This window comes from Papaver somniferum, chromosome 8 (genome assembly GCF_003573695.1).
Source record: "Papaver somniferum cultivar HN1 chromosome 8, ASM357369v1, whole genome shotgun sequence".
Taxonomy (NCBI): Eukaryota; Viridiplantae; Streptophyta; class Magnoliopsida; order Ranunculales; family Papaveraceae; genus Papaver; species Papaver somniferum.
This window is the reverse complement of record NC_039365.1, coordinates 126,050,509-126,122,597: the sequence shown is the minus strand read 5'-3', so window position 1 is coordinate 126,122,597 and position 72,089 is coordinate 126,050,509. Positions and strand designations below refer to the sequence as shown.

The 72,089-nt window shown below is 37.0% G+C and overlaps 2 protein-coding genes and 1 long non-coding RNA gene across 7 annotated transcripts; 1 reads left to right on the top strand and 2 right to left on the bottom strand.

The window, feature by feature from the left end:
* Nucleotides 1-18,117: 18,117 nt before the first annotated feature.
* LOC113302946 (delta-aminolevulinic acid dehydratase 1, chloroplastic-like) lies at nt 18,118-37,462 on the top strand. 3 transcript variants are annotated; one of them, XM_026551917.1, is made up of 13 exons: nt 18,118-18,256; nt 18,554-18,875; nt 19,267-19,378; nt 19,498-19,571; nt 20,035-20,103; nt 20,180-20,263; nt 20,390-20,459; nt 21,604-21,659; nt 21,750-21,871; nt 22,106-22,177; nt 22,508-22,555; nt 22,638-22,715; nt 37,157-37,462. In XM_026551917.1, exons 2-12 carry the CDS (start codon nt 18,564-18,566, stop codon nt 22,639-22,641), a joined length of 1,023 nt encoding a protein of 340 aa, XP_026407702.1. In that variant the 5' UTR covers nt 18,118-18,256; nt 18,554-18,563; the 3' UTR covers nt 22,642-22,715; nt 37,157-37,462. The 3 variants fall into 3 exon arrangements, with proteins under 3 accessions (XP_026407702.1, XP_026407704.1, XP_026407703.1); XM_026551919.1 differs by having other exon boundaries at nt 22,106-22,277; XM_026551918.1 differs by lacking the exon at nt 37,157-37,462 and adding an exon at nt 25,688-26,003.
* Nucleotides 37,449-38,921, bottom strand: LOC113302947 (basic leucine zipper 43-like). The gene has a single exon (XM_026551920.1). It carries the CDS (start codon nt 38,190-38,192, stop codon nt 37,596-37,598), a length of 597 nt encoding a protein of 198 aa, XP_026407705.1. The 5' UTR covers nt 38,193-38,921; the 3' UTR covers nt 37,449-37,595.
* A 15,225-nt stretch (nt 38,922-54,146) lies between these two features.
* Nucleotides 54,147-57,241, bottom strand: LOC113302945. Of its 3 annotated transcripts, none has more exons than XR_003337221.1 (6): nt 56,950-57,241; nt 56,773-56,861; nt 56,453-56,564; nt 56,202-56,268; nt 55,403-55,689; nt 54,147-54,516 (listed from the first exon to the last, which is right to left on the bottom strand). It is a non-coding gene; the product is annotated as an uncharacterized LOC113302945 (long non-coding RNA). The 3 variants fall into 3 exon arrangements; XR_003337220.1 differs by lacking the exon at nt 56,453-56,564 and having other exon boundaries at nt 55,403-55,467; nt 55,608-55,689; nt 56,950-57,238; XR_003337219.1 differs by lacking the exon at nt 56,453-56,564 and having other exon boundaries at nt 56,950-57,239.
* Between the last annotated feature and the right edge of the window lie 14,848 nt (nt 57,242-72,089).

Below are 72,089 nucleotides of genomic sequence, written 5' to 3'. Positions count from 1 at the left end.
GGGGTATGGGATAAACTTTTTAGTTGCCATAAATAAACTCCAAAGCCTAGAAATTTATGTTTATTAAGGATGACACTAACCAATCTAAGTGGATGGGAACATCTTGGTTGTAGGAGTTGAGGAACCAATCTGATTAGATGGAAACATCTAAAGAGTCTATTCATAAAAGCACAGAGCTCAAGTGTTAGAATTAAAAAAAACATGGTAGTTTCGCCATATCTCGTTGAATCCTAATCCATTCTGTTTTTATTTCTTAATTGATTTGTTGGGGCACACGATTCAAGTTGTTACCATTGCTAGGTGAAATACAGAGATTGAGATACAAAAAAAAAAAAAAACAGACCATCAGACCAACCGAAATAAATTCAATAAAGTCGACCACTGGAGCCCTTGTATATGCCAGTTGTGTTGACCTAGAGTTAGGATTATCACCCGCTGGTTCCCTTGTATATGCCAGCTGTGTTGATATTAATCAGACTGGTATCTCAGTCCATTAGGATAGGTTCACCTTAGTCAACATCAAAACCATATATGTTTTTCTCTACATCCATCTTCTTAATCTTTCCATGTCATTGGTTGACTCCGGTTATATGTACAGAAACTATCTGATTAGAGCTCTGTCACTTATATGAATTTTAGTATGCTTGAGTGCAAACTCGCGTACAACAATTGGAATTTCGCATCAGGGTACTTCCTCCTGTAGTCAATGTTTGTATGCCAACCAAGGAGATTCTTTAGTGCCTTCCAAAGTTCTGCGTAGATATCTAGGGTCTGGAGTAATTGTTTTGTGGGTACGCCTCTGGTAAACCCTCACGAGACTATATCTCGGTCGCTAGGGCCACCTAGCGAGTTAGGATTTTATTTTTCTAGATTAGTTTTGCTCGAGGACTAGCAAATAATAAGTTTGGGGGTATTTGATAGACACATTTTTGTGTCTAATTTGTCCTCAATGTTCTGTATTGTTGGTACTCGATTTCGTACTTATTATGGTGTTTTATGTGTTTGTGGTTATTTTTGGGAAATAAACTTTGTTGGAAAATTCGGCTCGAAAAACTGTTAAAGGCACCCTCGAAGGACATTTGCTAAGCGGACCCCAGATTTGGCTAAGAAGCACCCATGGCTGTCTACATCCCAAATTCATTCTCAGCAACCATGGCTATTCGCACCCCAGAACTGGATAGGGGCACTCCATCTTCACCTTCGTTTGAAACAAATTTTGGCGGGAAAGAATATCTCCACCTGCGTGATTTTCTGGATCGATGTGGAATGATATTTACTCGGAATTTCTCGGACAATTGGACTGGATTGGGCCTGTTTGGGTAAAACATTTCTGGTAATTCTTTTACATTCGAAAAAACAGGGAGGTTAACGTGGAACAGAGCTGAAAATATTCTCGGTTTTTTCTTACACTTTCCCGAGATTTTCAAGCTATGTTTGAAGTCGCGTGAGAACTGCAAGGGTTTGATTATATTCGATGCATATATCAGCGTGTGTGGAGCGTGGATGATGAGAGTTAAGCGCATGGGAAGAAAAATAAGGAATAATATCTTTGGAAAATCGCAGAGAAATAAAGAGAAGATTGTCTCAAGTTATGGCGGATATTTATGGTTCTGCTATGTATAAATAAGGTTTCTGTAGGACAAAGAAGGGATGGAGAGTTTGGGGAGCAGTTAGAACGAACAGAGAGTCGAGAAATCAAAGTTGCAGGAAACGCCATTTCTGCTGCTGCATAGCTGAAGAACACGAAGAACAGACCAACCAAGACAGTCGTTTATCAACAGTGATAACGACACACAGCCGCGAGTCTTAGAAGCTACAGTCTCAGCGACTGTTGCTCAACAGTCGTTTTGCTACAGTTACAGCGACAGTTATTAGTTATCGTTCTCTGTAACAATTGAGCTTGTAACAAATATAAGTGTTACAACCCGGTTTTTATTATTCTTCTCCTATTTCATTATTGTGAACACCCTTTTGAGCAATGGAAAATTCCTTTGAGTGTGTTTTCACTATGCGGAGCTAGAACCCATCACTGGGACGACGGAGGAAGTTGTTTTTCACCTATGTGGTAATTAAATTAATTCTTTTATAACTATTTCCATAGAATTTAATTGTTTTATGGTTTCTATTAATTATTTGTTATTTTGTCTGATGTCGCATGCTTAGTTTTAATTACTTTTGATGCGTCATACTCACAACTTACAACTAATGTTTTATGAAATCTACTTTGGCAAATAATAGAGTTAATATTTCTTTTATTTTGAGCTATAATTGCCTAGGATTAATTTCTGAACCACTTGAGTATGAAAAACAATGAAATCCCGAGTCCCAGTAAATTCTTCATCGTGTGACATATTTTGTATATATTTTCTTATTTTTAGTATTTTCATATTTAAGCCTAGAATCAATCTCAACAAAGTCCGAGTGAACGACAACTCTATTTACCACTATCTAAAATTCGATCACCTACCCAAATAACAATGCCATCTGTGGGAGTCAAACCCACAACTACATGGTTGAAAATCATGTACTCTTCCATTTAAGCTAAGATAGCAAATACTATTTCCAATGGGAAGAAAAGAAGCTGTCATAGGGCCGGTAATTGTTCATTCAAATATGTGTTGATAAGTTCCTTAGTTATCTATTCAGAAATTCAATCAAATCTGCGGTGATAAGTTCCTTAGTTATCTATTCAGAAAAGAAATGACAAAGACTAAGTTTATGTCATTTTTACCCGCACTTGTCACCCACAACATGATAATCTGCACTTGTCACCTACTACATAATAAAATTTCTAAAGTGGACGCTGAGATTTCTAAAGTAGATATAATATATGCCTATGCAATACCTTTTGATCAGTAATTAACTTAAGATTCTCAGACTTCAAGGACTTAGCATGCAGCTTTTGTAACTCTAAGCCATAGCATGTTGAATAAGTTGCTTACATTTTTGCATATTTCTTATCATGCCAGCTAAATAATCAAGTCATATAGTTGAAAAATTTTCTCCACCATCAACATTCTCAATCTCTGAGCAATAAAAAATAGTAAAACCCCAATGTCTTCAAAACAAAATCAAGAATTTACCTGAGAAAGTATGAGCAGCTGGTTTGCTGATGAAGAATAACGAATAAAAAGATGAGCATGCAAATTATTCCTCGTTTTCCTACCCTGTCTGCATTGTAAAGAGCAGAAATTAACGACGATGAAAAAATACCTATAGAACAACACCTAAGAGTATAAGATACATACCATTACCAACAACAGAAAAAGGTACCAAACTAAGAATTAACTTGTGATCACTTATTTGGTAGCTTACATATATATATGGTCAAGCAAAATAAGTTGGAGTAATGATGAGGAGCCAACCTATTACACAATTCATTCATAATATTCAGTATTCCGCTAGATTGCTTATGTTTTTTTGCCTGTTTGTAGATTGATAACCAATCATAAATATAGATAAAGAACAACACATAAATGGATAATTAAGTAAAAATATCTGCATCAATCATAAAAATAGATAAAGAACAACAAAATCGATTTCAATAGCACATAAATACACTGAACATACCAAGAGTAGAATTACAAATCCTAGAAAATCCCAAAATCAAAACCTTGCTTGCAGACAGATTATGAAAAGGATTTGGATTAGGGTTCGTTGATTAATTTAAATCAAAATCTTACTTCGGTGTAGATCAAAACAAGGAGGATTAATGTATGTTAGTTAGAGAAACAAAAAATATAGAAAGATAAAAGGAAAAGGGTTAGGGTTTACCAAGTGAGTGTTGTTTTCAGCCAAAATCGCACTCAGAAAAGTTTGGATACTACCCGTAGATCTTTACCAAGATCTAGAACTTGTGTGGAGCAGTTATTTCTCAATTTGACTTGAGAAGATCTTTTAGGACATATATGGTAAAAAAAATAGTGTGTTTCCCGAATTTCGTTGACCCACGACTCCCCACCTAACCTAAGAGCTTCTCCAATGATAATCGTGGATCTTTCATATGTGGCGTCACTTTTAAGACATCCTTTAGATATAAAATCCTAAATATTATGAGAAAATAAATTTTGTCTCCAACCCATAAAATGTTGTATCATCCTTTTACTTATTTGTAGGTACATAATTGGTTAAAATTATTTTCTTTTTTGTTTTTAATAATTTTTATTAACAAAAATGTGACTAGGATGAGAAGACATCCTCTAAGTGAATGTCTAAACTAGAGTTTGACCTAGAGGATGTCTAATTATTTTTTTTGCCAAATCATCCTCATATTAATGGGTTGGAGGTGATTTTTTTAAAAAATTGTTGTGTATCCTATGTGGATGAAGACTTTTTTCTTCACACACATTCCATTGGAGAAGCTCTAACAATAACGTAAGTTTCCAAGCAAACACTCCATCCGGAATATCCCGACCGCCGGATAAGGGCCCCCGTTTAATGTCGTCCGTCTGATAGCCCTAGCTATCATGGAGATAACCTCATACCTTTTTATGAATTTTGTTACAGGGAAAGTTGAACATTTTGTTATGAAGAAATGATAATACGATGAAATGGACTTGTTATGCTTGCCGCAAATTTTATGTTTAGTAGCTCGGTTTTGCCAATTGTGACTTAGGGTTCATAATCAGAAAGTTGAACTTTTGCTATAGCTCATGCTTATTTTGCAATTTCCTAAATTGGCTATTTAGTAAATACCTGGGTACCAGGTGTTAGTATGCCTGAATTTGTGGTGCCTCTTTACTTAATAATTCATAACTTTATTTATGTGTAGCTAGTTGTGCTTGTTGTGCCTTTCAAGTACTTAAGCACTTGACTTACTTTTTTTTGTGACATTGAGGAACTCACGCTTATGAACAACATTCATATTTCATCATTTTTTATTACTTGGGCAATGCCATTAAACGGGTGTTACTTGTTTTGAATTGGACATGCTTTAGAAATGAAACCTAGAACCATCTTGGCCTTGAGTTGCTTACCTAGTTAGGTAGAGACTATCTATATGACACATAAATGGTACTTAACAGACTCCTAGTGGGCACGATCCCTAGTATTATACTGGTAATTAACTAGGTCTGCTTTACGTTTAAACTATTGAGTCCAAACAAGTTGGTTCGGATATGTTATCTAGTCTAAGTTTGGAACTGTGTACTTGAACTGTGATAAATTACGGTGACATTAATTTAAGAAAATTGGTGTTGGCAGTATTGGTTTAAGGTAGTTACATAATGTGTATGAATAGTGGTTTTTGAATGGATTAATGTATCGGGAGGTGGTAATGTAATGTGGAACAAGGTAAAAGAAAGCAATACTAGATTGCTATAAGCAAGAAGAGAAGAGAATTCAAGCAAGAAGAGAAAGATAAGTTTTGTGTTTAATAATTTGATTGAGTAATGGATAGCTCTTACAAGACTTAATCTAGCCTTTATATAGGCTTGAAGAATAACTAAACAAGGAAATAGAAAACTAAAAGGAAATCTAAAAGAATCCTAAAAATAAGAAAGACTGAAACTAGGAAATCATGGAAGCCAAACCTCTAAGCGGAATCTTCTGGAATTGTAGTATGCCCTGCATCAGTCCCCCCTTCTAGAGTAAAACTCGTCCTCGAGTTTTCCAAACAAACCAGAAGTTCATTGTCACCATGAAACGTAAAAATCTCTTGAACATTAAATGTGTTGGAGATATTCCAATCATTTGGTAGATCAATAACATAAGCATTATCATTGATCTTCTTTAAAACCTTGAAAGGACCATATTTCTTCATCTTGGTTTTGTTATAAGTACCCACTGGAAATCTCTCTTTTCTTAGATGTATCATCACGAGCTCCCCTTCCTTGAAGGTTTTAAACCTCTTGTGTTTATCAGCATCCTCTTTATATTTAGAATTGGACTTCTCCAGTTTAGATTTTACTTCATTATGTAATTCAGTTGCTTTGTCTACAAAAGAGTCGGCTGCAGTGTTTGTACTCTGTGTGGTGGGTAAGGCTACCAAATCAAGAGTATGATTAGGTACTTTAGAGTACACAATCTCAAATGGAGTTTTCCCACACAGAAGTGTTGAAAGTGAATTCCATATGTGGCAATAACACATCCCACTGCTTACTATTATCCAGGCACTTAGCTCTAATCAAATTCCCAAGTGATATATTAACAACCTCAGTCTGTCCATCAGTTTGCGGATGTGAAGTTGTGCTGAATTGTAAAACTGTGCCTAAGCGCATCCATAAACTTTTCCAGAAATAACTCAAAAATTTTGTATCTCTGTCAGAAGTGATAGACTTTGGAACCCCATGCAATCTTACTACTTCTTTAAAGAACAAAGAAACAACATTAGAAGCGTCAGTTGATTTCTTACAAGCTACGAAGTGAGCCATTTTAGATTAACGATCAACTACGACCATAACAGAATCATTACCTCTAGCAGTACGAGGTAAACCAAGTATAAAATACATACTTATATCAACCCAAGGTGCATCAGGAACTGGTAAAGGAGTATACAACCCGGTATTTTGAATTGTACCATTTGCTCTCTGACAGACCATGCATTTTTGTACGAACTTTTGTACTTCACGTTTCAAAGATGGCCAGAAATATCTTTCTTCAATCAGGGCAATGGTTTTATCTCTCCCAAAATGACCACCAAGACCACTGCCATGTAATTCTCGCATAAGATGTAAACGTAAAGACCCTTGAGGAATACATAATCGATTCCCTTTAAAAAGAAAACCTTCTTGTATAAGAAAATCATCAACCCCATGAGTTTGAGAACTGCATTGATCCCATAGTTTGCCAAAATCTTCATCTTCTGGATAAATGTCTTTGATATAGTCAAATGCATAACTCTCATTACGAATTGTTGTTAATAGATGACTTCTTCTACTTAAAGCATCATCAACTTGATTCAATTTGCCACTTTTATGTCTCACGGAGAAAGTGTATTTGTTGAGTGTGGAAATCCATCGATCATGCATTCTGTTAACTTTAGCAGAAGTATTCAAAAACTTCAAAGCATGGTTGTCAGTGTTGACAACAAATTCCCTATGTATAAGATAAGTATGCCACTTCTTAAGAGATTGAACAAGAGCCAATAACTCTAATTCATATGTAGACCATTTCTTTTGTGCATCTGAATTCTTCTCACTGTAATATGCAATTGGATGACCCTCCTGTGATAATACTGCACCAATACCAACAACAGATGCATCACAATCTATTTCAAAAGGCTTGTTGAAATTCGGAAGTGCAAGAATTGGTGCCGTACAAATCTTTTCTTTAAGAAGAATAAAGCTTTTATCCATTGCTTCCGTCCACTCAAACTTCTCCTTCTTGAGACAGTCAGTCAAAGGTGCAGAAATAGAGCTAAAGTTCTTCACAAATCTTCGATAGAAAGAAGCCAAACCATGAAAACTACGAACATCACGAATAGAAGTAGGAACTGGCCAATCTTCAATTGCTTGAACTTTAGAAGGATCGACATGAATACCATCAGTAGAAATCACATATCCCAAAAATGTTACTGAAGAAGCCATGAAGGTACACTTCTTCAAATTAACATATAAAGAGTTGTCAGCAAGAACTTGAAACACTTGTGAAAGATGTTGGAGGTGTTCTGGATCACTGCGACTAAAAATTAGTATGTCATCAAAATAGACAATAACAAATTTACTGAGAAAGGGTTGGAGAACCTGATTCATAAGTCGTATAAAAGTACTAGGTGCATTAGATAACCCAAATGGCATGACCAGTCATTCATATAAACCTTCACGTGTCTTGAATGCTGTTTTCCACTCATCTCCACCTCGAATGTGTATTTGGTGGTAACCACTGCGTAAATCCAACTTAGTAAAAATAATAGAGCCCGACAGTAAATCAATCATATCATCAGTACGCGGGATCGGAAATCTATAAGGAATGGTGATGCGATTTAATGCTCTGCAATCGATACACATCCTCCATCCATTGTCTTTTTTACTAACCAAGAAGGCAGGACTGGCACAAGGACTGTTGCTAGGTCGTATCAAACCCTTTGTAAGCAAATCATTTACCTGTCCCTGTAATATCTCATGCTCAGCAGGACTCAAGCGATAGTGTGCTTGGTTTGGTAAAGAGGCTCCAGGAATAAAATCGATGCAGTGTTGAATATTCCGTAAAGGAGGTAATGCAGTTGGTAGTTCATCTGGAAATAAAACATTATATTGAAATAATAAGGGCTTCACCTTTGCAGGCAACTCAATCATAGGCTTAGAATCTTCATGGGAATGTAAAGAATGTTGTGGGTGCAAAGAACGAATAACAGTGGCTACGACAGCATCAGTCTGCGCACAAGAGTTTGAAGTGGAATTGGATGGACTAAGAACCTTGGTTTTCCCATTATGAACAAAAGTGTAAGTATTCTCGAATCCATTGTGAACCGCGTGAAGATCGTATTGCCAAGGTCTGCCAAGAAGAAGATGGGTTCCGTCATATTAATGACATCACATAGAACTGTGTCTTCATAACCCTCAAAAGAGAATGACACATAACACTGAAGAGTAATCTTCTGTGTGCTAGAGGCATTAACCCATCCTACAGTGTAAGGTTCTGGATGAGAAGTTACTGGTAGTTCAAGCTTCTTAACTACGTGATCAGCAATATAATTATCCACACTGCCACTATCAATTATCATCTTGCAGATTTTACCCCCAATATAACATCTGGATTTAAAGATACTGTGTCTCTGAGACTTGCATTGTTGAGTAAGAAATAATGGACGAATCATCCCAACAAACTCATCGTCATCACCAGGTGAGTCTTCATCTTCGAACTCATTAAGCGCACCAGTGACTTCATTAATGAACTGAGGTTCACCAATCAAAGCATTGAATTTCCGACAATCACTAGACGTGTGCCCCGATTGCTGGCATTTATTGCACTTATCTCCACGAAATTTTGCATAAGTATTAGTAGTTCTCTGTTGCGGTGGGTGGAAATTGTTGTTGCCTGTTATGAAACCGATTCCCTGTAGTAGGAGGAGTTGGTTGCAGAGAGTGAGACTGCTGACCCGGCTGAAGATCAACTGGATTGGCTAAGATAGGTGTAGCCAGAGGTGGAGTATAAGGCACAATATGGCTAGGTTGTCGATGTGAATGGCTAACATCATCATAAGGAGGCCTGGGAATAGTCAAAACAGTATCTGGAGAAAAGTTTTGAGATGAATTGGTACCCCTGGAATTATTTTGATAACGCCCTTGTCTGGATGGATAAGTCCTAGAAGAACGGCGATTTTCTATCTTAATAGCTTGCTGCACGCTTCGACCATAGTAAAAACTGAATGAGTCATACCATTTTGTATTAATATATTCAGCCCCTCAATGAATCTTGCAACTAACTGTTCTTCAGATTCTTGAGTTGATTTCGTGCCACCAAATTATAAAAATCGGACACATATTCTTCAACAGTGCGTGCCCCCTGCTGAATGTTCTTCAATTTGATGAAAAGTTGTTGCATAAAGTCTCTAGGTAAGAACTTATCCCTGATCAAAGTTTTCATACGTGTCCAAGTACGTATTTTCGGTTTGTTAGCGTTTCTACGATCATCACAGATCTTATCCCACCAGGCTGCAGCTCCTCCTTTGAGCTTGTAAGTCACAAGTTTGACCTTAGAATCTTCAGGGACTTCCATAAATTCAAAAAAAGCTTCTACCTCAAAGAACCAATCAGTTAGTTCTTCAATACGAAAATTTCCAGAGAAGTTGGGAATATCAGCTTTTAGCTTATATTCGGGTAAAGAACTGTAAGGGTTGTGACCAGTTTTTAAACGTCGTTCTTCAATCCAATTCTTCTCTAGATCGTTCTCACGTTCATCTTCATCATCACTGTCGAGTGTAGGAGAAACTAGCTTCTTCTTTGAATGACCTATGAACCCTTATGGTTTCTTAATGTTTAAAGTACGCAATACATTTAGGTACTTCATCATTCTGTAAAAACTGAAGTGTATCGTTTTTAGTTTTTCTTCTAAGTCTACAAGCTCAGGCATATCCAAATCTATATTTATGTGTTTTGCAACCTTGAAAAGCTGATTCTGCATTGCTTCAAGCTTGTATCTCTTAACCCTAATTTTTCCTCCATGGACTTCTCAAGATTTCAGTAATGTTTTTTGCCAAAATCTCGGTATGAGATTTGATGAGAGCTTCGATTGCTGCTAGAGTAACTGGTTGAGCAGTCATTTTTTTTTTTTTTTTGTGTGTACTTAAAAGGAATGAAAAGGTGTTGCGGAAGCGAAGTAAAGGATCAAGTGATAGGATGAAAACCTAAAACTAAGGGTGATACCAACTAATGTGGAACAAGGTAAAAGAAAGCAATACTAGATTGCTATAAGCAAGAAGAGAAGAGAATTCAAGCAAGAAGAGAAAGATAAGTTTTGTGTTTAATAATTTGATTGAGTAATGGATAGCTCTTACAAGACTTAATCTAGCCTTTATATAGGCTTGAAGAATAACTAAACTAGGAAACAGAAAACTAAAAGGAAATCTAAAAGAATCCTAAAAATAAGAAAGACTGAAATTAGGAAATCATGGAAGCCAAACCTCTAAGCGGAATCTTCTGGAATGGTAGTATTCCCTGCATCATAATGTTTGTGAACATATTATATCGTAGTTAAGTTCCTTTGGATTACTAGAGGACTTGATTTAGTTGGATATATAGTTGAATAGAAAAAGGAATGTTCCATTTAATGAGTGGTGGCCTGAGTATTTAGCTTACTAAACAAATGCTGGTACAGATCTTTGAATATTGTTAATGGATATTAACTTGGCAGGCTGATGTAGATTTTATATAACAAAAATTAATGATTAAATGAAACATAGTTTTATCCGCAAGCGCACATGTCAATTGTAATATAGATAGCAAACGCGGTTCGTTCCCACAAGGAGTGTGAAATACCACTATTAATTAATATCAAGGATAACTAATCAACAAGGTGATGTTTAACAATATTTTAGAAGTTCGAGACGAAATGAAATAATAAAAACGTAACCAAAATGGGTAATGGTTATTAGGATTTTCGATTTCCACCAATTCAATCATATAATTTCTACTAATCTCTATTTATTACTCAAGACAAATTTCGAAATCAATCTCATGTCTCGGAAGATTGTATGTTAAATTCTAAAATATAGTTTCTCCGTTGTAACCTCCTTCGCTTCATGGGTAGTGATTCTAAAGTATTACCTATCAATCCTAAAGCATATCACGTCAATGATTTTATCAAAGCACGAAATATCAATTGAAAAACATAAATAATCAAGAAAATCACATGAGCAACAAGCTATATGAAGAGAAAATCACTATTCAATCAAATCATTATTAGAAATATCATCATAGAGTTCATATAAATAAATTGGCTTATATCTAAACCCTACATGGCTCTAGTTAGCCATGACTTCCTCAAAAGCCAAAAATAAAATGGAAAAATCCAAACAAAACTCCAAACCCCTTTTCTTTTTACGGCTCTGTGGCCGCCCCCTCTTGAAGATTTCAGTTCTCTTCCTTTCTTTGCTCCTCACGTCACAAATATATAACCAGCCAATGAGAGCACGCCATATCATCCCTTCTGACACCACCGTACTCAAAAATCCATTTCGTACTCATTCATCGTATCAAGAGATTTTTTTTCCATATTTTGAACTAAAATTCCAAAGGAGACACAATACCAAATCGCTTCTTAGCCGAAACACCAACTCCACTTTGTTCACCGGCTTAGCACCCAACTATTACTGAGACCATTGACCACCAGTTTCTGTTCGTCTGTTGCTTATTAACAAACCTCAGTAACCCATGCAACCACCAGTTAACCTCGCATCACCCAGCTTCCATTTCAGCCACTAACTCGCGACCCAAACTAGACTGCTCCTCGTTGCTGGTCCATCATCACCGCTACCTTCAATTAACGCCTCATCAGTTCATGCAAAGAATTTGTCAGAAACCCGTATAGTCTGTCCAAATCTCGGCAACTACCTCTACTCGGTTCACATCAGCCAACACCATCTTAGGTATGTTGGTGTTGCTGTTTTGAGAAGGAAAAACGGAAACTCCATTGATGGAGAGATAAGAACGAAACCAAGAAGCTCTTTGCTGTAGTTATGAACGTCTCCATTCTCTCCCAGCCAATATCATCTGCAACAGCTCAATTACACAAACCCATTCAATCGTCTCCTGCAAACAATCCAGGAACCAATTTCTGATCACATGGAAGCCCCATAGATCCGTAGCTGCGGCCATTAACATCATCTCCAAGAACTGATTCGAGTTCACCACACAAACCCCAAATAGACTCAAGCACACAGCTGCAGTAACAAATTTGCATTGCTCAACCATAGCTTGGTCAAAGAACACAAACGAAACGGAATGAACATAACTCCTCCATTTTCTCTTGCGTCTTCTCAATGTAAACATCAACATCACCCATCCAGATTTCAATGAACGGAACCCATTTCTGCCAGCAACTTCTTCTCTCCGTCCTTCATCTTTCTTCTTCGTTGTTGTGCATTTACATCAAGCCAACGGTCTCCACCTGAGCACAAACCCATTACTACAACACCAATTACTTTAACATCATTTTGAGAATACAACACCACTGTGAAGTGATGAGGCAACGCTGCACATGAGTTGTTAGCTTGGAAGCCATAATTGGTTACACCATCTCTCTCTCTGGTACCGTGAGACTTGAGTTATTTTTGGTGATTTTGGCGGCAATCGCCGTATAAGCTGCAACTAGGCGTTTATTCACCGGGTGATTGAATTCACTTGTACTTTCTACAAAAGCACTAAAAAAATGTTATCAGCCAAGATATCGAGTCATAACTAATATAAATATGGGTATAAAATGTAGCACATACGTGCTTATCACACGCTGGGTCACATTTCGTTACTTATCTCGTAGATAAGTATCATGATTACAGTAGATACTTATGTAGATTCATTAATTATTAATTATGGTCATTCCTTGTAGATAGGTATTCGTGTTTGGAAACTTGATGTCTAAAAGCCCTTGAATTTGTTGTATAGGAAGGCCATTCATTTATAAAGGCTTAATTGTGTGTGTACTGAGAAGAAAAGAGAATTTTAATATTGAATCATCCACTTTTGGGTCTGTGCCAAGCCTCCCGATATTAAAGTAGTAGTGATGTCGATAGCATGTTCAGGGATCCCATTACTGGTAGTTGTCATTTTAGGCAAAATAGGGTGGTTCTCCATTTGTATATTTGGATGGTCAAGTGTTCCATTCATTTTATGCTAAATTAAGAAAATTGAAGTCATAAGAAGGAGATACTAGGTACATTTCTCCTCGCGGTAAACTAACTAATATTTATTTTGACATACATATTGCGTAGATTGCTAAATTCTTATTACCATGCAACTATATCGGAGTGATTGATTTAGTATGATACTGTTTGTGTAGAAGACATTTTAATACCAAGTTGAGCGGCGATAATTAGCATGGCTGAAACTATGGTCTTTGGTGTGCTAGTGCTACTACTATTTCAGGCATTTTTTAGTTTGGAATTACCCACTGATCCCTGTTTATACGAATAGGCTGTGGACTAAGAAATATGTAAGTTGGAACAAAATATCACAAACAAGTATCGTGGTCTATCGGAATGATGGCTTAGTGATTTGCTTTTGATCATATTATATATGTCTGCATTAATTGTATATCCAGTAATTGGCGATTGTAATTTTTGTAAAATGTTGAAGATGGGAATGGTGTACGATTAAGCCTGTTTTATTGGCGGAGATGGCAGTGTAGTTACCATGTTTATATGATTGAGTTCTGTGACTCCATAATAATAATAATAATTAGTTTTGGTATGGATTTAGAACGATGCGTACCAGCCAACACTTTTAGTTGATGATATTAGTTAAATGGTATAACCTCTTGTCCAGTATTTAAATTATCACGCATAGCTACTGGCTATTTGGAATATTGTCTTGAACTATGGTGCTTTGATTCTTTTAATTGGCCTTAATAGCTATAATGAGAATACAAGTGGGTTTGAAGTGTAAATGAAATGGATGTTAAGCTAACTGGGCACATGGGAATGCAGATTTTGTGATTATTATATGCAGGCTTAATTGAAGTCCTTCTTGGTTGAGCTGGCTAGCTAATTTATGAGTTGATACATGTTATATCCATAGCTCTTATTAATTGACAAGTATTTATAGTCAGTGGCCATTATATGACACCGTTAATATGTATAATAGGAAATTAATGCGATCTGAAATCCTTGCTTAATGTCTTACAATTTTAGATAACCGGCGTACACATGCCTATTATTTTCTGTGTACCACAGATGGTTAATTTTAAGTCTTGTACCTTCCCACCAGGTTAAATTTTTTTAATTTTAAGTCTTGTACCTTCCCACCAGGTTAAATTTTTTTTTTTTTTGGGATTTATGTAAGATGACAATATTGGGTATATATGCTAGGAGTTGATTCCTATTCAGATTGGTGTTACAAATCCTAGGACATCTTTCGAAATATCTATATGCATATTAGACCGAGCGTTAAGCCAAAACTGAAAGATGTATAGCATTTTATAGAATTCAGGGTATTATGAATGCTTTGAATGCAGGAGTTTTGGACAAGCCTTGTGGCCATGCCCTTTAAGTCGTGGGCGTGGATGATGTAAGAATTTAGGGATAGATATTGCAATGTAATTCATACTATCCAATGTCATAAGTAATTAGTGCAAAAGATGATTGCTACTCAAACTAGTTCATATCATATGGTAAGAGATAATTGCTACTAAGGATAGTTCATATATCTAAATAAATAAATGAAGAACTACGGTCGTGCTTGATCCCTTCGAGTAACGGAGAGGGTATGTAGGCAGCCGTTATGCGGTTCAGCACAACTCTATGAGGTTATTCATATCATCTGAAAGGGATTGGTTGCTGCTTTGCAGTTCATACCATTCATTCGGAGATGATTGTAACCTTGGCAGTAAGAGGTGGTTGCAGTAATGACTGTTCATACTACCTAATGAGAGATGATTATTACCATCCGTGGTAGTTCATATCATTTGTAAAAGATGTTCTGTTGAGCTTGACTGAGTAATATGAGTTTTCCAGGCCCACTGGGCCCCCGACTTACGAGTGGCAACCCGGAAGACCGTTAGCCGTAACGATAGCTGGTATCTGACTACCCTGACATTGGCAACTAGCCATCCGTCAGGCCTTAATTGGCCCCCCACCTACGAGTGGAAACCCGGAATACCGTTATATGTAACCGTGGCTGGTATCCTACTACTTTGGCAAGAGATACAATTTATCCTCACAGTAGAAAGATGGAAATTATTTATCCGATTCGGTGACCATTGTGCTTGTAGGATTTCTGAGTATTATGGTATGTGACATATGCTCATAAAATCCGAAAAATTTGAAAGCTCAAATTCTCGAGTGCCGTATTAGGAAGTTAGAGCTTGCCAAGCGGGGCGTAACCCGACCCGTTGGGAGAATTCACTGATCCGTCACATATGGTATGGGACATATGCTCCGAAAATCCGTAAAATTTGAAAGCCCTAATTCTCGAGTGGCGTATCAGGAAGTTAGAGCTTGCCAAGCGGGGCGTAACCCGATCCGTTAGGAGCGAAAATTCACTGATCCGTCACAAAGGATGTCCTAGGCATTTGTGGAGAATATCACTTGTTGTGTGGATGCTAGTGAATGATGTAGGAGAGGAGGCAGTGGAATGATGATTGTTGGTATTGGTGAAATGTATTGGATATAAGCCATTCTCATGAGGCCCTTGGAAAAGAATCCTCCCCGAAGTCAATTCCTTCACATAAAATCCATGAGCATCAAAAGTTAAGGCACAATTATTGTCAGTAGTGAATTTGTGGACTGACAATAGGTTATGAGATGAATTTGGGACTACAAGAATGTTGTCTAGATGGAAAGCATGATCACCAATAGTTTTAATGGAATTGCCAGAAGATGTAATAGCCATACCTTGTCCACTAGCAGTAGCAATAACTTCAGAACCATCATAAGGAGAAGAATGTGCCAAAGAATTGCCATCAGTGGTGATGTGGTTGCTTGCACCAGAATCAGCATACCAGGAGGAGTCATCATCATGAATCGAAGCAGCTGCTAGCATAGCGTGAATGTTCTTTGGTGGTGCACGACCTTGATAGGTGAAATTCATCCGATGTGTGCATTCCAGAGCTGAGTGACCATGTTGTATGCAGATCTGACAAGGAATCTTATCATTAGGTGGTGATGCAGAAGCTGCAGGTGGAGTAAACGCAGGAAATCGATGAAAGAAATTGTGACCTCGTCCACCTCTACCACGGTAAGAAGGATTACATCCTCTACCACCTCTGGAATAATTTGACGAGTAAGAGGATGAATATCTCATTGCTGCAAAAGCTTTGGCTTCATTTTCAATTTTGTCAGTTGCAATACGCTGATTGACTACGAGTTCCTCACTAGTTAGAAGATTATGAAGTTCAGTGGTACTAACTGGTGGATTTCTGATGCGAATTGAAGTAGCAAAGGAGGCATAGTCATTAGAAAGTGCAAAGAGAATAATCACCACCATTTCAGTATCAGATATTGGAGATTTGGCAGCAGCTAATTCGTCTTTAATCTTTTTGAGATCAGCAAGTAAAGTAGATACTGAATTGGAACCTTGTTTGATTGTTTGAAGATGAGTTCGAAGTTGAATCGCATGAGTAGTAGAAACTTTGGAGAATCGACGTTCAATATTTTGTCATAATTCATGAGAAATAGAAGCTCCGACGACATAGCCAATTACAGAATCGGAGATAGTAGATTGGATCCAGAGAATAATAGTGAAAGCTTCTTGTTCCCATTCAGTAAATAGAGGATTAACTATATTTCGATTCTCATTAACTCTAGATATGAATTTGACAGGACAAGGTAATGAACCATCAAGATACTTCTGAACTTGAAATTTTCGAAATAATTGTGTAATCAAAGCTTTCCAAACAAGAAAGTTATCATCCTTGAGCTTGAGAGGAATGATGTTGGAAATAGTATTGAGAGGTAGAGAAGCAATTCGTGTAGGTTCCATTAAAAATTTAAAAAAGTAGATTTGAAAATGGAGTGGAGAGAAAAACGATTAAAAGATCAATTAAGATCAAAAACAGAGTGAAAAGTGAAATTGAATCTGTTTAAAGATGAACTCAGAGACAACAATCAGTAGACGTGATCGAAATACAGTAAACACTGAAAAGAAAGGATGAAGATGAAGATGAGAAGCAGCAGAAAAACATGATCGAAAAACAAAGAAGAGAAAACTCTTTACCCGAATGATACCATAGTAACATTGTAGAACATCTTCATCTTACAAAATATAAATCTGAGTTCATTAATCATCTTCTCAAAGTTTTACAGAGAATAAAGAGAGAGAAAGATGGAAACAAGAAAACTAAAAATTCAAATTAAAGTTAATCAGAACAGAATCTGATAACAACTATTTAAAGAAAAGCAGTTACACATGTGTGTTGTACACACTTGATCTTTTCTTGAGCACCCTAAGCATATTACTCTGTGCCACCACTATCTGCAGAAGTGTCAGTTTGAGGACAATCAACATATGCTTGCTCTGCAGTCATACTAGCTATGCCATTAGCATGAGCCTGATTTTCAAGAAACCGAAACCGAAACGTATTTTCCAAAAGTGATAAAATAACTACCGACAGAAATTTGCTCAAGCACCAAGACCTTTTTTGGGATCCAAAACCTATTTATAGCTTTAGCTAGGTCTTCATCGGACTTTTTTTGCTGTTGCAATTTGGCTTCCGCCAAGACCTGGCTAGATGCATGCCGTTGCTAAAGGCTCAGCTACAGCATGGTGCTTTGCCATAGCATTATCAGCAGTTGCAGCCAACTAAGAAAAGGTGGGGGAGCTTCTCTAGGTGCATGCCTACATGGGTATTATGTGACACGTGTCTCATTCTGGTCTGGAGATTAGTACGTGTTATCTCATCCACCGCTTGGATTGAGATAGAAAATGGAACAGTATGTTGCCAAATATGCGAGGAAAACTTCTCCCCACGTGCTTCCCTACCAAATAAACGTCCGCGTCAATAATTACTGTCGCGTGAAAACTCTGTCTGTTTTATTTAGGTCTCATTTCGTTTTCTTGTTCGAGTTTCAGTAGATAAGGCGGGATCTTCTGTACCTGTCTTTAACCTCTAAACATTATAGCTTGAATTTTTTCAACGAGCAACCAATTTTGTAGCTCATCTCAAGGTAAGAATTCATATTAAACTTCAATTCTTTTCATGAAATATTTTAACAAATTGTTTCATATGTAATTACCAATTCAAACCTTACCTTACACTTTTTTTGATTGATAGTAGTAGTTGATTATCTCATTTATTACTGAAATTTCGACGCTACCGAAAAATTTAATTTGCGTTCACTTTTTCTTGATCGTTAAGTTCCAAGATTTTATTGCCAAAATTAGCTCATTTAATCTAGGCTAAGCTGCCATAATCTAGTTAGGGTTTCTTTTCGACATAATAATCTTTCTAATTGAATTTACAGTATTTAGCCGATGACTTCAGCAATGATGGCTGTTTCTCCCAGTAATTTTGCTACAATTAGAGAATTAAAAGGTCAAAGTCATACTGGATTAAAAATGAACACAAGAACGAATCAAGTTTATTTCAATACTGGTCGTGTGATCAAGATACAGTCGTCTAGATTTGTTATTAAAGCTAGTAATGAGAAAGAAGCATCACTGAAGAAACTTGGATTAACTGATGCGGAATGTGAAGCGGCTGTTGTAGCAGGGAATGCTCCTGATGCACCACCTGTCCCACCCAAACCGGCAGCACCGGCTGGAACTCCATTGGTTTCATTACTTGTATGTGTAGAATTATTACTATTGAGCATGAATTAGTTGTGAAAGAATTACCCTGAAATCCCCTAAAACAATCGAAACCAACTGAATCATGCTTTGATTTCATTTTCGTAAAAGTGATGCAGTCTAGGTATGACCTAAACAATTGTCTTAATCTCATTTTTTTAGTGTAGTGATGATAGTAAGTTGCATAAAATTTACATCGATGAGGTGATACACCACCAACTTAGGACAGCTGAGTTTAGGATTTCAGCATTTTAAAAATAAATTTTATAGTAAACTGTAAATGCCATGTTGATCTTTCTTTTCAAATATATTTTGAGTAGAAAATCGTGTTTTTATACTTGCAATTGTTTTACTCTCGTTTTTATACTTGCGACCATGTATTTTACAGCCTCTTAACAAGCGTCCTCGCCGTAACCGAAAGTCACCTGTGCTGAGAGCATCATTCCAAGAGACACATCTAAGTCCTGCCAATTTTGTATATCCACTATTTATTCATGAAGGTTTGTATTGATTGATCAATGATCCTTCTTAATATATTAATATATGTTCTCATTATTTTGTTTTACTTCTTTTTGTTCAGTGGTACTTATAGAATTTCTTCTCATTTCAAAACATGCAGGTCAAGAGGATACTCCAATAGGAGCTATGCCTGGATGTTATAGACTTGGTTGGAGACATGGTCTTCTGGAAGAGGTAATAGAGGTTTCCATATCTATCTACTATATTTCCCTAATTTGTTTTTATTATAATCTCCAAATGGTTGTCCAAATAAATCAATAAGTGTATGTATTCTGTTGATTAAATAGAGAATATCTTACACTGAAATCAGTCATAGTAACAACTGCGAAAGTCTTCTAGTGGCTCGGGTAATATTTTCGGAAAACCTATTTTTTCCCCTGTTTTTTGGTCAGAAATGCAAAGCTCCGTCCAAGATTTAAAATAATGTTATATTATCGCTTTGTCATCTTAAGCGAATCAATCATGCTAATCATGTTGCTCCTTAATCAGCCACTAGTGGTCCCTGAGGCTTAGTAGCTTTTGACCCTAGCCAACGACCATGTGTAGCATGTTCTGACATGCTATAATTGGTCTAGCTGATAATAATCATATTATCTATGCCCAGAATCTTTTTGAATCCCTAGGCTTTTTGATGCAGGTTTCTAAGGCCCGGGATGTTGGTGTCAACAGTATCGTGCTTTTTCCCAAAGTGCCTGATGCATTGAAGGTATCTTTTTTATCCTCATTAGAGTTTTAATGTGGTTAATGCTGTTAGAAGTCGTAATTTGCATTTTACTCTGCAGACACCTACAGGAGATGAATCATACAATGAGAATGGGCTGGTGCCTCGAGCGATACGGTTACTAAAAGACAAATTCCCTGTTCTTGTAAGACCCACATTCCAGGCCCCTTTCAAAACCTTAAAGAACAAAAAAAAAAAGAACATGCCCATCCCTTTGTTGCTCACTTTGGGTGAATTTGCACTTTTATGGATGACCGGTACCTTTTTGTAGGTTATTTATACTGATGTAGCTTTGGACCCTTATTCTTCTGATGGGCATGATGGCATTGTCAGAGAAGATGGTAAGCAAAAACTTGAAACTCTTAACGTTATGTTTCTCTTCAGGGTTAATCCTCACCTATTACACATAATTGGAGTAACTTAGACTGCACATCCACATTGAATAGTTAATAAGAGCCTCTCTTTTTTTTCTGTGTGCGCTTCTGACATTGGTTACTCGGCTTTCCCGTGGAGTTTTATTCTTGCTTACTCTTGAATCACTAAAGAGAAAGAGCATGTCTCAAATAAAGATCGCTGTGTAAATTGTAATACTAGCATATTTCACCTGGGATCTATGAGCTTCTTGTAGATGCATGGCTCATAACTAAAACATTCTGCTGGTAGAGAAATCCCAGGTAGATTTAGTTGATAGAGGTAGGAAATTGGAGTTGAAGCCCGTCGTGCAGGAATCATTAAAAGCTTTCCTGATTGGATATGAGGAAGTTGTCGCAATATAGGGTGCAAGCTTAGAGATCTGAATAAGACAACAGTCCTGAAGAAAGGATCCCACTAAGGCACTGACCACAAAAGATACACACTCACCTACGTATAACACAGACACACCCAATCTGAATACAAAATTCTTAAAGTAATTTTTTATGCTTTCCTTTCATTGCAGATGATCTAGATAAGAAAAAACTATTTTGATAAATGATGTGAAACTAGTGTTGTCTGTGACCAAACCTACGAGTTATATCTTGAGTTAAATCAATATTGTATAAATAGAAAACTTTGATAAGATGTGAAGTCAAGCACCTGAACATGTAACAGCACATGGTTAGCAAATTTTGAACCGGGCTTGAAGAACTTTCACCTTAAATATACCATAGCTCGTGAGTGGCTGCAACAATCTTCCTGAGACCAAAGCTACCTGTAGAAAAAATTTGGGAAACCATAATTGTTCAAATATGAAGAAAAAGGTATTAGGTATGTGTAACTCGGCGAAGACTAAATGAAGATACACATAACGACCTGTATCCTTTTCTGCAAAGAAGACAAAGTTGAGAGTCAGTCATAAACGCAATGAAATTTGAACATTAAATAAAAATATTTGCACATCTGTAGATGTTAAATTCCAGAAAATGCAATTAAACGGCCTCAAACAAAGCTCCACATTATTTGCCCATCTGTAGATGATACGTCACTCATCAGATTCTATTTTACCAGGAGTGATTATGAATGATGAAACAGTTCACCAGTTATGCAAACTAGCTGTTGCTCAGGTACCAGATATCTCCATGTGCTGCCTCTTAATCCAGTCTTATGACAATTGATTTACTACCTCATTTTGTTGTTGTTTTTTGCGAAAATAGGCTCGAGCAGGAGCTGACGTGGTCAGTCCCAGTGACATGATGGATGGTCGAGTGGGAGCACTCCGACAAGCTTTGGCCTGTGCAGGTTTTCCAGATGTGTCTATCATGTCCTATGCGGCTAAGTAATCAAGAGGCTTTATTGCTTTGTTTTCTTTTCTTAATTTTCTTGTTTTTAATCATTTAAATATGTAACATGTTATACCATGCTTTTGTCTTTAGAGGATTATTGTACTAGTATGCACTATTAACCAGTCATTAGCTGATCCCTATGTCTTGTCTGACCTACCCTATCTGTTTCTGCTTATACAACCAGCTTTACTTAAGTTACTGCTTCTCATTACTTGTATCTCAAACAGGTATGCAAGCGCATTTTATGGTCCATTCCGCGAGGCATTGGACTCAAATCCACGATTTGGAGACAAGAAAACGTACGTGACTCGGGAGAATATTTATGTATCTTCAAATATACGGATCCCTTGACTTAAAGTTCCTCACCAGATTTTATACTTAATTTCTCCGCCATCAAATGTAAGTGGATGGATGGTTGATAGTAATTCCCTTTTTCTTTTTTAAATCTCATCTTAATAATGGTTCTAATCTTCGCCATCCATCCACTTGTATCAGATGGTGGAGAAGTTAAGTAAACAATTAAGTCAAGAATTTAAGTCTAAGGATCCGCTCCCTTATATTTTTTCAACTATTTGGATTTTTTGTGGAACTGATACTTTATCTTTGTATGAATGTTCCTCAAACCAAAGTTACCAAATGCTCGTGCTGATGAGGCTGAGGGAGCTGATATCCTTCTTGTAAGCATTTATGTAGAGTTTAATCGTATTTTCCCGTTAAGATTGTTAGTGGAAGAAGGAAGTAATTTAATCTTTTCCACAGGTGAAACCTGGTCTTCCATACTTGGATATTGTACGACTTCTCCGTGATAGCTCCCCTCTACCAATTGCTGCATATCAGGTGACTTCTTCTTTGTTTTTAGTCAATATTGACCATCTGCGCTTGTGTATAGACAATTTGACAGTTGGGATCCAATTTAATCATGAACTAATTGTTTGAACCTAGACCAAGCTTGCATATTTGACTCTTGATAGGATATTTACCTTTACCTCAACATTCATATCTAAGAACAAAATTGTTTTCTTTTCTCTATGAATTTGAGGTTAATCAAATATGATATCTGAACTGGGCAAAAGCCGGACAATATGTTTTTATTAGGGATATCTAATAGGCAGCTAGTTTGAGGATATTTATTTTGAAGGTTAGACCATCATGTGCTGGACTAGATATGCATGATATCCTTTTAGAAGTATGCACATCCAAATTACCTTTTTTTTTTTTTTTTTTTTTTTTTTTTTTTTTTTTTTTTTGGTGGGTGGGTGGGGCGCGGTGCTATGGCATTAGCGTTCAGGCAAAGTACCAGTTTAGTAGTCTTGGTATATTTTGTTCGCAAATGTTTTCTCTAATGTGAACCAAACTGGTTTCTAAAAAGCGCAGTATACAAGAAGATGCATAGCGTCTTTTCACGTTTTGGTAGAACTTCCCAATTGTATGAGATTCCTTAGCTTATAGCTTCGGTTTTGGTTTAGCAGTGCTTTCTATTCTAGTGGTTTCCTAGCTTAGGGGTTTCCTCCTAGTGAAGTTACGTTGCTGACTTGCTGCAGAAACAGTTTGTAGTAGGAGACTAGGAGTTGGTCTGAGGATCACATATCACACCGCTCACATTAATAATGCATAAGTTTTGCCTTTCAACTCATTTGATTACAAAGCTGTCGCTATTAATGAAATCAGCAACTATAGAGGGTGCACTAGCTTTGGAGTCAAGCGCACTACGAATGCACTTCCAGATAGAAACACTATACTAGAAAGAACCTACAAACTCCGAGCACTATAAACCTTCCTTGACTGGTTTGAGTATCTCTCGTCTTCACGAGCTGGTAATCTAACGACTTGACAAATAAATCTCTACTTTTAGTTATTGTCTACCTTAATTTTTCAACTCCTTGTGTTGGGATTCTGGTTTTTATCATTGTACTAGCATTAACCGAGTAAAAAAAGAAGCCTTAAAAGAGGGATTTTCCAGAAGTTATAATTAAGGCTGAAATACCTTCAGGTCATTGTTCGGTGATGTTTCTATATAAAGAATTGTAGCTGTGACTGTTGAAATATTAGTCTCATGGTTTCCCCAGGGCTCACGAGAGAGAAGAGGAAACCCAACCTAGATTTACTGTAGCTTCAGTTTGATTTGAGATTCAGATTTGTGAGCTAGATCCTAAAGCTGTTTTTGAAGCTGTGAGCTGTTCTTGAAGAACTTGCAACTGTTTGTAAGTTGGTTTCTCCTTTAAAATTTGTCTTTGTTGTTTAGTTAAAAGTAGAGCTATGTCTAGTACTTCTGAGAATAACAGTTTTTCACAATCTAGGAGTTAAGTATCTCTAGACTTCTCTCATAATGATAGTATGAATACCAAGATGACAATATTAAGTTGGATGATAGCAACTATATTGTTTGGTTTTATTGGGTGAAACTTTACATCACTGGTAAAGAAAAAATTGGGTATTTAACTGGAAGCAAAGTATGTCCAGCAGCGACAAACCCTGGATATGAGACCTAAGTGGAAGAAAATGCTCTAATAATGAGTTCGCTATCAGATTCAATGTCTCATGATCTAAGCAGCAGTTTTCAAGTGTGGAATGCAATTGGTCAGATCTATGTGGTGAGTGGTGATGCTATATAGATCTATGATTTGAATCGTCGGGTTATAGAGACCGACATAATAATAGACCTGTATCGATCTACTATAATATGCTCGTCAAGTTTTGTGCATGAACTTGATTTCCTCCGACCAACGTGGCATGGAATGTGTAGCTGACACCACGAAGTTACAGAAGAGAATTGAAAAGGGTCGAATCATTGAGTTCCTTCCAGGGCTAAATCTGATTTTGACCCATCAGGATTCGAATATCGGGAAAGGATCCATTGCCGACACTTCGGGGAATTTATGGAATCGTGAGGTTTGAAAAACTTCGCAGAGTTCTGCTATGACATCTCCAGTATATATCTCAAGAGAATTCAGCATTGAAGGTTGTTACCTCCTCTACTCATGCTCCAACAGTCACACTAGAAAATAACCGAAAGCCTGACAAAAAAGACTTGCCATATTATGACTATTGTAACAAGAAAAGACATACCAGAGAGACATGTTTCATACTTAATGTGCGTCTACAATGGCACAATGGTAATAAGAGAGGGGGCTTTTCTAGATACAGTGTCGAAGGAAGAAAAGGTGGTCGCAATGGGGGCCAAGAGCATACCACACCACTTATGAGGAGTTTCCATCTACATCTACATCAACCAACACTTCTGCTCAACCATCTCCTCAACCATGTCAAGCCCAAATAGAGCAAATGATAACAAAGTATGCTCGAATGTTGTCTTCCAAAGAGAATCCTGTTGGGCCTACTTCTATGGCTCAATTAGGTAACAAATGCACCTTTGGTAATGCAACTAGATCTACATGTGATAAACCAGCAAATGATAAAAAGTATGCTCGAATCCCGTGTTCCAAGGAGAATCCAGTTGGCTCTACTTCTATGGCTCAATCAGGTAACAAAGACACCTTTGGTCATGCAGCTAGATCTATATGTGATAAATCTAAAAATCCTTGGATTATCGATAGTGGAGCAACTGATCACATGTCTACCAAGTCTAACATGTTTTCTACTTACAATCCCGATCCCAGTATACCTTGTATCTTGACCGACGATGAGTCTCCAACTATTGTTTTTTGTGAAGGAAACATTTCAATAACTGGCTTGATGTCCCTTTTTATGGTGTTACATGTCCCGAATCTCTCTTGCAATCTCCTCTATCAGTTAGGTAACTAAATCATTAAAGTGTTGTTTTACCTTCTTTGACACACATTGTATCTCAGGATCTTCGCACGGGGAAGACCATTGCTTATGGTAAGGAGGGAGGGGGCCTTTACCACATGGAATTACAAGACTAAGAGAGCAATACAAGAGCTTACAAATTAACAAGTGGATCTAGTTATGAAGAGCAAGCCTGGCTATGGCATAAATTCCATAAGCATGTGAGCTAGCTACACATCATCGTGTCCCTTATCCTTTAAGTATGTTTAGAAATTTATCTCCTTTTGTTATTGTACATAATGATATCTGGGGTTTTCATGTGTCAAAACTGCTTGTAGTTTTCGTTGGTTTGTTACCTTTATTGATTATTACTCTCGAGTCTCTTGGGTTTCATAAGTTTAATAGGAAAATTGAAGTGTTAAGTGTAGAAACAGAGAAAGAGATAGTGAAAGGGTTGTTTTTCACCCATAGGAGAGGCTCCTCTTTTATACAATTAGGTATCCCTACACATCTAGGGTTAGGAGGAAAATATCTTAACACTAACACTAATTGTACAGTAATTTAACACTATGGTACTAACTATACAGTGATATTCATGACTCATTCCAACACTCCCCCTCAAGCAGGTGCGTAGATGTCATGCATTCCTAGCTTGTCGAGAAAAGAGTTGAATGGTCGACTAGGAACTCCTTTAGTCAGCATGTCTTCAATCTAGTCTCATGTTCTTACAAACGAAGTACTAATAGTGTCTGTCCACTTCCACATGTTTTGTTCTGTCATGCTGGATTGGATTGTGAGCAATGCTGATTGTGGCCTTGTTGTCGCAGTACAACTTCATAGGACTTCTAGGCCTGAAACCAATCACTGTCAACAATATTCTTAACCATAATAACTCACAGATTCCATGAGCCATAACCCTAAACTCTGCTTCTGCACTGGATCTAGCTACAACTGATTGCTTCTTGCTGCGCCAAGTTACTAGGTTTCCTCCCACAAATGAACAATATCCACATATATACCTACGATCAATTACGGAGCTTGCCCAATCTGCATCTTTGTATGCTTCAACCTCTGTGTGATTATTCTTAGAAAATAAAAGTCCTTTTGTTGGTGTCGACTTTAGGTAGCGAGGTATTCGATACACTGCATCCATATGTGTCTCTCTTGGAGCATGCATAAACTGACTTACAACACTCACAGAGTATGCAATATCAGGACGAGTGTGAGAGAGATAAATCAGTCTTCCCACTAACCTTTGATATCTTTCTTTGTCCATTGGAATACCATCTATGTCTTCTCCCAGCTTCTGATTCGGTTCAACTGGTGTGTCAATCGGCTGCAACATTCCTGTCTCAGCTAGAAGATCTAGGACATATTTCCTTTGAGAGATGTAGATGCCCCTTTTTGATCTTGCCACTTCAATTCCTAGGAAGTAGCACAATCCTCCTAAGTCCTTTATCTCAAATTCCTTGGCCAAGTAAGATTTTACCTTCCCAATTTCTTCCACATCATCACCTGTTATTCAAATGTCATCCACATAGATGATAAGCATGGCCAACTTTCCGTTCCTTGAACGTTTGAGGAATAAGGTATGATCTGGCTTACTTCGCCGAAATTCGTATCTCCGCGTACTTTGGGTAAACCGTCCAAACCATGCCCTTGGAGACTGCTTCAAACCATATAAGGATTTCTTCAACTTGCATACTTTCCCTTTATTAGTGGCTGTTTGAAATCCAGGAGGAATGTCCATGTATACCTCCTCCTCCAAATCACCATTAAGAAAAGCATTCTTCACATCGAACTGATGAAGTGGCCGATCCTTATTTGCTGCCAAAGATAACAAGATACGAATAGTATTCATCTTAGCAACATGAGCAAAGGTTTCTTGATAATCAATTCCATAAGTCTGAGTGTAGCCTTTAGCTACTAATCTTGCCTTATGTATTTCAACTGTTCCATCAGACTTGTGCTTTACAGTAAATACCCATTTACAACCAATTGTATTCTTCCCTTTTGGCAGTTTGACCTCATCCCAGGTGCCATTCTTGTTTAGGGCTTCCATTTCTTCCATCGTAGCTACCTTCCACTTCGGATCAGCAAGAGCATCATCAATCCTTGTAGGTATATTCACATATGATAAGTGGTTTGCAAAAGCAATATAAGGAGGTGACAGTCGATGAGAAGACACAAAATTGGAAATAGGGTGGTCAGTAGAAAAACCATATCGAGTTGGAGGATTGCGAGTACGAGTAGGATATCTAGAAGACCTAGGGTTTTCTTCTTCTACAACATTAGTAGATTCATCAGCTGAAATATCATTCTCGTCAGTAGTCAAAGTAGTTTCAATCTGAACTGTAGGAGGTTCTAGTTCAGAATTACCTGTCACCGGAGTAGACAATTGACGAGGCTGAGAAAGAGAGGCCTTGTCTCTTCGTTTGTATACTTGAGGTTGAGGTTGAAGAAGTAAAGGAGCCGCTGGTGGGGTAGTCTCACTTTCCTTAAGTTACGTGCAGATCAAAGGTCATACCATAAATCATACTCAGACTGATCTTCACCAATTCTACTCTCCCCCTTAAGAGAAGTCTCAACTCTCGAAAAATAAGGTGTATCTTCAGTAAAGGTTACATCCATAGATACAAACACCTTACCTGTGGGAGGGTGACAACACTTGTAACCCTTTTAGGCAGATGATGACCCTAAGTAAATGCACTTAAGAGCTCTAGAATCTGGTTTACTCCTATCCAGTTTGTGGACATGAACATAACAAACACATCCAAATACTTTTGGTGGAACACGTACAGGAGGTTGAAATGAAGTACCATTGGATAGAACCTCAAGAGGTGTTTGAAAATCAAGAGGCCGAGAAGGCATCTTGTTAATCAAGTGTGTTGTTGTAAGAATAGCATCGCCTCAATACATTCTTGGCACATTCATACAAAACAGTAAGCATCTAGTAACTTCTAGTAAATGACGATTCTTAAGTTCAGCAACTCCATTTCGTCGAGGGGTATCGATACAAGTGGTTTGGTGAACTATTCCTTGTTCTAAGAAATAAGATGATAATCCTTGGTTTAGATACTCACCACCACGATCAGATCTTAACACTTGAATCCTAGTGTTAAATTGGGGAAGGACAAACTTATGAAAGATTTTGAAGACAGAATGGACTTTACTTTTGTCCTTCAATCAGTAGACCCATGAAACTCTAGAGTAGTCATCAATGAAAGTAACGAACCAACGTGCACCAGAAGAATTAATGACACGTGAAGGACCCCAAACATCACTATGTGTAATTGTAAAAGGAGACAAGCTTTTATTTATACTTAAAGGATATGGGACACGCTGATGTTTAACTAACTCACACACTTCACAGTGGAGTTTAGATACTTCTAGTGCAGAAAATAACTTAGGAAACATTTTTTTTAAGTACCCAAAAGAAGGATGTCCCAATCGTTTGTGCCATAGCCATATTTGATCTTCTACCTTGGATACACTTGTCGAATTGCAAGCCCTTGTACTTCCATCTTGTGTTGTCCCTTGCAAGTCCAAGTAGTAAAGGCCCCCTCTCTCTTTACCAAGTCCAATCGTCGCTCGTGTGAGTAGGTCCTGAAATACACAATGTGAGTCAAAAAAGGTGACGCTGCACTTTAACGCTTTGGTTATTTGACTGATAGAGAGAAGGCTAGAAGACAAATCCGGAACATGTAACACAATAGATAAGGACATAGTTTTGATTATGGGTATTTGTCCTTCACCAGAGACAATTGTTGGAGATCCATCCGCTGTCAAGATACAAGGTTTACTAGGACTTGTACTATAAGTGGAGAAACGATTTGACATGGTAGACACGTGATCAGTTGCTCCGCTATTGATAATCCAAGAACCTTTGGACTTATCACATGTAGGGTTTAGTGCCATATCACAGTTCTCTGTGTTACCTGATTGAGCCATAGAAGTAGACCCAACAACATTTTCCTTGGATGATAGTAGCCGTGCATACTCTTTGATCATTTGTTCCAGCTGGTCTTGAAATGAATGAGAAGAACCACTCTGTGCTGATGTAGATTGAAATTCCATCTCATCAGTAGCGTTATATGCCCTTGAACCAGTGCTACGACCTCCTCTTCTTCCTCTACTACTGCCACTAGAGTTGCCACCTTTTTTATTGCTGTTCTGCCATTGCGGACGAGCTTGTAACAAGTCTCTTCTGTATGTCTACGCTTGTGACAATAATCACAATACCATGAGTCTTTCTCATCAGATTGTCGGTTGTTTTCACGTGTGGATGTTGGTGCTTGAGTTGATGGAGTAATCACATTCAAGGTAGAGTTTTCCTATGGCACTGGAGGTACCATAGCAGCTCGGCGAAGTTCTTCCGACCTAACAGTTCCATACACTGCTCTTAGGGTCGGTAATGGATCTTTTCCCAACACTTGGACTCTAATTGGATCAAAATCTGAGTCAAGCCCAGCAAGGAACTCAATAATTCTCCCTTTTTCAATTCTTTTCTGCAACCTGGCGGTATCACCTGCACGCACCATGTCTAAGGGCTGTAGAAAATCAAGTTCTTGCCATATAGTTTGAAGTGCATTGAAGTAGACAGATCCAGGTCTGCTGTTCTGGCGAGTCTCGATAATCTGATGATTCAATTCATAAATTCGTGTCGCATCACCGCTCACAACATAGATCTGTGTGACTGCCTCCCACACTTCTTTTGCTGTGGTTAAACGCATATAGCTGCTCTTGATGTCGGGAGTCATTGAGTCTATCAACAAACTCATTATCATGGCGTTCTCTTGAATCCAGGTATCATATGTAGGGTCCTCTTTTTCTGGACAGGCTTTACTTCCGGTCAGGTACCCAAGCTTTCCTTTACCCGTAATGTAAAGTTTCACGCAGTGAGACCAAACAAGGTAATTTGTATCATCAAGTTTACAAGATATCATATTTCTGCTCATAGTATCAATGTGAGAAACATCTAGAGATGAAGAACTCGTAGACTTAGAAGGAACACTGTTCTTATAGGTTGTAGACATCAGATCTACTTTTAACTCAACAGATAATCAAGAGAGAAAAAGAACAACTTTTAAAGAAGGAACCACAACTTTCAAATGGAGAAACCTACTTATAGATCAGCCACTGGTTCTTCATGAACAACTAACGAATCTAACTTTCAAGTCTGATTCCAAATTGAAGCTATAGTAGATCGAAGCTTTAAAGGGGATCTAGGCTAGGTTTTCTCTTCTCTGCCTCCTTTACTCTGATACCATGTAGAAACAAATAAAGAGATAGTGAAAGGGTTGATTTTCACCATAGGAGAGGTTCCTCTTTTATACAATTAGGTATCCTTACACATCTAGGGTTAGGAGGAAAATATCTTAACACTAACACTAACTCTACAGTAATTTAAGACTATAGTACTAACTATACAGTGACATTCATGACTCATTCCAACATTAAGATCTAATAGGGGTGGTGAGTATCTAAAGCAAGGTTGGTAATTTTAAAATGGATTGTCCATTTGTCCACGAAACCTCTTGTACTGATATCCTTTAGCGAAATGGAGTCGTTGAGCGAAAAAATCACCACCTATTAGAAGTCTCTAGGTGTTTGTTGTTCCGAATGAATGTGCCAAAAAGATATTGGGATGATTATGTCCTTACTGCAGCATAACTGATTAACAAGATGCTTTCTCGGGTTCTGAATTTTCAGACACCTAGTGTTGTCCTTTTCTTGGCCTTTCACGTCAACCCCATGGTCCTGCTCCCATTAAAATTTTAGGGTGTATTTGTTGTATTCATGTCCATAAACAAGATAGGAGTAAATTGGATCCAAGAACTCTCAAGTGTGTTTTGTTAGGATATTAAGCTACTTAGAAAGGCTACAGGTGTTATCACCAGAAATCAGATCCCTGTAGTCCTGCGCAAGTCGAGGTAGGGCAGGAGATAATCTTAACTCCCAAAAGTATAGCTAAGTTTTCCGCCGGCGCGCGAAGCCTGGGCTACATGTGTTATCACCATCCTACAAAAAAGATCTATGAATCTATGGATATAACCTTTTGTGAAGATCAAACCTATTTCTCAGGGTATTCAGAGGCTTCTCCTCAAGGGCAGCATAAAACATATTGTGAACGTTGGCTTTAGTTTGACATTCCAGGTTCAGCAGCCAAGGAAAGTAGTACTCCTCAACCTCAGGTTATTCCGCAGCTTCTGGTTTACAAACGAAAAGACAAGACCCCTCGGGTAGCAGACCTAGAACCTTCTACAGCTTGTGCTGAAACAATCTTAAGAGCTAATGAAGATGATCTTTCATCTCATGAGTCCACAAATGCTATAGATGTAGATTCAGATGATGAGTCCACAAATGTTGTGGAAGATATACTCATACACGTAAACCTCCAACTCGATATGGATATTCGACTGATCTAACAATTGCTAACTTTGTACCTCATCATCGTTTGTCACCCTCTTTGCTGCTTTTGCAAATGAATTATCATGTGTTTACAGTTCCTACAAGAGTTGAAGACGCTTGTTGATCCAAAGTGGAAGCAAGCCGTGATAGAAGAAAAACAAAGCAAGATCGGTAGCCAAGGGCTATAGTCCGGTTTATGGAATTGACTATCAAAAAACCTTTACTCCTGTTGCTAAGATGAACCCTGAACACCATTCCTGTCTTGTTATCTTTGGCTGTAAACAAGGATTGGCCACTTCGACAGTTCGATGTGTTTCTTAATGGTGATTTGGAAGAGGAAGTATACATGGACATTCCTCCTGGATATCAAACTGCCACTAATGAAGGAAAAATATGCAAGTAGAAGAAATTCTTATATGGTTTAAAGCAGTCTCCAAGGGCATGCTTTAGCAGGTTTGTCAAAAGTATGTTGAGATATAGATTTTGGCAAAGTTAGGCAGATCATACATTGTTCCTCAAACGTTCACGGAATGGAAAAATCACCATGCTTATTATACAGGTCGATGGCATTGTAATGGCAGGTGATGATGTGGAAGATATGGGGAAGGTAAAAATCTTACTTCGACAAAGAATCTGAGATAAAAGACCTAGAAGAGTTGTGCTACTTTTTAGGAATTGAAGTGGCAAGATCCTCTAGTGGAGAGAGGGATGTTGGGCAGCAGGCTTATTGACACACCAGTTGAACCAAATCAAAAGCTGGGAGAAGACATCGATAGCATTCCGGTGGATAAAGAAAGACATCAAAGGTTAGTGGGAAAACTAATTTACATGTTTCACACTCGTCCTGATATTGCATACCATGTGAATGTTGTAAGTCAGTTTATGCTCCACGAGAAACACGTATAGGTGCAATGTATCGAATACTTCGCTACCTAAAGTTTGCACCAGCAAAAGGGTTATTATATTCTCAGAATAACCGCACGAAGGTTGAAGCATCCACAGTTGCAGGTTGGACATGTTTCGTGATTGATCTAGGTCTACATCTTGATATTGTTCATTTGTGGGAGGAAACCTAGTAACTTGACACAGTAAGAAGCAATCAGTTGTAGCTAGATCTAGTGTAGAAGCAGAATTTAGGGATATGGCACATGGAATCTTTGAGCTATTATGGTTAAAATTACTGTTGACAGAGATTGGACTCAGTCCTAAAGGTCCTATGAAGTTGTATTGTGGTAACAAGGTTGCTGTCAGCATTGCTCACAATCCACTCCAACATGAAATAACCAAACATGTGGAAGTTGACAGACATTTTATCAAAGAGAAATTGAATGTAGGAACCATTAGCACTCCCTTTGTAAGAACTGTAAAATTAAATTGCAGGCATACTGACAAAAGGAGCTTCAAGTCAACCATTCAACTCTTTCACAAGCTTATATGTTAGATATCTTCGCACCCGCCTGAGAGGGAGTGTTAAAATATTAGTCTCATAGTCAGGTCACATAAGTTAGTGTAGTACGTGTGCACAAATAGGGATGGCAATGGGGCAGGGACTTTGAATGCCATCCCCTACCCTGTTCAAAAAACCAAAACCCATCCCCTACCCGTTATCGTAAGAACTGGGGTCGGGACGGTATGAGAAATACCCATAGGGGACGGGTTTTCCGTGGGTTATCCATAGTTTACGAAAACTATTTATAACTCTGTCACAATCCAATAAGTGCTATCAAGCATATCTACGTAAAGTCAAAAGTGCAAAAAAAAATCACATGGACAATAAAGCTATCAAGTACAAAGCTTTTTTTCTTCTCATATAACCAATAAGATTGATTATTTGGTCGACTAAGAAAAAATATAGTTAACATTTTAAAATCGATCATCTATAATATAACTTGTATGAGTGAGTTACAGAAATACTTTATGTGCATCATATCGTCGGTAAATTTTTATGAACTTTGAACAAAATAATAAATAAATTATATGATGATATTTTTTAATTAAATTTGAAACCTTACATGTGAAAAGTACGGGGCGGGTATGGGGTTGGAACCTTAAATCCCACCCCCACCCCATCCCGCATAACTAATTTCGGGATTACTCGTACCCTATCCCATCCCCGTTTGTGCGGGGAAAACCCAACTCAATAGGGGCGGGTACCTACGGGGATGAGTTTGGGTGGGGCAGATTGCCATCCTTATGCACAATAGTTGTTCACATGCATAATCTGTTTATATATATATATATATATTGTTATGCAGGGTAGGAACAATGTACAATAATTCAGGGTAGGTATAGTTGTAGCTGTACAAAATTTACTATTAAGAGTGAGGGTTTATCCTGCGAGTGTTTTACACTCTTCCATACGCTCTCTCGATTTCCACAGTAACTGTATTTGAGAGCTCAGCTTCATAAAAGCTTGAAACAAAGTATATGGAATTTTGCATCTACGAAATTTAGGATCAATAGGAAGAAAGAAAGCTAGCAAAGTTATCAGATTTGAAGTTTTGCCTTCACTTTTTAAAATGCTACTGTTTCTCTCTCTCTACATGTCTAGATTATCTATATAAGGTGATTTGTGAAGATTTGTGGAGATTGATGTTTAATAGTGAAACTGGTAGAATAAAAATACTTCATCCAATTAACAATGTTCACACAAGAAGTCATTTCTTCTCAAAACATGCATTTAAAGTTGATTGCTTTTTCCTTTCACCTAAACCCCAATACATCTCATCTTTAGCTTTTTGTAATGCATACACAACTTCTGGAATATTTAGAATATGTTGCAGCAATTAGTCTTTTACTTTTTTATGGTACATACTGCTTGAAGGGTAAGGAATTTGCGGTCTAGGTTATTTCAAAAGCAAAGGTGTCATCTTTTTTTCCTGGCCTTGTTACTTCTTTTATTGATATTTATTTCATCTAATATTATTATGTGAAGTATAATTATCACTAGGAATTTCACCTGGAAAAACTACCTAAATTAGTGATATGTGCCATTTATAACTATTTCCTAATGTTCTTGCTGTTATATACGTAATATACAAGTACAAATACTAAAATATTTTTGCAAAAAGTGATGAGTGTTTATTTATCATGAATAACCTCGCTAGATGATATATTTTTTTTGCTGGTCCCGGGAGTATGTGTTTATCGAGTTTAACTGTAAGTCAGTGCATTGACATGATGGGCATGGCTACTTGGGGTTCTGTAGGGAAAAAGAACAGATTCATGGGTGAAAATACAAGAATTCCAGTTCTCCGTAGTCTTCAATAAAGTGTTGAGGTTTACCTCGCGGGTATTTGGCTTTTTATGATTCAAATTTTAAGTGGGTCTGTGCAGTATGGCTTAAGCTTAGTCTACTGTATTAACACTTTGTTTCTTGTCTTTATGAAAGAAACAAGGACAGAAAATTTCTGCCTGTTTTAGTGCTGAGCAAGGGAGGAAGAAGCTGTATATAAGCAGTAGTCAACTTTCAGTAAAGAAGTTCTGTAAAACATAAGTATGTCACAGGTCTAGAGAACAAACAGAGCTCCCTGACACCACATACTGGAATAGCAGCAATTGCCATTCTTTAGCACTCTACAAGGTCAAATGGTGGGTGTACCAAGATAATTACATCACATGATGGTATGAGTAACAAAATTAACTGTGAAGCTCTGAATGAGTAGCTCCCTTTAACTTGGATCTGAGAACAACCTGTGGAACCACATGAAGATATTCCAAGGGATGTGGTTTCTGTATATCCTCAAAACATGGAAGCAGCTCCATTGTAAAAATGGTAAGCCACATCACAAGTTGAATAAATGAAGGCATGGGTTGATTTGAGGGGAATAGAAGTTTTAGAAAGAGCTGAAGTTTGAAAAAGATTTGCTTGCCTTCAGATCTCCCTCTTTTGTGGTGTAAACTGCACATAATTATGATAATAAGCCTGTGGATGTTTAATGTTTTGTGGGTTTTAGGCTTGAAGCAAGCTCCCTAAAATCCAAGTAGAAAGGAATTTTACGTCATTTAAGTATAAATTGGGTGAGAGAGTCTTAGTTGAATTAATAAAGACAGGAATCAGTCAAAACAAATGGGAAAATAGTGTCTTGCATTCAGACTGGTTGTCTTGAAAGAATTGAGGATGGAGATTGTTGTCCCCGGCGAAATGCTACATCTTATTAGTAGCAGTGCTGAGAGTGTACCCAGGCTTATCCAAAAGGAACTTGGATTGGTGACTCTAATTCAAAGTATATTTTAGGAATGCTGTTTTTGTGGAATTATATGTGCAATTATTAACTAATGCTAGGTTTAGAGATCTGTAATGGTTGTAATATTGTCATAACCCATTAAGGTTTGAATATTGAAATGTGATTTCGTGGCTTTCTTGAAGAGTGTTGCCATTGATCTGTAATGATTTGTAGTGGTGCTGATTAGAGGCTGATCTATCATCTTCTTACATGATCTTCAAGTACCAATATTTTTGGTCTGTCGATTTATGTTCCCTAATCCCTGTGCTCTACATTGTTTAATTACTAAGCCTAATACATTTACTAGTGAAACACAAGAGAAAAAGAATTCACAGTAATAACCTAATGATAATTGCTCCCTGTAGCTGTAATGCATGCGCACGATACATGTGGATTCATATAAATTTACATATAATACTTTCTTTGAACATGAAACTTCTTAGTTTCTTGGGGCCCAACTTCAGCAATACAATGATGTTTTTATCCATATAAGAGAAACTTATCTGCAGGCAGTACTGGTGGAGAACAGGGTGATGCACTTAGTCTAGACTGGAAAAACAGTTTGAGCTCAGACCAAGTTGGACTGGCATTGATGCTCCCACTTAAAGTTATAAACAGTTACTTGCATTTTTAGTGGAAGCCTTTTCATATGTTTTTCTTCTTATGGTAGCTTTAGTAAATATGAACATGGTCACCACCTCCACAGTACATCTAGTTACTATTTCAGGATTTGCAGGACACCTTCCATCAGATATACTGTATCATGTTCCAAACAGAAGTTACTCATTTCAAAATCAATCAGTTGTCCCTCTTTTAAAACACCTGTTGAAATTTTAATACTTCCAGATTTTGTTTTACTATTTATTAACTTATTATTTTATTGTCCTTGTACAGGTTTTAGGTGAGTATTCCATCATCAAGGCTGGTGGGGTTCTGAAAATGATAGATGAAGAAAAAGTGATGATGGAATCACTGATGTGTCTCCGACGCGCTGGTGCTGACATTATTCTTACATATTTTGCTCTACAAGCTGCTAGATGTTTATGTGGTGAGAAGAGATAGCATTTTCTCTGCATTAGAAAGCGGCTGTAATTGCGAGTTTTAGAGTACAGTTTTGGATAAGCCTGTAACTTACATGAGTTCAACCATGTACCATATCATCATAATTTTAGATTGAATAAGATGGTCAAAAAGCTGTTATTTTGCTGTTTCCTTTATAAACTCATACAGCTCAACTGATTTAAGGCTTATGACACGAGAAGGAAGAAGGTACACATAAAATGGTGAAAGAGAAACAAAAAGAACGAGAAAGAAAAGAAACACGATTCTTATTCTAATGAAGCAAATCGATAGAACTAGAGATTGATTGATTTGACGATTCGTCTATAAGGTGAGTACTGCGTGGTACTTCTTCTAGAGCTCTCAAAGCATCATATTGATGATCAAGTTGCAAGCTACTTAGCATTTGGCGAAGTTCAGAAGATTCCTCTTTGAGTCGAGTATTCTCTTGAAGAACTCGGTCATGGGTATCAGAAAAATTGTTCAGCTTATCAATGAGCTGACGATTCTCATATTGAAGCCTACGAACATGTGACCAGAGTTCATCAAGGTGTTTCTGCTTACGCATTCTTGACCGACGAGCTGATTCTCTATTTGATATCATTCTCCTCCGTCTCCTCTCGTCTACAACAGTCTGTTGTTGGTTATCATCTGCTTCATCAGAAGTTGAATTACTGCTGAGACATGAGAATTGTTGCGTTAATTCGTGAAACGGAGCAGGTATATGAGAATGGGGTGGTAATTGACCTAAGAATATGTTTGAGTACTGGATGTGTTGTATGTTGGAGCTCAAGTTATCAGTGTGAGGAGGATAAGGAGATGGATTTGCAGGCGCTAAGTACCTGAGTTCTGCAAGCTCAGTCGGCTGCATGGCCTGAACACTTTCTTTGTTTTAACCTGGTTTTATCTGATAGGAATAAAAGGGGAGATTGTTCGAGAGAGTACAGAGTGTATGTTGATGAGAGGAGGGGGATGAAGAATGAAATATCAAGGATGTTTATAGAAGTGGAAAAAGGTTTAAGAGAGAAAGAGAGAGAGAGAGAGAGATGGAGAGAAAGAAGTGACCTCACCTTCAACAAATAGAGAAAAACAGTAAATATAGTTTCTTAAAGTGAAGACAGAATGAACATGCATAGAATTGCCATGCACTTCATTTCTCATTTGAGTTCTAAAACCCTAGTTAGCTACCATCATACATGCATACTGTTTGGATTATGCATCATGCATCTCAAAATCATGTAGTATATCGACATGCATATGCGCATACTCGTGGACTATAACGTTTTGATGGTAAACGAAGATGAATGGCGGAGTTCTGGATAATCACTCGGCAGGCAGAATTAGGGTTTCGGATAAGAAAGGGATTGCAAGAGGGTGAAGCAATATATATATTTTTTTGTTGATAGTAGTTTCAAGTAGGGGATGAGTACGTCACTTTTGGTTTACACATGTCATCTCCTTATTTTACTGCAGGTACAAATACCTTTACTGGACTGGCCACTAAGAATATTTTGATTATTTGAGTGAGGCGTGAGAAGCTTTTGATGAAAGTTGGTCAAGAAAAAATAATTAAAAATGAGGGTTTCATACCAATATGATGTGCTTTGAGTTGTGCCAAACCCAAACTCAACTATGATGATAAGACCATTTTTTATTTTTTATTTATCTCGCTAATACATTTTTATGCGTTAAGTGGTTAGTGGAGAATGAATGAAGTGGCATCTTCGACGAATTAAAGAATCCAACGCTAAATTATAAGCGGAAATGCTAGAAACCCATGCTATCTGACCTACCACTTCCTCTTCACTTGTTCACGTACGTGGCTGACGAGTAGACTTACATGCTGCTAAATCATAGCATTCCCTCCAAATTTTTTTAATAAATCATCTAATGGTTTTAGAAATTCTTGTGGCTGTGGATGCAGCTGAATGTGAGTGCAGTACGCGAGCAGTAGAAGCTCTAGAAGTTAAAACACTCATGTTTTTAAATTTTTAAGGCTTTAGAATATGACATCTAACAGATTTCTATTTCTAATTACACAAAGAATTGAAGAACGGTGATAATGTTTCTATCTACAATAGATCCCATGATTCCTATCTATATGTATTGTGTCTGGAATCGTAGAACAGAATTGGGTCTGGAAAAATAAAGCTGATCAGACTAATGGGATGTTGGTAAATTGAATTGATCAGTACGAGAGGCCATCTTTATTAACAAATACTATATGAAAGTATATAACTAGATAAGACTGGAAAATTTGTTTTAGTCAATGAAATTATTTCGATGTCTTAATCTCATTGATGGATAGCCATAACCTGTAGTACAACGTTCGTATCCAGACAAGAAATGGTGACGATAAAAGTAAAATTGTCAATCTAGAATATCATGACAGAAAAGACCAATCCCTAGTTAGAGGAGTAGAGGTCCCAACTTAAAAGCAAAAGGGTAACATGTAAGGAGAAACCAGAAAGTTAAGGTTAGTTAATTTGTTTTTTAATTGAAGATTACGTTAGCTTGTAAAAAGTTCAAGAGAAACCTTCAAAGAGTAATCACATTGCTCAGCTGCAAAAAAGTATTGGCTCGCTCTCTCAGTATGCCCCTAAAAAGCTAAACGGCAACCCCTCCCCTGCCTCCCTCCCTCCCTCCCAAATAAAATAAAACATAATATAAATACTCGAATTATTTTGTTGGAAATAAAGATATATATTTTCCGGCCGAATCTATTAATTTTCAGATTCAGTCTCATTTAGAACTAACTCGGTTTGAGTTGTCCTTCTGATGGCTGAATTTATAGGATTAACTTCATCTGAAACTGATACAAGGTTATTATTCAGATTATATGTATCATAAGCTTTGACAATGTCAAAAGCTATTGTATGAATTAAAAACATAGATGTAGCATTCTTCCAACATACTGCAGTAGCTGTATTAATTTCATTTCTTAGTCAAAAGATCTGTCGTTTTGGTTGCTTTTCTGTCCGCATATTGAAAACCCAAAAAAGAGACTAGTTGTCTTGCTAAATTCTTGGCTTCTTCTAATATTGCTATACATTTCCATTGGATAGATGTTTCATTGCCTTGTAGATACTTGATAGTTGCTTGGTTGTCTTCTTCAATGACCAGATTTTGAAGATTGTTTATGTTGGCCCGTTTTGTTGCATGTAGCAGAGCTACAATTTCTGCTTCTTCAGTTGAGGAGGTCTTGAAACTTCCCATTTCTGGTCCTTGGAAAGTACCTGTCCAGTTGCGAAGGATAAACCAAAACCTGCGTCAGCAATTGCAGATAACCAAAAAGCATCATGGTTTAGTTTATATGTATTTGTAATTGGTAAACTCCAATGAGTATTTAACTGAAGTTTCCTACTGTGTTTTTCCTTTAACATGTTTAAATTTTCTGGGTGCTAATAAGTTAGAGTCTTGAAATATCCAAAGCTAATTGTTTAGGAGTTCTATTTTTATTTTGAAAAATTCTAAGGCACCTTTCTTTCCAACACTTGGTAGCATCTAATGCCATAGAGATGGAGTTTAAATCTTGGTTCATCCATTTATCGTATTTATCTAAGAAAGAGATACATAGATTGAATTAGAATATTCTCCCTGTGAATCCAAATGAGATAAGTTCCAGAGTACTCTTGCATAATCACATTTAAAAAATAAGTGATAAGTAGACTCCACATCCTGCTGAGAAAATACACATTTTGTTTCCACTTCCAAGACTAATCTCAGCTTTTATTTAGTTAGTAGTGTATCTTGAAGACATTTCCATATGAAGAATTTCATCCTTTGAGAAGTATCCATACTCCACGAGCCTTTCCAAAACTTTTTAGTTTTTATAGAAACTAAATTAGAGGGGTTTTGAGTTTAGCATATATGATTTTACCGTGAATTCTCCATTTCTAATTAAAGGCCATCTCAATTTTTCTTTTCTCAGATTCCTATCCTTGGTTATGTGTAATATGATATATTCATAATTTCCTTCACCAAAGAAATTTCAAAAACAGAAAGTGACAAGTCTTGATTCCACATCTTTGTATTAGGGTTGATTAACTCTGACACAAGTGTTATGTTTGTGTTTCCTCTAGGAGTAGATTTTGCCAGAATCTCCTCCCTGTTTGGGAGGATCTTGTTATATGTATATCCTCTGCTCTCACTTCCAAAAATAAATAAATAAAATAAAATCATAAACATCAGACAATATTAAAATAAATAATTAGAGGGATTCACTCAGTGTTTTACATTTTTGGTGTCAATTTTTTCATAAAATTGAAACAGTGCAGGATTTCAAGCTAACATTTTGGAGATATGTTTCTATTACCAAGCTCTCAATTCCGATAAAAAATGAGCACATTCTAGGACGTGGAACACCATCACTTAACACATTGAAAATTAGCCGTTGAAACCAAGGAATTTTGAACGATTGAAATTAAGGTCTGTAGATAATGAAGTTTGTTATTTCAAAATGTACTAACTTTTTGTATATATATATATAATATATTCACAAGAGGAACATATGTTCAAGATATTAACCTCAAATCCATTAGCTTTTAGGGTTTATAAAAAAAAAGACATCAAAAATGTGAGAGTGTGAGAATAACAGAGTAAGTGGATACTCCCTCAAAAATAAAAATGAAATCATACATTCAGTGTGAACATAAGATAGACCTATGCAATTTACCATGATTATCTTTGTATATGTTAAAATTCCATCTAATACATTTTGTTCTCGTTTCCTATTTTTATTCTGTTTGGATATATGGACCTCGTAACCTAAATTACGCCTTCCAATTTGGCTTTCAACAAGACCAAGTTTAAGCTTTTTATAGTTATCTGGTGGCCAGTGGAAGAACCAGAAATTAGTGTAAAAAGGGGACTATTTGTTTGTTTGTTTGTATATAAACATGTAGACCTTGGTCGGACAAATACAAAAAATTGTATAAAACTAAGGGTTTTTATATAGTTATGGAGATTTTTTATTTTTATTTTTGGAACGGGTAGGGGATGGTGGTGGTGGGTTGAAGCAGATGTAATTGCTATTGATTATAGACAACACATCTAGGATAGTTATGAACCACATAACTTCTAGTGCAATTTACATTTCCATAAACAATAGACAATACACCCAAGGTAGTTATGAACTACTGAGTTTATAAGGGCAAACCAAATAATAAAGACAAGAGATGTTTCTGCAAGATAGAAAGATACTTCACTGAGAAGAACTGGGACACCCCTTGCTTTGAGGCAAGTAACATACCCTGTTGATCTCATATGTCATTTGGAAACTATGGTATTAAGTTCCACTTGACATAAGATATGTATATTTCTTATTCAGAATTCATGTAAGCATGTGAGAAGTTCTCCTTGAAATTACACGTAAGAATATACACTATGATCCAGGGCACCGGAACCGTGCACAATGTTAGTTTGTATTGGAAAATTTGCCTTATGAATTTTTTATGCATAAATCGTGTTCATTAATGCTCAAGAGTTAAACCATGATTCACAAACACATAGTGATTTGTGAACAAATTTGTCTTCGAAATGTTTATGAGAGTTGTAGCAAATGCCAACATACTTGGAAAAATGGTTTATGAGCATCTGCTTAGTTCGATACTGGGTAGGTATGTGTAGGGGTACGCATACCTATAGACCAGTCCGTAAACTCAGATTGTTGGGGTAGGCGTACCGAGTATGTGTACCCTTATCCTTTCTTGAAATCGGATACTTGGGGCACGTGTACTAAGTAAGTGCACCTCCCCTTATTCAAGGACACGGAACCTTAGGGTACGTGTACTAGGTATGTGCAACCTTACCCATTCTGGAACTCATACCACTAGGGTACGCGTGCGTACCCTGTGTCCAGAATTTCATTAAGTTATAAAAACTCTCTTTAAACAATTCGAAACATTCTCAATATCCATAGATAGTTAATATCATTGCTTGGGCAATATTGAAATGATCTATTTGAAACAAAGATAGTTCGTGAATAATAAGATGTTCTTAACCAATATTGTTAAGGATCTATGAACATTTATTGCTTGAATCATATTTCGAGTAATTTATCAAGGCAAGCTTGACTAGGAGTTTCTTCTTTACAATATTAAATCTACTAAAATCATACGACGTAATCTCAGAAGATAGAATGGTAAATGATGTGAGTGAATAAGATGGTTCACTCTTCACATACCTCTTTGTCGATGAAGTTCTTCAAATGTTTTCTTTTGATCTTCAGTCTTCAATATTAAAGGGTTAGTCAGTGATGTCTGATACTCAACTACCATACTTAATCCTAGTCTGAGGCTTGACTTTAATAGACTAGATATCAAGATATAGTTTTGTGCATCTAACATTGACAAGAGACTTGAGATAAAAAAAACTTGCGAGTTCGACCAAACAGTGCTTTAACAAGGTCTTTTATGGGCTTTAAATACATATGTAGAACATTTAATCCATAAATTGTTTTTAGGAACAATTGAAAGTAAAGGCTAAGAAATCCAAGTCATCTTTATTCATGTGCTAAATTCCCTGGGTTATGGAAAATCTCGAGCCACACAAATAAGTTTCTCGGAATATAAATAATCGGCGTTACAGCTGCACTAAGATTTCTCCTTATATAAACTTCTCTATTTCTCTGAATGTTTCTTGAGCAGCTTTCACGGCTTGGTTACTCATGGAAGAGATTTTGATTTTTCACTGTCAATCACCTCAATATTCTTGATTTTGCTGTATTATCCAGCCAGGATTTTTTGTTCCAGAATGCAAAACAAAGGATAATTTTAAGAACCCATATTGTTATACTCGTTGACTAAAAACTCATGGAAGATTTTTTTATTTTTTTTATTTTTTTGGTGTTCTTGTTGAGGATAGTCTCATACGTTATTGAAAATTTAAGATATCGCAGTTTATAAATCTTGGGAAACCCTAACGGGATACACATGAAGTGGTATTTTGATGAGTCTAATATGACCATACCTATTTCGTATCACCCAATTGAATGTCCACGTGTTGACCCAAATAGATTACACTTGAAATGTCGTTTGAGAATAGTCCCACACAGTATGGGAAGTCTGTTGTACGTGAGGGAGTGTTGGGAATTATCTCACACAATATGGGAAGTTTGAGGTTCTGCGCTCAATAGGTATTAGATAACCCTAAGCTTGCAAGCCGATTTGCAAACCTATTTAGGTCCATGGAATCCCATAGTTCTTGAACGAGAAAGTTATTTTTCTCTATAGTTTTCTGTTTTTCTTTTTTGTTTGGCTATTGAGGGATACGTGAATTTAACATATTTGATTAGTAGAAATATAGTTTCTAAGGTACATAAATGAAGGGGTACGAATAGTTTTATTTTGGTATAATAAAAGGAAACTCAAGCCCAAATATTCTCGTCGAGGAAATGAAACTTCGTTTATCTATTATTATGTGGAAAAACAACTGCCAATATTTTTTTGGGATGCAAATAGAAATTTTATAAATTAAGAAATGTCCGACATAACAACGCGTGATAAGAAACTAGGATAATAACCTATCCAACACTCAAAAATGCCTTATTTACAGGCATACTTAGCTAACTCATCTGCATATGTATTCGCAAGTCTATTTATGTGCACATAACTCCAACTATCAAAACAATTTAAGAGATATAAAATGTCTTCAATAATGCCTCTAAGCTCCTAAGGAGCAACTAATTTTTATCAGACATTGGTAGTCAGTCTCTAGATTAATGGCTCACCCAATCTCGTCCACAACAACTAGATATTCCAGATGCTCAAATCATATGGCTCTACAGAAGCTTTTGTATTTTGATCCTAAATGGTCACATGCAAAATTTCTAAATATTATGCCATAACCACTAGATATAGCAATATTACAAATATACACATCACAATTTATTTCAAGTAGTTAACACCAGCAAGGATCTATTCAGATGGAGGGAAAATGTGAGGAAGTGCTGGTGTCCCTAGTAACACTATTAGAATTTCTAAGGAAACTAGAAACATGTTGTATTATTTGTTTTCGGCTACTGAATTTATCGTTGAATACCACAATACGCCTCTCAATCCATAAATTCCAAGCAGTAACTTCCATTGTAGAGATAGTTTATGCATCATGTATTTCAGACCAATTAATATATCCATTCCTAAAGAGAGAGCCATTGACCATCATAAAAAATATAACCAGCTATACTGAACGACATGCACTAGTAAATGGACAATAAAGTAGGATATGAACAACGACCTCGAATTCTCTATGAAATCCATCACATTGAATCTTCTCTTGGTAGACATTTCTACTCAATCTTCATTTTGAGGGAAGGATATATTTGACACATTTCCAAATAAAAAGTTTTATTATGGAAATAAGTTATGGACCAAGCTTTTTTCCAGATATTGTTCTGTTGCAGTTTGAAACCAGTTTTCACCTTGATGATACTTCAGATTGTAGAGAATTTAGTTAGTTGACTTGACTAAAAATTATTCATTTTTAGTTTGATTCCATAATACTTTGTCGTTAATCCTCATAGTAATTCTCATGCTCAAGATAGTTTGAGCCGTGTCACTATTAAAAAGATTATTGACAGTGTCTTGTTCCAGCATTTTTGATATGCATCAGTGAGTTCTGACACATAAGTAATGGTTCATGGGTTGTTAGTTGTGGAGTAGGTAGGTGCTCATGATTAAAAATTTGTTTGTCTTCCCATTCTAGAATATGTTTAGCACCTCTCGAAGAGCAACAACTGAACTTTTTGATAAACTCAAACTCACTATTAATGCTCTTCCAACACCAGGTAGAGTCAACTTTTTAAACCATTGAAAAAGAGAAGTACTCTTCAAATATTTGGCCTTGAAAGAAGTAGCCCAAATGTTATATTAAACTGTACACAATCTCCAAGCCTACTTAGCAAGAAAAACATGATTAAATCACTTCAAATTTGTGAAATTAAGACCCCCGACTAATGTAGTCTTGCATAACCTTCCCAAGAGTAAGAAAAATTCCTTTATTTGCAGGCTTACCCTATAAAAATCTCAGTTTAATGAAATTCATATTCCATATGTTTCATCTGGAAGCTTGAAAGAACTCAACTGATATGATGGAATTGTATTAAGAATATTGCTGACCATTATGGACCCGCCTGCTTGTGATTGCATTTTAGCTTTCTATTTAGATGGTTTGTTATGCATATTTACCTATAAGGTGATTGAAATAAACTTTTTTACTTTTCTTGAGAAATAATTGAACCCCAAGGTACCTCTTTGGATCTATCTTCTTCCCTTGTAACATTTTAGTAATATTATTACAAGCAGAAGCATTCAAGTTTTTACTAAAGGAAATGGTGGATTTTTGATAAATCAGTAGTTATTCAGAAGAAGAGCCGAAATCTTCTGGAATACTTGCAAAGGCCTAATGTTTTCAAGATCAGTTTTCACATAGATTAGACAGTCATCAACAAATAACATATAACTAATTGGTGGTGCTTTTTGGGCTTTTTGATGCCTTGAATCTTCTTATTATCTTCACTAGCAACCATTGCTCTGAAGAAAGACTTCGTAATAATAATAAACAAGATAGCGAAAATGGGTTCCCCTTGCATATTTCCGTTTGTTGGATTTAAATTTTTTGTTATATAGATATGTTGAAGTATCAATATTGAATACCACTTCTTGGAGAATCCCATTTATTCATAACCTCCACAAGGAAACTCCATAAGCAACTGCCAATAAGTGAAGTTGAAAAACAATTGGGCGCATAAAAGTGATCGGAGAGCATTTTCCATTTGGCATACTACTGTACTTTAAGTCCAACCTGCCGCCTATTTTACTAAAAGATTATATATATAGTTTTTGGGGTAGTATAAATCAATTTACTTAAATTCAAAACCCTGCTTTTATGACATATCTACGTTATATAATATGTTTTTAGTTTTCATTTTTACCCCAACTATATAAAAAACTAAAAGGATCAGGGAAGTACATTTTTTGTTTCCAACTAAAAAGTCTTCTTCTTGGATCTGGAATGACATACAACGTAATCTTCAGCTTATGAAACGACATTATATATCACGAATGAGAGATGGAAAATCAGTTAAAGCATTTCAGCATAGGTGGATAAATAAAAGAGCCAACACAAATTGTCAATTAAACAGTCAGAATCATTGTAACAGAGATATGAAGGTTTCTGAGTTAATGGATACAGATACCCAGAATTGTAATGCAGTCAAGCTTAACAATGCTTTGATCAAAATAAAGTTTAGAAGATTCAAGCCATCAAAATCCCAATTGAAGGACAAGATAAGCTGAGATGGTCCCTAACAAAGTTTGGAAAATTTACCACCAATTCAATCTACGAGGAACTAACAAAGAACAATCATTCTCATCCCGCACCTGATGTTGTGAATAAGAGAAAGATTAGCTTAAGATATGGCAGTTGGAAGTTCCTCACAAAATCTAGTGGAAATGTAGCCATGATATACTTCCAGTCAACAAGAAGATAAGCACATACATCAAACATATCAATAATATGTGTCGTATGTGCAACAGAGAAGAAGAAACTAGCTCATATATTTTTCTTCATTTTCAGTCTGCAGATGTTATATGGTTGGGCATCTCTACAGATCTACGTTAGTCCAAAGAAGCAAGCATATCTCTTTAAAATTGGATTAAATCCTGGTTCTCTGACAATAACTCTGTAGTAGCACATAATCCTGAAATGTCCAGTCTTGCAGCTTGCACGTTATGGCATCTGTGAAAAGTTAGATGTAATAAAAAAAATTGAGAACAAAACGCATCATCCTAGAAGTGTTATCCGAAGAATCAGAAACTACATAAATTCCATAGTGGCTGCAAATCAAAACATCGAAAGGCATATAATTAGGAAAACAGAAACTTAGCTTAAACCTCCTAGTGACTTGTTAAAAAAAAGATATTGATGCTTCTATGATTTCAGATTATTCTAAATCCGGACTTGCTCTAATTATTCGTGATTGTACATGAGGATTCGTGGGGGCAATGGCCTTCTTAGTATCATCTAGAGATACGACACACGTTGGAGATATGGTTTTGCTTAAAGCTTTGGAACGACATAAATCTTGAAAGAGTCATTATAGAAGGTGACAATCAAGTTGTGGTTAAATTCTGTAATGGTAATGTAGATGATTTTCCTTGCGAAAATCAAAGTTTAATTTTAGAGCGTCAGAGAGCCCATAGTAGTTTGAGCCAGTGTGTTGTTTCTTGTAGATGATTTTCCTTGTAGATATGTTAGCAAAACATGGTAGAAGGAGTATCATTAGTCAAGTCTGGTAGAATGATCCACCAAATGTTATCATGGAAATTTTCCCCGGGGACAGTAGTTTAAATTCCTAAGTCTGTAGTTGGCATTGTCCTTTAAGTCAAGTCTTGGTTTGTTGTATTGAACTCTTCTGTCTGTTTAATGAATTTTTTTTTTGCTCCATAAAAATAAAAATGAAAATAATAAAAACCCATGCTTTTATATTTTTTATTGAATCATTATTGACCGATCAACCGAAGGATCCGGAGGGAGGGAGTCCCTTTTATGGCCACTTTTTTTTGTAAGTTGAAACCTCACATAAATTTGCAATTTTATAAAAAGATTTTGGTAGTGTGCACTTGATAATACCAAAATATCCCTCCCTTTTAGTCCAATTACTTGTGTATCATATTCTTTAGGGGTATAATTGGCAACCAAACTTTAATATAACATATCTAAAAATCCGTGCCTTAGAATTTTACAAATTTTATCTCGTTGGAAAGGTTATAAAAAGATCTACACAATGAGTACAAACAACAACATTAAATTTAGAGGTTTTACGAAAACTTCGGAGGTATTTATCATTTTAGGCACAGTTTTAGAAAATTATATGTATATCCATTATGCCAACCACCACAAAAGATACATAATACTTTATGTAGCCATATTTTGGTTTATGCATATAACTAATTTTCCATTGCAACTAATAAAACGATGTACTCCCTCCGTTTCAGGAAAAGTGACACCTTAGCTTTAGGCATAGTTTTCGAAAACTCAATGCATAGCCATTATGCAAACATATTATGCAGCCATATTTTGATCGATGAGGGATGACATATTATGCAAACAAAGGATGTATAACATATTATGCAACCATATTTTGGTCGATGAGGGATGACATATTATGCAAACAAAGGATGCATAACATATTATGCAGCCATATTTTGGTTTATGTATCGACTAATTTTCCCTCTCAGAAAAAATGATACTTTCACCTCGTTTCAACAAAATAGATACTTTCACCTTTTCAATTTCCCTCTGTTTGAGGAAAAGTGATCATTTTATCAATTTGGTCTATTATTAGGCAAAATGAAACTATGAAAATATTGCTTTTCTTGAAACGAAGATAGTACATGCCTACCGGTGGAAATAGTTATTTGTTTCGTTTTTCTTCGATCGGCCCTCTCCACCGTGGCAGCGGTGTTCTAGTATAAATAAGCTGGGCTTACAAGAACATCTCTAATGCAAGGGGTTAAGATCATCGTCTTTTTTTGTTTATTGTTAAATGGCAAAAAATAATACAGATAAATATTTTTTACCTAAAATCCATCTCGATCTAAGGTCTTCGTTAGTAAACCTTATTTAAGTTTAGAAACAAAATAACGACCTAAAATCTAAAGTCAAGAATAAAATCCAATTTATACTTTCTTCATTTAGCCATGTCATACTTCTTGATGACTTTGACCCTTGTATTCAGTGAAAAATATCTTATATTCTAGATATGATTTATTTTAAGACCATGGGCGTTTGCATTAAAGATGCTCTAAAAATAATTTACCAGAGCTGAGAAAAGAGTCGAACGATCTAATTCCCTTAAGAAGGGCATTCTTGGGTTAGCTTGTTTTAGTCGATGCTCGATGGAAGGGTGAGTTAATCAAGTGGGGAGGTGTTAGCGGGACCGCAAGTGCATTTTTTTTCCTTTATTCCAGGGACAGCACAAATGCATATCTTACGTAAGTGAATCTATTATCTTGTAGATCTTGTCTTGCATGTACTTTGCTTTTTGTGTCGTATTTGGCAAATGAAAATGGTTAGGCGTTAAATCCAGTCCCCTTCCCTGCATAAAACCTAAGCGTTACTTTAGGCATATGTTCCTACTTGCTTTCGTTAGGTTTTTGTTTTTTTCGGGCTAATTTGTTTTTCTTCTTACCTTTTCCTTCTCTGTCTTTTTCTTCTCTTTCTCAATCGGTTTTTCTTCTCATCAAATCAGCAGGTATCCAAGCAAGATCGTGCACTTGTATTCATACGTCTAAAAATGCACAAATTCAATGTAGTCAATATTGAATTTCCGTCAACATCGGTCGAGTACCGAGACACGATATTTCAATAAATATCAATGAAATATCGGCCAATATCGACGAAATATCACCAATACCGACATCCCGATGAAACAGCGAAACCGATATTATCGGCGGTATCTCGACCATCTCGGACGAGAATAACTACATTAGAGTAAATATCATTTCATACTTCTATCAACTCAAACAAAAAAAATCCAAAATTGCCCCTTCTATTATTTTTTATGGCAACTCAAAATTAGCAGATTTTCCAAGTCTCAACTTTCTGCCATGTTTCCTAGTAAATCTGCTTGAAGTGTCGACGTAGTGGAGTGGAGGCACTGAAGCCTTTAAACAAAGTTGGCCATAACCCTGGTCTTGAAGTTTGCGTGGCCCCAATCAAAATAGGGAAAATGTGACCGGGCCTTATTAAGGGCCAAGACAGTAAGACATGCTATGCGATGCCCGTGTTGATTCTTGATTAATTTTGGGAACATTATTTAAATATTCTTAGCATAGGGCCCCTTCCAAAATATCCTTATCATCTTTGCAAATATCTCTAGGATTGGAAAAGTCCAAACCCGAATTGCAATGTTATTAAAAACCCTTTAATAAAATGCGATAACCGTTGCCAGCGTCATTAAGCAGCCGATTATTTTTCATTTTATCCCATTTCTTTCTCTCTCCTTCTCTCTCAGTTTCGGAAGAAACCCGAAGAAAAAAAAGTGATTTTTTTTTAGAAATTAACGCTTACAACTTCAAAAATCAGGTGAAATCCGAAAGAAACTTAGTAGATCTGAAGTGTTCTTTGATTTATAAGAACAAATTCAACTGAAAACAGAAGAAAACATCGATTTCATTAGGTTTCAGAGATGCAGTGAGCAGCAACAGCAAAAAAAATCGAAGGTAATACGTAGATTGTGTTTCGATTCAGTTTAATCTTCATCTAAATTCGACTTTTTAGGGTTTCGGAAACGATTTTATTCAAAAAAATTATTGAAAAAATCGATTTATATTTTCAGCAGTTACTGATTCATACTAATTTGCTTCGAGTTCATGTTGCATGTGATGAAAATCAACAAAATCGACTGATTCTGTTACTGATAAAGAAATAGAAGTCTTCCGTTGGAATTAAGAAAGGTAAAACAAACTTTTATCATCGATTTTGATTCAGTTAGGGTGTTGAATTAGTAGTCTATTTTGTTTCTGATTCAAATAACAGAAGTTATTTAGGTTGTTGAAGTTATTTTGATTCGGAAGTTATTTTGATTCAGTTAGGGTGTTGAATTTATAGTTGTTGATTTAGTTATTGAAGCATAACTGTTTCATATATGATTTCTGCCTCTTGTTTGAGGGTTTGATGGTTTGTGTGAGTGTTTGGTTTTAATCTGTAATTTTTTGGACTTCAACAACACAGTAAGTGTCACAAAACATGTAAGATTAGTACTTGCACATGATAATGATGAGTCAAACATGTTATTTGTCAATTCTCTGAGTTATAAACATGTTTGTAGTCCATTTTGCTGGTTAATTATGTTTTTAATGATGACTCAAACATGTTATTAGTGCATTTTGCTACTTATTTGACTTCAATTCTAGAGGCAACTCCTTCTAGTTTATCCCATATTTGGAAGCAACTTAAGATAGTTACCTCAACTTCCTTAGACTACTTGTGCTAGTAGTCCATTTTGCAATTGCATTCTGGCTCCAGACATCGATACAACTTGTGCCTTTCTCCCAGATTCAGAAGTAACTAGAGTTAGTTGACTACATTTCTAGAGGCTACTTGATGAAGTTGCTCCCAGATGTGGAACAACTTTTGCTAGTTTCTCTCAACTTTTACTTTGTTCTATTTCATAGTTACTTTGTTCCATTATGTTGAATTAGAACTGTAGTTTATTTTGAATCTCTGCATAATGGTTCTAATGGAGTGTATGTAAACATCATCATATCTCTTGCAAAACATTGTATAGGAAAAGGTATTTTACTACATATTTTGGAGAAACAACCTGCACTAGTTGCCTTCATATTTGGAGGCAACTTATGCTAGTTGTTCCCATATTTGAAAGCAACCTGTACTAGTGGCCTTCATATTTAAAGACAAAAGTTGTGATAGTTTTTCCAAGTTTTGCAGACAACTTGTACTACTTGACTCTATATCTGTAGAAAACTGGGCTAGTTCGATAAATTATCTCTGATAGTGCGTGTTTGTGTTATTTTGAGCAAAAATATTATTCAAAGCATTTGGTAGTAGTCCATTTTTGCTAGTGAATTAGTTTACTTTGAGACAACTTGTGCCAGTTGCTCTCAGATTCAGAAGCAACTAGAGTTAGTTGACTCCATTCCTAGAGTTAGTTGGTCCCAGATATGGAAACAACTTTTGCTAGTTTCTCTCATATTTGAAAGCAACTTAAGTTAGTTTATCTCAATACCTATTGTGGTTTGATGCTAACTATTTGTATTATCTGAACAGAACCAGGTTTTGTGGACATATCAAAGGGTTTTAAGGTAGAGTTTGAGATTGCTTATACCTTCCTGGCATAGTTTAAGGTCCAACCTAAATTCATGGTGTTCTGATCTAGTCTAGGTGTAAAATGATACATCAGATTATGTATGAAGTTTGAACTCTAAATGTAGCTTCTTTAAATCCTAGTTGTATATATCGGTTTTGTGCAAGCTTACAACATCTACTGTCATGATTTAGAGATGGTATCTGCAATTTTATGTGCTTGGCTGTATCCAAATGTTGTGCAATGAAAACGAAGAGGCAAAAGGACAACATTTTACACTAAAAAAGTAGACAAAGTTGATATCCAGCATCAGTTAATGATGGGATAAACAATTTCCCTCCGTTGTACAATGTGTACGGTGAAAAAATGAAGAGGACGGGCATTTACATCAGCATTTACAACTTGTTATTGAATGAATATATAGACATTTTAATTCTTAACATGAATGAGCAAACATTTTAATTATATTTATCGAATGAATATGTAGGCAACCTCTTGCGATTTTTTTTTCTAGAAGAAACTTGATTCAAGTTGTGTCCAGAGGTGAAAGCAACTAGAACAAGTTGCCTCCCATATTGGAAATTATATAGGCAACTTAGTTCAAGTTGTGTCCATAGGTGGAAGAAACTAGAACAAGTTGTCTCCAGTATTGGAAACAACTTAGAAACAACTTGGTGAAGTTGTTCCCATAATCTGGAACACGGGAACCTATGATATGTAAAAGGAGATCATACACTATACGACACGATTGTAGGTATACATAGCTTAGGATATTGCTAAAAGTACAAACCGATCCTCGCGATTTTTTTCCCTAGAAGAAACTTGTTCAATTGATCCTCGATTTTTCGCAACTTGTTCAAGTTGGCCCCAAAATTGAAATCTGGGAACAACTAGAACAGGTTGTCTCCGCATCTGGAGCCAAGCCAACACTATTTCCCCACACACAAAAAAAAAGTAAAATAGAGCCTGTAGCAGACAGTCTTAGATACAAAAAACTTCAAAACAAAAAGGAAAACTCAATTCATAAATAACTGAGACAACTATTGTTTAGCAACTGCAACATAACACGTTCAGGAAAAAAAATTGAAAAAAAATACCCAGACAAAGACAACAAGTTGAAAAAAACATTACGAAGTTCAAAAAAGTGACAACTTAAACAAAGATTCATGGGAACATGGTCTTCCAGAAGTTTGAATACAGTTGCCTTCGCAATGTTGGTGCATGAGCAACCAATGGAGGTCTTCAACATTTGATGATTATGATATACAAGCATGCCACACCGACCACACCTTCAAATTGTTCAGAAACCAGTGATGTTTATCACCATCTTCGCCAGGAACAACTTCAAATGTAACTGGAAAAATCTCTGCAAAAAAATATATAAATTAGTAACTGAAAGGGTGTTTCAGGTTACATAAATGAAAATAACTAGCACAAGTTGTCTCCATAAATGGAAGCAACTAGCACAAGTTGTCTCCGAAGATAGAAACAACTTGACCAAGTTGCTTCCAGAATCTGAAGCCAACAAAGTATAACATATAGCAAGCATCATCAGATAAACCAAAACACAATTCAAAACCAGCTACCATCAATTTCGACACTACCAATAGTCCAACACCACCATTATTACAAAACCCTACCAATTGAAATACACAAACTAAATATACATTTTGGTGGTACGCAATTCAAGACAAAAGAAACTCAAAAAAATCAAAAACAAAACTGGAACTCAATATGAAAATAATAAATACAAGGTGTCTCCAAAAAAAGGAATCAACTAACATAAGTTGCCTTCAAATAGTGGAAGCAACTTGGTCAAGTTGTCTCCCATTTGGAGGAAACTAGAAGAAGTTGTGTCTAACAAAAAGTGTACATGAATAAGCTTCTCAAGAGAAAAAAACGAGAATATGCCAAAATGTCACATCAAAACTATTGCAGATAAGTGAAGTTTAAAATCAAGAGTATGGAAGAAACTACTAAAAGTCGTCTCCAGAAATGGAAGCAACTTGGTCAAGTTGTATATCAAGGTGGAAGCAACTTGAACAAGTTGCTCCAAAAACTGAAACTAAAAGAATGTGAGCTACAACAACATATCAATGCACAACAAATATAAAACAAAAACATGAGTATTGTTCCAAAATTAGAGTAAATAAGTTGGCCACAAATTTCCAAGCACAAGTTGTCCTCATCTTAGGAAGTAGAAAATGCCTAACCACATATAAAACACATCAAAAATCAAGAAAAAAGCATACCTTGGTTACCATCTTTTCCACCAGCAACCATAAAGTGTGTGTTCCATCCAGGAAACTAGTGGTATCTTAAAGTAAAGGCAAGTTGGTCAAGTTTTCAAAATCAGAAGCTAAAAGTGCATGTTTCATTCAAAAATATCAACGTACATATAATTTTTGCATCTCGCAAAAAGGTAGTTGGTTCAGAAATAAGATGAAAGGAAAGTACCCAAAGTTAAATCACTTCCTCCAACATATCTCGACCAAGCTTCATTGAACACTCAAAGCAGCGGAATGATTCCTCCACTCCACTGCAAAGTTACAAAAACATTTAGATGTAAGCATATTGAGATAAAGTTCAAGCAGAAAAGGCAATCATCGTATAATATAGTATAAGGAAAAATGAATTTAAAAAGGTAACAGGAGTTCAAGACTAAACCATTTAAAACTGTAAAACATACCGCTCGCAACACAGAGTGCACACAGATTAATAATACAAAGACTAATGCATTACCTCCAACTTAATAACACTTGTTATTGCTTAGTTAGCAAGATATTATACCATTATACACCTAGGTACCCTTTCAACAGCTTCACCTAATCCTAAGCAATGTCCAACATTGACGCAATTGTTGATTCCATGGACACAACACGAAGAATAGCTATAACGAAGCAAGAGTAAAGAACTCAAGCGCGACTACATTTTCTCATTGCAGTAAGAGAGAATTGGTTTATTTCTATCTTAGCCAGTATATAGTAAGAACTATCATTTGCATTCTTAGTTTCTTGAAGAATAAAGGAAACTTAGCCAATGGTTTCTTACCGTAATAAGATCGTCTTCCACCTCCTCCATAAAATCATCTTCCACCTCCCCTATACTTTAAGTCCCTCTGCAAGAAGCAAAAAATAAAAGTGTCAACGCAGAAGCCACCCAAATAAAGCTTTTAAAGCATTTGGTACAATCTACCAGAGACAAAGATATATAATTTCACAAAGAACATGTTTTATATAAACTGAACAATCAATTATCTCATAAGTTAATACAGAACGCTGGTTTAAAATGATCACACACACCATTGCAACCACAAACCACCACATAAAGCAACCATAACCACTGTCCGCCATAAACACCCACAACCGCAGCTACCAGAATATCACACACCATTGCAACCATCGACAGCTACAACTACCACCCATAAAAACACATTGGCAGAAATAGAACAGAACCATAATTGATGAACAGAATAACCCATATCGTACTTCAATTTAACAATGAATTGAATATTTACCCTCCACAACAAAACATAATCCATATAATTTTAGTAAATCAGCAACCACAACAAAACATAACCCATATAATTTTACTAAATCGGCAAATAAATCAGAAAAATCACCTTCACGATTATCCCATAAAACATCATCAGGAGCCTTCAATCCAAAACCATCATATACACGCTTGTACATGCCCTTAATCCTAAAATAACTGCATAATCTCATAATAAAAATGCATAAAGTGAAAATCAAATCGAAAATCACAGCAATTTATCAAATTAGGTTGTAAAATTACTCACATCTCATAAAACGACTTCGTCGTATTCTTATTAAGATTCGAAACAACCAAAAATTAAGACTTGGTACAGATCTGATAATTTTCTACAAATTTAGATCCAATACAAGATGCTTGGATATTGAATACAAGATGTTGCAGTCATGGTGATGGTCGTGATGGTGGAGGAATTCAAAAGGCTATGACAGTGACAAGATGAAGATGGTGGTGGCAGATATGGAGATGATGGAGAGTTCCATTGGTTTTTCTCGAGTGAGAAATAAAGGAGAAGCCGATGTAAAAGAGATAATGGGATTATACAAATTATTTTTCTATTCATAATTTCAATTATGCCATTAGCGGTATTTGTAAAGGCTCTTAAGGGCATTTGTGAAGATCCATGAATAATAGGGGTGTCTATAACATTCCCACATTAATTTTTTCCTTTCTTTTGTATTGGTTCTCGGTTACTTAAATAAATGTTTATAAAATATAAACTTTTTAACGCAAACAAAACTTAAGTTATTAGATGTCTATATCCTGATGATTAGTTAATATTTAGTGTTAAGAACGTAAATTTGAATATTTTGAGGGAAAATTTGAAAAGATACGTTTCCATCTTCACTTAGATTAGTTCGAATACCATCGACGAACGAAATCATATAATTTACGGGCATCCAACTCAAAATCAGTTGGTAATGAGTGGAGTGGTCCTTCCATATTAATATTTATTTATTAAGGAAATATTAGTGACAAAATTAGTTACGACAACAGTATTGTGGAAAAAGGTTTTCTCCCTTAATTGATTAGCAAAAGAGTTACAACATCATCTTATACATGACTCATAGAGCTATAAACGGAAAGAAGATAACTGCAAATACAATCTAATGAATACTTAATACATACACAAAGGAAACAAGATAATAGCGAATATACACCATATCTTGTAACACACCCTCTCAACCTCAAGAAAAATACAGAACACATCTTGAGGTTGCTGGACAAAAACTTGAGTCTAGGAGAGGGCAATGACTTGGTGAAAATATCCTCAAGCTGAAATTCTGAACTTACATATGGTAGCGTAATGGTTTTCTTCTTGAAGTGATGAAGTACAAAACGACAATCAATCCCAATATGTTTTGTACGTTCATGGAAAACATCATTATGATCAATATGAATAACAACTTTATTATCACAATATAAGGGAGTAGGTCATGCCATATTAATACCCATATAACTAAGTAACTACCGTAGCCAAACTATTTCAAAAATAGTGTGTGCCACAACCCTATATTCAGCCTCAACACTAGATCGAGAGATAATTGACTATTTCTTACTATACCAAGAGATTAGACAGTTTCCTAGGAACATACAATAACCAGATGTGGATCTTCTGTCTGTTATATCCCCTTCCCAATATGAGTCTCTATAAACATGAAGACGAAGGTCTGACTTAGACGAGAATTATAATCCTTGATAAGATGTTCCTTTGATTATCTTAAAATCTTGAGAATTGCAGCAAAAGATGTGGTACGAGGAGATGACATGAATTGACTTACTATGTGAACTGCATAGATAATATCCGGTCTTGTTATAGTCAGATAATTGAGACTGCCCTCTAGTTGTCTATACAGAGTTGGGTATGACAGATCTTTTCCATCAATAGGATTGAGCTTAACATTCAGTTCTAAAGGTGTTTCTACTATCTGTTAGTCCAGCTCGATTAAGAATCTCATAAACATACTTAACTTGAGATACAAAGTAACCTTCATAAGATCTATCAACTTTTATGCCAAGAAAATATCTTAAGTGACCAAGATCTTTCATTTGAAAACACAAATTCAGATGGGATTTAAGAGATTTTATACCTTCTGAGTCACTGACTGTGAATAGAGAAGAAGTACCATTCCTTTTTTAAATTTTCTGATGGAACATTGCTGAGTTATATGGGCTCTGACTGAAACCAAATTGAAGAATAACAGTAGAAAATTCCTTAAACCAGGCACGAGGTGCTTGTTTAAGTCCATAAAGATCTTAACGAAGCTTACATGCTTGATTCAGAAGATGAAATAATCCTGGAGGTGGTCGCATATACACTCTTGTAGTTCACCATGTAGAAATGCATTTTTAACATCCACCTGGTGAAGATCCCAATTACGTACAACAGCCACAACAAGAAGTGTATGTAATGTTTTCATAGGAGAAACAAGAGTGAAAGTCTCTTCATCATCAATCCAATAGTTTTGTTGTTGATGGTGGTTTTTAGTTCAAGGCTATAATTGTAAAATCAGTATTTAATGCGCTACCAACCTGCAAGGGGTAAAGCCATTTGAAGAAAGACGAGTGTAAAAAACCCTCCTCGCTCATTGAAAAATTCAATATATATATATATATATGAAATTCACTCATAATGGTGCGCGTATTAGTAATTCCAAATATTCCGTGAATTCTATTTTTGCCGGCATTACCAACTAATGCATGACTTGCCTAGTATTTGTAAATGTTATGTTCCCAGCCGAACTCTCATTATTGACATGACATGACGATTAAGTGTTCACTCTCAGCAGAGTAGCATGAATCTCCCGAAGTGCCAGTATTGAGATCTGCATGAAAGTACTCACACAGGCTGCATCACTCTTTGAACAAAGAGAATTTTGTATCGACGCGCTTTTAAGATATCTCGATCGAACACGCTTAAATTTCTTAAAGAAAATCTAGACTGTTAATATCAGTCTCAAAAATAATCACAGCCGCACGATTTGTCTGCGCGATTCAATAGGCCTAGCCGGCTCCTAAAGGAATTAGGCAATCATCACGATGACCACCGATGGGCCCACTAACTCCCTAGCCGAACGGTTTTCATCTAATACATCCATAGCACTTCGAACAATCAACCCTAACATGGGTGATCACGTTGTTTAAGAAGAGATCAAACGAGATGAGACCGACCAAAGCGGTCTCAAATGCATCACATCCGTCCAACTTTGCCAGCTGATAAACACATTTTTGGGTCTGAATTGTCCTCAGTGTCTCTATTGCTAGTGCTTGATTTTGTACTTATTATGGTGATTTTATGTTTGTGTAGGTGTTTTTGGAGAAATACACTTGTGTGGAAAAAGTTGCTCAAAAAATGCTATTTGGACCCCTGGAGGACATTTGCTATACGGACCCCAGATTTGGCTAAGGGACACCCAAGGTTATGCGTAACCCGAATTCATCCTCAGCACCCATCTGCTATTCGCACCCCAGAAAAGGATAGGGGCACTTCATCTTCAACATTTCAAAAATAAAAAATGGCGGGAAAAATATTCACTTCACTGGCAGAATTTCGATCGGATTTTGGAGGAGTTTTTGTGCCATTCAATCGCTGAAACTTCATGGGTAGTTGTAATATGTCCTAACGGATCTATTATGGGTGTTTGTTTCGATCAAATTTGGATGGATAAGTTGGTTTAATCCAAACAGGGAGTTGGAGGAGAAACAGGAGCTTGCACGAGTTGTGAGGAATTTAAACGTGTACTGCACGTTCTTGGAAGAGTTGATCGATATTCTGGAGCGTGAAGAAGGTATAGAAGGAAAGAAATACAGCTACAGACGCGTAGGAAAACGATTTTTGGAAACAATATATTTTCGAGAATAAAAGAAATAATGGGATTAAATAAAGAGATTTTGGGAGATTCAATGTCGCAATGATGTATAAATAGGTTCCTAGGATACATAGAACGGGTACAGAGAGTTTGGGGTACCAAGAACACGAAGAACAAAAGACCACCAGAGGCAGTCGTTTATCAACAGTGACAACGACAGCCACACGAGGGTCGCAGAGATACAACAACAACATTTCTTTTTTATCGTTCTTTGTAACAGTGTTTTGCAACAATTATAAACGTTGCAAACACCCGATTTTCATTATTTTCTCTTCATTTCATCTTTGTAAACAAATTTTGAGCATGAATCAATATTTTGAGCAAGTTTACACAATGATGAGCTAAACCCATCCTCTGGGGCGACGGAGGAAGCTATTTCGCCAATGAAATGTGGTAATCTCTATTTTATTTAATTTATGCAATTATTATATGATTGTTTGTCTTGATAAATAAATATATAAAATGGTTTTTGTTAAACAATTGTTATTTCAATTGATGGAGCATGCTAGCCTAGGGTTTTGATGTCCCATACTTTCGATTTACAATTGTTATTTCTAAAAAATCAACTTTTGCAATATTAAGAATCAACTTGAATGAAGGATTTACATAATTATAATTAGAAAATATAAATCACTTTGATATTGATAATTAGTGGAATCAACTTTTGCAATATTAATGCTCTTCTCCATATTTTTCATATCACTTTTATTTAAGTTTCCTATTTTTTTTTTTTTAAAATTAAGTCTAAAATCTACTTTCACAAGTCTTGAACGAATCTTATCACTACAACAACTTTGAAAACACATCAATTTTTGGCGTCGCCGACGCGGACTTGTCTTTAGGCTAGAGTTTTTAGGTTTTTATTTTTATTTGTTCTTCTTTACGTTTTTGGGTTTTTGTCTTTTTCTTACATAATTCGGAATTTGGAGCGAAAGAAAATTTTGCCAAAGCTTTTGGTGAACACTTAAAGACTTCGAGTAAAAGGCAAAGCGAAAGGAGCAAAAGAAGAAGATTTTTTTTTTATTTGTAAAGAGAGAAAAAAAAAGAGAGACATTTTTATTTTTGTAGATTTTTATTTTTTTTAGACTTTCTTTTCCTTTTGCACTTTATATTTTTGGACTTTGGACTTTAAATTTTGGGACATTATTTTTTTAAACCCTACGGAAGGATAGTTTAAATATAAACTGTTTGCAGAGAAGGACGGTGATTACGATATTACCTCGGCCTCTCGGGTTCGTACATGACATAGGAGTCGGGCCCGAGTCGACTACAAAGGTTCATCCCCCGTCTGGTACAGGTAAGTTTGTCGAAACACTCGCGAATCCCCTTTCAACAAGTTACTGTCTTCCTTCGTATGCATATATGTTGAGGACTTGAAAACGGCTGCTTTAATTTCCTAGTAAAGGGCAAAGGACTGGCCATACAAGATAAGGGTTCGGATTTCATTACCTTTCTCTTCTTTCCCTCCTTAGGAAAACTACACTAAACGCAAACCTAAGCCTAAAATTTTGACTAGAACGAGACCGATAGGGTAACGAGCTTAACAGGAAAGTCATTCGAAAAATATTGGTTACTCTTTTAAGCATACTTCGAAGTTCTTGACGGTTTCTGTAAGTTGAATGTGTGACTGCGCCGCCTTGTAATACCGATGAGGGCTTGGGTATCAAAGCTCCACCGAGCTTCCCTCGCCTCTATTCAACTTACTTTAACTCGGATTGATTCCAGAGGGGTTTGCTTAAATTGTAACGAATTCCCGTTCGAAGGATTAGAAGCTTCTCTAGAAACAATCTAAGTGGAGCCATCATGCCTTTTGTTTGCTAGAAATCAGTAGGTTTGCTGTGGTGGAGTCAGCCTTGTTTGTGTTTGCATAGAACATCCCTTATTTTTTAGGACTTTTCTTATTGATTTTGTTTTTCTAGTGTATGCCCGAAGTTTTTAAACGGGCTTGGAAAAGAAACACTCTAGGTCGTTTGATTAGTGACAAACCTAGTAGTTCTTCTTGTGAAGGCGGGGAGCTCGAAGACTCTTCTTTTGAGAGCCCTGTTTTTGGAAACTTCGGTTTTGAGAATCTGTCTCTTCGTGAGGAAAGTACCCCTAGTACTCCTAGTCCTTTGGTAGTGCTAGAAATGGCAACTTTGAGAGCTTTGCTAAACTCAACTAGGACCTCTCGTCCGTCTTGTATCAAGTTAGCTGAAACCGAGGCAAATTATGAACTGAAACCTGGGACTTTACAGATGCTCCCAATGTTTTTAGAGAAGGAGAATGAGAACCCCTATTTTCATGTTAGGGAATTTGAGGAAGTTTGTAGTACTCTGAAAATTAAAAACCTAAGTGATGATGCGTTGAAACTTAGGTTATTCCCCTTTTCCTTAAAAGATAAAGCCAAATCTTGGCTGTATAGTTTGGACTCTGAGTCAATTGAAACCTATGACCAACTTACTTCTGCCTTTATACATAAGTTTTTCCCAAGGCATAAAACATCGTCTATTAGGACACAAATATGTACTTTTGCCCAACAAGAGGGAGAATCTTTATATAGGTACTTAGAAAGGTTCAATGACTTGATATCTCAATGTCCTCATCATGGTTTGGAGAAGGTTAGGTTAGTTCAGATCCTCTACGAGGGTTTAGATTATTCAACAACAACCATGGTTGAGTCCTTATGCACAGGTGGGTTTGAGAATAAAACTGTTGATGAAGCGATGACATTTTTGAATGAAATCGCCGATAAGACCCAACAATGGGAAAATAGTAGGGAACCCCAAAAACAATTCTTCTAAGTAGAGGAAATGTTAATAGGGTAGAAGGATCTCATGAGTCAGATGCCAAAATAGCAGCTATAGCCAAAAGGTTAGAAGCCTTAGAATTAGGTCATTCTAGTGGTAGTAGTGGAAGAAATGAGCCTTTTTGGGAAGGCCATGCTGTTGAAGAGCAAGCCAATGCTCTTTATAACAACACTAGGTTTGATAACCGACAGAAGTTTGACCCATATTCAGAAACCTATAACCCTGGCTGGAGAAACCATCCAAACCTTTCTTGGTCCAAGGGCCAGAATCAAGGTCAGTCTAGTAATGCTCAGGTTCCCCAGGTTTTGGCTATACTAAGAATCCTTCAGCCCACACAGTTTCAGAACCCTTCGGATAAGAAGATTATGAGTTTAGAAGAGTCTCTTGCTTTGTTAACTCGTAACACTGTGCAGTTTCAGCAATCTGTTGCTCAAGGTTTAGAAGAAAATAAGAGAATAGGTCAGGCTAACTCTCAGGCTATTTCCGAGTTGAAAACCCAGGTTAGTCAGATAAATGAGTCTTTAAGAGAAAGAGGTAAGTTTCCTAGTCAGACTCAACCCAACCCTAGAGGAATTAATGAAATAGGTGAAAGACCATCTGATCATGTGAATGCTATTAAAACCCTTAGGAGTGGTAGAGTGATAGACAACAAGGTTTCCATGCCTGATAGTGAACATGTTGTAGTTCACCCTTCTGAACCAGAAACTGAGGAGACTGATAGAGTCTCTAAAGAGACCAATGAGGGTCATATTGAGCCCGGCTTTGTCCCTAGAGCCCCATTCCCACAGCTGCTAGTTCCAACTAAGAGGGAGTCCAATTTTAATGATATATTGGAGGTTTTTAAGCAGGTAACTATCAACCTTCCACTACTAGATGCAATTAAGCAGATTCCCTCTTATGCCAAGTTTCTCAAGGATATGTGTACGCGAAAGCGAAAGCTTAATGTCCAGAAGAAAGCCTTTCTAGCTAGTCAGGTGAGTTCTATTATTCAGAATACCACTACTCCTAAGTATAAAGACCCAGGGTCCCCTACCATTTCTTGCACAATAGGTAAATACCGTGTTGAGAAAGCGTTGCTTGACTTAGGAGCTAGTGTGAACTTACTACCATATCATGTGTACCTTAAGCTAGGACTTGGTGAGATGAAACCTACCCAGATGACACTTCAGTTAGCTGATAGGTCCGTTAAAATTCCTCGTGGTGTGATCGAGGATGTTCTCATAGAGGTTGACAAGTTTATTTATCCAGTGGATTTTGTTATCCTAGATACCCAACCTGTCCCTGACCCAGAGAACCAGATACCGGTAATTTTAGGTCCCGTTTTTAGCTACATCCAATGCGATCATTAACTGTCGAAATGGTATTATGAAATTGTCTTTTGGTAATATGACTATTGAGCTGAACATTTTTAATATTAGTAAGCTACCCTCTGAACTAGATGACTCGAACATAGAAGAGGTGAACATGATAGGAACATTAGTCGAGGAGTCATTACCAAACACTTTGTTAGAAGATCCATTAGAGAAATGCCTAGCTCACTTTGGGATTGATTTTGATGATGATAATGTGATTAATGAGGTGAATGCTTTGTTAGATTCAACCCCTTTGTTAGATACTAGTAATGGATGGAAACCTAAAGTCGAACCACTACCAGTTTCTAAGTCTACCCTAGTTCCTTCATTAGAAGAGCCTCCTAAGTTGGACCTAAAACCATTGCCAGATTCCCTGAAATATAGGTTTTTAGGCCCGTCTGAGACTTTACCTGTGATTATTTCTTCCGTCTTGGATAGTGACCAGGAAAGTAGGCTAGTAACCGTCCTTCAAAACAACAAGGAAGCTTTAGGGTGGACCATAGCTGACATTAAGGGTATAAGTCCCACTTTGTATGCATCAGATCTATTTAGAGAGTGATACCAAACCTTCTAGGGAGATGCAACGTCGACTAAACCCTAATATGAAAGAGGTAGTTCGAAACGAGGTCCTTAAGTTGTTAGATGCAGGCATTATCTACCCCATTTCAGACAGTAAGTGGGTCAGCCCCGTTCAGGTTGTACCCAAGAAATCCGGTATTACTGTAGTCCAGAATGATAACAATGAGTTAATCCCGACCCGAGTGACCACGGGTTGGCGTGTTTGTATTGACTATAGGAAATTGAACAAGGTCACTAGGAAGGACCACTTTCCCCTTCCCTTCATCGACCAGATGCTAGAGAGATTAGCTGGACATAGTCACTACTCACTGCTTTTTAGATGGCTACTCTGGATATAATCAGATCGTTATTGCCCCAGAAGACCAGGAGAAAACCACTTTTACCTGTCCCTTTGGTACCTTTGCGTATAGACGCATGCCTTTCGGGCTTTGTAATGCCCCTGCGACTTTTCAGCGTTGCATGATGAGCATATTTTCTGACATGGTAGAACGGTTCTTAGAGGTCTTTATGGATGATTTTTCAGTGTTTGGTTCGTCTTTCGATGAGTGCTTGCATCATTTGTCACTAGTGTTGACTAGGTGTAAGGAAAAAATTTAGTGCTTAATTGGGAGAAATGTCACTTCATGGTTCGTTCAGGAATTGTTTTAGGGCATATCGTATCTTCTAAGGGTATAGAGGTAGATAAAGCCAAAGTTGACCTTATTAAGACTTTACAGGTCCCAAAAACCGTAAGAGATATTAGGTCATTCTTAGGGCATGCAGGTTTTTATCGTCGATTCATTAAGGATTTTAGCCTAATTTCTAGACCTCTTTGCAATTTGCTTGCAAAAGATGTTAAGTTTGTCTTTGATGATGCTTGTTTAGAGGCTTTTGAGAAGCTTAAGAATTTACTCACTACCGCCCCCATAGTCCAGGCACCCAACTGGAACCTACCCTTTGAGATCATGTGTGATGCTTCAGATTATGCTATTGGTGTTGTGCTAGGTCAGCGAGAGAAAACAAATTACTTCATGTGATTTACTATGCTAGCAAAACTCTGAATGATGCCCAGTTGAACTATACCACTACGAGAAGGAACTGTTAGCCATTGTGTTTGCCTTAGACAAGTTTAGACCCTATCTCTTAGGTTCTAAGATCATCATATATACTGATCATGCTGCTTTGAAATATCTTTGTCTAAGAAGGATACAAAACCTAGATTGATTAGGTGGATCCTTTTGTTGCAAGAGTTTTCTCCAGACATTAGAGACAAAAAGGGTGCCGAAAATGTTGTAGCAGACCACTTGTCTAGGCTAGTTGTTAGTTCCCCTGATGATTCCCTTCCTATAAGGGATAGCTTTCCTGATGAACAATTGTTCTTTGTTACCCAATTACCTTGGTATGCGAATATAGTGAACTATCTTGTTACTGGTCGAATGCCCCAACATTGGGGTAAACAAGATCGTTCTAGGTTTTTAGCTGAGGTTAAGCACTTCTTTGGGATGATCCTTATTTGTTTAAGTATTGTCCAGACCAGATTATTAGGAGATGTATACCTGAGAGTGACCAGTCCAGTATTATTTCCTTTTGTCATGATCATGCTTGTGGGGGCCACTTTAGTGCTAAGAAAACTGCTGCTAAGATATTGCAGTGTGGATTCTATTGGCCTTGTTGTTTAAAGACTCCCACAGTTACTGTGTGACTTGTGAACGTTGCCAGAAATTAGGAACCATTTCCCGTAGGAACATGATGCCCTTGAACCCTATTTTAGTTGTAGAGGTTTTTGATGTGTGGGGTATTGACTTTATGGGTCCGTTTCCTAATTCTTTTGGTAACTTATACATCCTTGTCACTGTAGACTACGTCTCTCAGTGGATTTAGGCGGCTGCGTGTAAAACCAATGACCATAGGGTTGTGATTGAGTTCTTGAAAAATAATATACTTACACGTTTTGGTACACCGCGAGCTATAATTAGTGATGGAGGGTCGCACTTTTGTAATGGACCTTTTAGGCTTTTGATGAAAAAATATGGTATTACACATAAGGTAGCTACCCCGTATCATCCACAGACTAGTGGTCAGGTAGAAGTTTCCAATAGGGAGATAAAATGTATATTAGAGAAAACAGTTAATCCTAATCGGAAAGACTGGTCGTCTAGGCTTACTGATGCCTTATGGGCTTACCGTACTGCGTTTAAGACCCCCATTGGAATGTCACCTTATCGACTTGTGTATGGCAAGGCATGTCACTTACCTGTTGAGTTAGAACATAGAGCTTATTGGGATGTTAAGCAGCTAAATTTTTCACTTGACAAGGCAGGAGCCCATAGGAAACTCCAGCTCAATGAGTTGGAAGAGATTCGTAGAGATGCATACGATAGTGTTAAGGAGTATAAGAACAAAACGAAACTTGTGCATGATAGAAATATCTTAAGAAAGTCATTTTCTCCAGGTCAAAAAGTTCTTCTGTATGATACCCGCTTGCATCTTTTCCCTGGGAAGTTACGTTCTCGGTGGACGGGTCATTTTATTGTTCGCACTGTCTTTCCTCATGGAGTTGTTGAGATCGAAACACCGGATGGTAGTAGTTCTTCGAAGGTTAACGGTCAGAGATTGAAACCCTTTTTAGAGCCCTTTCCTACAGGTGATATTGAGGAGGTCCCTCTGGAGGACCCTGTTTACCCTTGATTGACCATCGAGGCGATTGTATGTTGTATATTAGTTTTTTATTTCTCTCTTTACCCAGATACTATCTTTCCGACTTCTCTCTTTACTAATTCCTCATGTTACTTTACTGTTTGGTGTTGCTCTTTCATTAGAAACATTGAGGACAATGTTAGGTTTAAGTTTGGGGGTGGGGAAGAAACTTTTTGTTAGCTTTTAGTTGCAATAAATAAACTCCAGAGCCTAAAAATTTATTCTTATTAAGGTTGGCACTAACCAATCTAAGTGGATGGGAACATCTTGGTCGTAGAAGTTGAGGAACCAATATGTTTAGATGGAAACATCTAAAGAGTCTATTCATAAAAGCATATAGCTCAGGTGTTAGAAAGAAAAAAAACATGGTAGTTTCGCCATATCTCGTTGAATCCTAATCCTTCTGTTTTTATTTTTTAAGTGATTTGGTGGGGCACACGATTCAAGTTGTTACCTTTGCTAGGGTGGAATAGAGTGATTGAGATACCAAAAAAAAAGACCAGACCATTAGACTAACCTGGAATAAATTCAATAAAGTCAACCACTGGTGCCCTTGTATATGCCAGTTGTGTTGACCTAGAGTTAGGTTTATCGACCACTGGTCCCCTTGTATATGCCAGTTGTGTTGATATTAGTCAGACTGGTATCTCAGTCCATTAGGATAGGTTCACCTTGATAGAGGACTTCAGATAGATATGGGAAACACCGTTCACTTTTAACCATCTCTTTATCCATCTTCTTAATCTTTCCATGTGATTGGTTGACTCCGGTTATGATGTACAGAAACTATCTGAGTAGAGCTCTGTCACTTATATATGAATTTTAGTATGTTGAGTGCAAACTCGTGTACAACAATTGGAATTTCGCATGGGGGTACTTCCTCCTGTAGTCAATGAGAGTATGCCAACCAAGGAGATTCTTTAGTGCTTTCCAAGGTTCTTCGTAGATAGCTAGGGTCTGGAGTAAAGGTTTTGTGGGTACACCTCTGGTAAACCCTCCGGAGACAACACTACGCCACTAGGGACACCTAGTGGTTTAACGGCTTGCTGCACGTGCTAAGTGTAGTCATTTTTATTTTCTAGATTAGATTTGCTCGAGGACTAGCAAATAATAAGTTTAGGGGTATTTGATAGACACATTTTTGTGTCTGAATTGTCCTCAGTGTCTGTATTGCTAGTGCTTGATTTTGTACTTATTATGGTGTTTTTATGTTTGTGTAGGTGTTTTTGGAGAAATACACTTGTGTGGAAAAAGTTGCTCAAAAAGTGCTATTTGGACCCCTGGAGGACATTTGCTATACGGACCCCAGATTTGGCTAAGGGACACCCAAGGTTATGCGTAGCCCAAATTCATCCTCAGCACCCAAATTTGTCCTCAGCACCCATCTGCTATTCGCACCCCAGAAAAGGATAGGGGCACTTCATCTTCAACATTTCAAAAATAAAAAATGGCGGGAAAATATTCACTTCACTGGCAGAATTTCGATCGGATTTTGGAGGAGTTTTTGTGCCATTCAATCGCTGAAACTTCATGGGTAGTTGTGATATGTCCTAACGGAGCTAGTATGGGTGTTTGTTTCGATCAAATTTGGTTGGATAACTTGATTTAATCCAAACAGGGAGTTGGAGGAAAAACAGGAGCTTGCACGAGTTGTGAGGAATTTAAACGTCTACTGCACGTGCTTGGAAGAGTTGATCGATATTCTGGAGCGTGAAGAAGGTATAGAAGGTAAGAAATACAGTTGCAGACGCGTAGGAAAACGATTTTTGGAAACAATATATTTTCGAGAATAAAAGAAAAAATGGGATTAAATAAAGAGATTCTGGGAGATTCAATGTCGCAATGATATATAAATAGGTTCCTAGGATCACATAGAACGGGTACGGAGAGTTTGGGGTCGATAGGAGAGCTCAGGAGGCGTGAATCAAGAGTTTTCAGAACTCTGTTTCTTCTGCTGCACCAAGAACACGAAGAACAAAAGACGACCAGAGGCAGTCTTTTATCAACAGTGACAACGACAGCCACACGAGGGTCGCAGAGATACAACAACAACAGTTCTTCTTTATCGTTCTTTGTAACAGTGTTTTGCAACAATTATAAACGTTGCAAACACCTGATTTTCATTATTTTCTATCCATTTCATCTTTGTAAACAAATTTTGAGCATGAATCAATATTTTGAGCAAGTTTACACAATGATGAGCTAAACCCATCCTCTGGGGCGACGGAGGAAGCTATTTCTCCAATGAAATGTGGTAATCTCTATTTTATTTGATTTATGCAATTATTATATGATTATTTGCCTTTATAAATAAATAGATAAAATGATTTTTGTTAAACAATTGTTATTTCAATTGATGGAGCATGCTAGCCTAGGGTTTTCAATTGAAAACACATCACCAGCCTAGTTGGACGGCTTAGATCTTCCCTCGAATGATCGAAAGGGTACTAGTGTGATCAGCAACGACTTAACTACATTCTTGGTCGATCGACCTGCGCACTGCAAACCAGAAACGCGTTGAATCACACACCCAAAGAAGGGTGATCGCGCAGCTTTTAAAACCATAAATTCAATAAGCGGTGTTATACAACTGCCGCAAATCAATCGTGTTCGTCCAACTTCGCCATCCTAGTTGGACGACTTATATTGCATTTCAGACGATCAAGGAGATTCCAATGCGTTCGCCAACGAACCAACTTCACACGTGGTCTATCGACTTGCTCATAGCAAGACTAAAGAGCATCAAGTCGCCGACCCAAAGTAGGGTGAACGCGCTGTTCGAAAACCCTAAAAAAAACTTTGCGGCAACACACTTCTGTCACAAATTGATCGTGACCACTCATCTTCGCCATCCGATTTGAGTGGCTTAGATCCGATTTTAGATGACCCAGGAGATGTCAACACTCACTACCGGTTCATCTTCACACATGCCCAATCGGCCCGTTCGAATCAACGCCCAGTGTTTTGATTCGACTAGCCAAAATAGGGGTGGCTACATGACCCCTAAATTATATCAACGGCGGCAAACATCTGCCGCAAACTATCTCGTCCGTCCAACTTCGCTAGCTTGGTCGGACGGTCTGGATCAAATATTAGGCGATCAATGAGATACCTCAATGATCATTTTCCACCTCTCTCACAGGGAGCGATCGACCAAATGGCGTCTCATCCATGTGACCCTCAAATGGTCACCCAAAGGTGGTCGGACATGCTGCTATTTTAAGACGCTCAAATCCGCGACTTATTCAATCGAGCTCTAAAACAACGATGCTTCATGCAAAACGATTATTTTGAGATGCTTGCTTAAAAGCGATGCTTCACATGCATTGAATACATAAGATATTTTATGAATATCGGCCTCATAAACAACTTAGTTGTTTAACCTAATAGCGCCATACGCTATTCTTTGCAGCAAGTCCCACGACTTGACCCACTTACTCGAGACATCAAACGTGTCACAAACTGGGGGATACTTACTGGGTAACGGCCATTTCTTGGTCAACACCATTGGAGTCCTAGTGATACACCTGCAGAGATCACAAAAGAAAAGCTCTATCTTTATTCCACCACTGCTACCAATTTAAAGTCAGGAATATCCGCTACCACTTCATCAACAAAACGTGTAGATTCAGAACATGGCATAATTCCGAGAATTCATACATCTACAACAACAAAGGAGGCTTGACCCATCTTCAAATCATCATAAATGGTTCGCCTATTATGTAAACCCGGACAACAGCGAGACACTCCCTTAGGTGTGACACCTCCGATCACCAGAGCTAGATCCGCTGCCGCCACCAATATTTTTTCGAGCATAACACCCCGGTCGTTACTAGAGCTACTACCACTTCCCCATTAGGACGAGAGACCGGAGGAGCCAGAAGAGGCCAACCCAATATCACCATTGTTGATTTAATGGAAAGACGAGAAGTTCTCACTAAGGCTCAGACGGACATGGCTACAACTCAGAAGGAGGTACTCACTTTCCTCAAGACGCTAATGGAGAGACTACCACAAGAGCCGTGTCAGCCCATAGAACCAATGAGGAGTACTTTCAACACTTTTGGTGCAAGCACTTCAATAGGGCGTGCATTTATAGATGAAGAGATTCGTGCTGCTCCTGAG

Coding starts and splice junctions, on each gene's coding strand:
- LOC113302946 (XM_026551917.1), top strand. CDS start 18,564: ATGACTTCAGCAATGATGGCTGTTTCTCCCAGTAATTTTGCTACAATT. Junction 18,876..19,266: donor CTCCATTGGTTTCATTACTT/GTATGTGTAGAA, acceptor TGTATTTTACAG/CCTCTTAACAAGCGTCCTCG. Junction 19,379..19,497: donor TCCACTATTTATTCATGAAG/GTTTGTATTGAT, acceptor CAAAACATGCAG/GTCAAGAGGATACTCCAATA.
- LOC113302947 (XM_026551920.1), bottom strand. CDS start 38,192: ATGCAGCCGACTGAGCTTGCAGAACTCAGGTACTTAGCGCCTGCAAAT.